General features: G+C 47.6%; 2 protein-coding genes and 1 long non-coding RNA gene across 20 annotated transcripts; 2 read left to right on the forward strand and 1 right to left on the reverse strand.

Moving 5' to 3' along the window:
* Window positions 1-8160: 8160 nt before the first annotated feature.
* LOC129523468 (rab-like protein 2B) lies at window positions 8161-24018 on the reverse strand. Of its 16 annotated transcripts, none has more exons than XM_055348646.2 (10): window positions 23858-24018; window positions 23248-23402; window positions 22545-22708; window positions 18290-18319; window positions 17009-17088; window positions 16101-16180; window positions 10555-10666; window positions 10110-10207; window positions 9696-9779; window positions 8161-9529 (listed from the first exon to the last, which is right to left on the reverse strand). In XM_055348646.2, exons 3-10 carry the CDS (start codon window positions 22649-22651, stop codon window positions 9431-9433), a joined length of 690 nt encoding a protein of 229 aa, XP_055204621.1. In that variant the 5' UTR covers window positions 22652-22708; window positions 23248-23402; window positions 23858-24018; the 3' UTR covers window positions 8161-9430. The 16 variants fall into 16 exon arrangements, with proteins under 16 accessions (XP_055204621.1, XP_055204619.1, XP_063552196.1 ...); XM_055348644.2 differs by adding an exon at window positions 23611-23643 and having other exon boundaries at window positions 22545-23402; XM_063696126.1 differs by lacking the exon at window positions 23858-24018 and adding an exon at window positions 23611-23729 and having other exon boundaries at window positions 23319-23402.
* A 120-nt stretch (window positions 24019-24138) lies between these two features.
* Window positions 24139-33077, forward strand: LOC134756825 (forkhead box protein D4-like 3). The gene is made up of 3 exons (XM_063696132.1): window positions 24139-24221; window positions 25515-25648; window positions 30616-33077. Exon 3 carries the CDS (start codon window positions 31128-31130, stop codon window positions 32379-32381), a length of 1254 nt encoding a protein of 417 aa, XP_063552202.1. The 5' UTR covers window positions 24139-24221; window positions 25515-25648; window positions 30616-31127; the 3' UTR covers window positions 32382-33077.
* Window positions 33078-46661: 13584 nt separating this feature from the next.
* Window positions 46662-52836, forward strand: LOC129524108 (uncharacterized). Of its 3 annotated transcripts, XR_010130109.1 has the most exons (6): window positions 46662-47278; window positions 48061-48284; window positions 49286-50133; window positions 50977-51087; window positions 51289-51357; window positions 52526-52836. It is a non-coding gene; the product is annotated as an uncharacterized lncRNA (long non-coding RNA). The 3 variants fall into 3 exon arrangements; XR_010130110.1 differs by lacking the exons at window positions 46662-47278; window positions 48061-48284; window positions 49286-50133 and adding an exon at window positions 50149-50332; XR_010130108.1 differs by lacking the exons at window positions 46662-47278; window positions 48061-48284; window positions 49286-50133 and having other exon boundaries at window positions 50469-51087.
* Window positions 52837-54923: the final 2087 nt, after the last annotated feature.

Here is a 54923-nt window from a genome sequence, read left to right on the forward strand (position 1 = left end):
CCACAAAGTGTGAATTTGCACCAGTCTAAGATGCAAATCATTTCTCTCCTTGCCTTTCTCCTTTGCATCAGTCTCAGCGCCCCGTCACTGGAGGGATGGTGGAACGAGGGGAAAAGAACTGTGCTGAGCTCAGTTGCTCTTGGGAGGGGCCTGCCACAGTCAAAATAGGGAACCTGTACCAGGACTGTCAAGCCACAGGCGACAATAGACTTCTGGAAGTGTTTGGTAGCATAGCTTTAAGGAACCAGCAAGGAAAAGGACCCTGCGGTAAATGTCAGGGGTGCCCTAATTTATTTCTCTAAAAGCCCCAAATCCCCCATTACTAACTTCTCTACCGAGGCCTAAAAGACCTCTATAAAAATGCAAATGGATTTGCTAAAGGCTTTCCATTAAGCCATTACTAACAATTAATGCCTTAGCTGCCCCTCCTTTTTTTAGGTAGGAATACCGTAGGGAGTTGGGACATAAGGCAGCTAAATTTTGATGGGAGAGAGTGAGAACCTGATCTACCCTCTCCATCCGAGTTACTTGACATTTGCTCTGTAGACTGGGAAGGGGACAGGTGGTTGGTGTGGCTTTCTGTGGGTCATAGGCATCCCTGTATTTCAGGCTTCCTGGAGTGTCCGGCAGGTACCTCTCTATTCAAGACGGGTGTAGCTGTCGCTCTAGAGCTCTGTCCATAACCAAGCTGTCTCTCTCTCCCCTGGCTCCCAGAAGATCTCTTGCCCATCCTACACTACCTGACACACTTGACACCAGATGAGTTCCAGAACAGTAGGGGGAATTTCTTCCGTACCAGACCAGGCTCACGGAGGGCCCCACCTGTGACCTAGAACAAATTGTCCTTACTGACTCCATGGTCAGAGAGGCCCAGACACCTCTCCCTACATACTTAGGCACACTAGAGACACCATTTATCCCAGAAGCAACAGGTGACCCCATTAAATGGCAGCAGTGAGCAGCAAGGTTTTGCCAGCAGGACAAGACCCAGTAGGACTTGATCTCTGCATGTGACCTATACTTCCAGCTTTCCAAAAGTGGTGCATCTCAATCTCTTTTTTTCTTGATAATGGATAATGAGGCTTCTTAATTCAAGGCAATTCAGTCATATGAGTCTAAAACGCAGCCTTTTTTGGGTAACAACAACAAAAAGTCAATAATTTGAGGATTCTTCCTTTAACTCTTATTTCCTTCTCTGAGGGCGTGCTGTAAGTTTCTGACAGGTTTGTCACTTCTCCTGTCCCTCAGGGAAGAGAGTCTCATCCCAGCTGTCCTTGTTCTCACTGGCCTCACTTGACACGTGGCCATCCCCTTCTGGCCTGGAGTGACAGCCTCTATTCCAGCTGCCGATACCCATGGCTCTGCCCTGGCCTCTGTCCAGCCCCCTAGCCTGCCATGCTCTGTCCCCTCTCTGATGATGTCCACAGCTCTTGGGGGTCCCTATGTTCCTGGGAGGCTGATCTTAGGGTCCCCTCTGCCAACCGTTGCTGTCCTATTCTATTACTCAGACGGATTGTAGTCTCCTAGCTACATCTTGGATGCCATGCAAAACCTTTTTTGTTCTGGAATTCCCATAAACCTAATAGGATCACTCTGTTTCTGTTTGGGGTTTTTTTTTTTTCATTTTTGCAAACACATCCTGTACCCATAAGTCCAAGTCTTAAAGAAACCCCCAGGCTCCAACTCCTGTGATCCCTTCAAACCTTCCATGTCTTACCACCTCCTTCAACTCATCTGCTTTGGGGCTGGAAGGGTATTGCTTGGGTATTGCTTCTTTCCCATTGGGTTTTGAGTCCCTGCAGACTTTTAAGCATTTGTTATTTAAAGCCCAGGTGTCGGCTGGGTGCAGTTGCTCATTCCTGTAATTTACCCAGCACTTTGGGAGGCCGAGGCAGGTGGATCACCTGAGGTCAGGAGTTTGAGACCAGCCTGGCCAACATGGTGAAACCCAAACTCTACTAAAAATATAAAACATTAGCAGGGTATGGTGGTGGATGCCTGTCGTCCCAGCTACTCGGGAGGCTGAGGCAGGAGAATCACTTGAACCCGGGAGGTGAAGGTTGCAGTGAGCCAAGATCGCGCCACTGCATTCCAGCCGGGGTAACAAGAGCGAAACTTCATCTCAAAAAAAACCCGCCAAGGTGTTGGGATTTAGAAAACCCTTTTCTGTTTCAGACACCTGGCTCTTCACAATAAAAACCATGGCTTTCAAGACTATGGGCTCTGCCATAGACTTAAAAAGTCATCTTGGCCAGGCGCGGTGGCTCACACCTGTAATCCCAGCACTTTGGGAGGCCAAGGAGGGTGGATCACAAGGTCGTGAGATCGAGACCATCCTGGCTAACACGGTGAAACCTCATTTCTACTAAAAATACAGAAAATTAGCTGGGCATGGTGGCGGGCGCCTGTAGTCTCAGCTACTCCGGAGGCTGAGGCAGGAGAATGGCGTGAACCCGGGAGGGGGAGCTTGCAGTGAGCCAAGATGGCGCCACTGCACTCCAGCCTGGGCGACAGAGCAAGACTCTGTCTCAAAAAAAAAAAAAAAATCGTCTTAATGGCTAATAAGCCAGGATTGTTTTCATTGTTGTTTCAATGTCACCCCTACCCCAAGGGCAGTGCATGTACAAAACTCTCACTGCTGCTTGGATGGTAAGAAAAGGTAGGGGCTAAGCAGATTAAAAATTCATTCCCGGCTTCATTTCATTTGTTGAGCACATCCTTACTTTCTGATATAATAAGATGCTACAGGCTCATTTTGCATTTCCCCTGCTTCAACCCTGGAATCCACCATTTCTCTAAAGTAATCTGGTTTTTTCACTGGAAAGTGTTTTTTTAGAAACTAAGATCTGGACACTGGGTGTGCTTGTCAATACTGAGATGTATTACTTCTAAGCCCTCAAAGCTGGATGAGACAGTTAGGTAATATATGTTGTATACTAACCCATGTACACAAATGTATCTATTATTGTTTTTGTATCTATCCATTTTATATATATATAAAGCTAAATGAGATTTCACAATAATACTTTCACCTCTTATCCAGTACCACAAGATTTAGTTTATCCTTTTCTTGCTTCCAATACTTTTTTTTTTTTGAGACAGAATCTTGCACTGTGGCTCAGGCTAGAGTGCAGTGGCGTGTGATCTCAGCTCACTGCAACCTCCTCCTCGTGGGTTCAAGCGATTCTCCTGCTTCAGCCTCCCGAGTAGCTGGGACTACAGGCGCCCTCCACCACGCCTGGCTAATTTTTTGTATTTTTAGTAGAGACGGGGTTTCACCATGTTGGCCAGGCTGGTCTCGAGTTCTTGATCTCAGGTGATCCACCCGCTTCAGCCTCCCAAAGTGCTGGGATTGCAGGCATGAGCCACCGTGCCCAGGCCCATTAAATTTTTTTTTTTTTTTCGAGACAGATTCTCACTCTGTCGCCCGGGCTGGAGTGCAGTGGTGCGATCTCAGCTCACTGCAAGCTCCACCTCCCGGGTTCACGCCATTCTCCTGCCTCAGCCTCCCGAGTAGCTGGGACTACAGGTGGCCGCCACCACGCCTGGCTAATTTTTTTTGTATTTTTTAGTAGAGACAGGGTTTCACTGTGTTAGCCAGGATGGTCTCGATCTCCTGACCTCGTTATCCGCCCGCCTCGGCCTCCCAAAGTGCTGGGATTACAGGCGTGAGCCACCGCGCCCGGCCCCATTAAATAATTTTTAAATGTTTAACTGACACTGCACTCCTGGGATAAACTCCACTTTAGTCATGTGTGTTATCCTTTTAATATGCTGCTGGACTTCTCTTATTTATTTATGTATTTATTTTATTTAGAGGCAGGGTCTCATTCTGTCATCTCAGCTGGAGTGTAGTGGTGCAATCATAGCTCACTGCAGCCTTGAACTCTTGGGCTTAAGCGATCCTTTCATCTCAGCCTCCCTAGTAACTGGGACTACAGTCATGTGCCGCCACACCCAGCTAATTTTAGTGTTTTTAGTAAAGACGGGGTTTTTCCATGTCGGCCATGCTGGTCTTGAATTTCTGGCCTCAAGTGATCTGCCTGTCTTGGCCTCCCAAAGTGCTGAGATTACAGGCGTGAGCCACTGCACCCACCCACAATTAATTTTAAAGTATTCTCGTTACTTGAAAAAGAAAATCTGTACCCTTAGCTTCCTGGCCCCCACCAAATTCCTTCCCAACTTCACCGGCAACCCCCCACCCTAAGCAACCACTAATCTGTTATTTTTGTCTGTAATCTTTCTGTTCAGTAATCTTTCTGTCTCTGTAGATTTGCCTATTCTGGACATTTCATATTAATGAAATCGCACAACCTGTGGTGCTTTATACGTGGCGTCTTTCATTCAACATACTTTTTTTTCAGTTTCATCCACGTTGTAGCACGTATTAGCACTTCATTTGTTTGTATTTTTGAGTAATATTTCATCATGTGGATATACCACATTTTATGGATATTTGGATTATTTCCAGCTTTTTGGTTATTATGGATAGTGCTGCTATGCCCACTCATATACAAGCTTTTCTGTGAGCGCATGTTCTCATTTCTCTTGAGTGTATACCTAGGAGTAGATTTGCAGGATCATAGGGTTAACTCGATGTTTCACCACTCCAGGACTGCCAAACTGTTTTCCAAAGTGCCTGCACTATTTTACTTCCTCCTCAGCAGTGTATAAGGGTTCCGATTTCTCCACAGCCTCATTAACACTTGCTATTATCTTTTTCATTATCAGTAAGTGGCATCTCATTCTGGGTTTGATTTGCATTTCTCTCATGACTAATGATGTTGAGCATCTTTTCATGTACTTATCGGCCATTTGTATATTTTCTTTGGAGAAATGTGCATTTGCTTCATGTATTTTTAAAAACCATTTTATCGATATACATATTTAAGGTATACAACTTGATGAGTTTGAAATAAGTATATACCAATAAAAACGTCACCACAATGAATGCCATAAACATATTCATCACTTCAAAAAGTTTGCTCCCTCTCTCTTCATTTCTAATTCTTATGTTTTGTGATAAGGACACTTAACATAAGATCTATTTCCAGTAAATCTTTAAGTATGTAATACAATGTTGTTAACTATAGTCACTATGCTGTACGGGAGGTCTCTAGGACTTATCCCTCTGGCATAGCTGAAGCTTTGCACCCAATGAGCAATGCCTGCTTATTTCCTCCTCCCCCTAGCCCTTGGCAACCACCATTCTACTCTCTGCTTCTCAGTTTGAATATTTTAGATTCCTTATGTAAGTGAGATCATGTAGTATTTGTCCTACTGTGTCCGGCTTCTTTAACTTAGTATATTTGCTGCAAATGGAAGGATTTCCTTTTTATTTTATTTTATTTTAATTTTTTTTGAGACCGAGTCTCACTCTGTTGCCCAGGCTGGAGTGCAGTGGCGTGATCTAGGCTCACTGCAAGCTCTGCCTTCTGGGTTCACGCCATTCTCCTGCCTCAGCCTCCCAAGTAGCTGGGACTACAGGTGCCCGCCACCACGCCTGGCTATTTTTTTTTTTTTTTGTATTTTTAGTAGAGATGGGGTTTCACCATAGCCAGGATGGTCTCGATCTCCTGACCTTGTGATCCGCCGGCCTCAGCCTGCCAAGGTGCTGGGATTACAGGCGTGAGCCACTGCGCCAGGCCAGGATTTCCTTTTTTAAAAAGGCTGAATGATGTTCCATTGTACGTATATGCCACATTTTCTTTATGTATTCACCCGTGGTTGAAAAAAAATTTTTTTAAGCATCTCTTTCAGTCTTTGCAGATTGGCTTTGTGCTGGGGCATTCCTTCAACACCTAACCAGGATATTAACAACTCTGTCTTAGCCTTCACTTCTTGATAACCCTGGACCTAGAGATCTTCCAAAAGAAAAAGCTTAGAGTCTTCTCAGATCTTTCCTGAATGCGTGACCTGCCCTGGGTATGTGCATGACATTTGAAATCCCCAATAAACACAAGTATTTTTTGAATGTCCTGATTTTCCAAAGAAACTCTCCCAGATTTTCCTCCCAGGCTTTATGTAATATATTGTATGTCTGAACCACAACTTTTTGTCCCAGGGAGCTGTGGGTTTTTTGGTCATCTCAGAATGTTTTCAAGCAATGCCTGCCCCTTTTCTACCTCGAGTGGATTCAGACTTGGGCAAAACAGACAAATGCCTCATTTTAGTCTTTCAGATCGTTTCTGACCGGTTAGAATAGACAAACAAAGTCATTTGTGAATAAGGTCTGCCTTGCTCCCTCTGGAACCTGGGACCTGGGTCCTAAATTGGGAAAGTGGACTACTATCTTCAAGATCACCATCAAGCTGATGAAGGGGTGGGGCAAGGGCAAGTGAAAATGCCACACCACTTTTCTGTCACTTCGAAGTTGCCCTTTCCTCATTTCAGTGCTTTCCTGATTGATATAAGTCTTTTACTTTTTCCAGAGTTCTGGCAAAGTTTCTGCTGCTTTTTCTCCATGTTTCTGTAGAGGGCCAGGAGTTTGGAGCTGTCTACTCTGCCATTTTCCTGATGTCACTCCACTTCTGAGTCTTTCCTATCTTTGTGGATAGCAGAGATGTCGATCTTGGATATGATACCCTGTAAGGATGGGGTCTTTCATGATGTGATATACAACTTAATATTCATTATATGGTTTTATGTCCCCAACATGTCTAGTAACCAAGGAGTGGACATAGGAGCGCCCCGCTCGCTAGCACTCTCAGTGACACACTTGGGGAATCTGTGTTTGTGTCTACAGCTTTAGGCTCTGTGAGCTGAAGTCTTGGACTCTGTGAGTGGCAGTGTGGGGAGTGGGGAAGGCATTTCCACCAAGTGATACAGTAAGAGTTTCACTAAACACAAAGCTATGGCTGCTTCCTAGACAGTCCATGCGCTTGTAACTGGCAAGCAGAGTTAGCATTCTGGAAAGAGGTGATTGCCTGTAATCGTCATTAGGAAGAAAGGATGTTGCCAGATAATAATAGGAAGGAGCAATCTATTTGGTACTCAGATGATTCATGCTGTCTCTTGGTACTTGCATGTTTAGATATAACTATGTAAGTGTTAACAACCACTGCCTCATAAAGGCATAGTAAGCAGGGGCTCAGACCCCATTAGGCAAGAAGAGCAGGATCAACCCACCAGGCAAACAACCTAGACCAGCGAAAGTGCTAGCCAGAGGATGAGACAAGTATCCGTCTCTGCCTGGGGTCCAACTACAATAGCAGGGGCTATGGTTTGTCCTTTCCCATTGACCCTTCTCTTGTACATTCCCCCAGGACTGGTGACCAGTTAGAAACATGGAGCAGCTCTACCTGGATGGAATGAACTTTAAGAAGCAGGTGGATCTGAGCATTGTACACATGGGTGGCTTGTGGATGTTGCTGGCACCCTGCCTAAACATTCATCCTCCAATTGCTTTGAGTTGGAAGTGCACAGTTGCCCTTTTCCCCAGAGAACTGACCTTACTGAAACAGAAGGCCCCCTTCCACCTCACACCCTTGGCTTAAGGGCACAAAAGGCCCCTGGTCTTGAGGTAGGACTAACTCTGGAGGGCAATTTGCCCTCCAGAGCTTCCCTGGGACGGGGTGGGGTGGTGAAGCCGGCCTCCAGCTGAGACCACAACCTTGCTGAGCTTCTTGTCTCCTGCCCCCCTCACTCTTCTGAGAATGACCCTAATTAAATCATTTGAACCACGGCCTTCTCAGGGTCAGCTTCTAAGGAACCGGATACAGAATAGGCCCATAAAACCAACACGATGGTGAACTTTATAGTCTGCAAATTCTATCTCAGTAAGGCTGTTGTATTTTTTTTAAATACTTAGTAGTTATTTACAGTAACTACATTTTTTTAAGTTCTACCTCATCAGGGTATACGTTCCTGGGAACCCCTGGTCAGGTCAAACATCTTACGTTGAACATCTAAGTATTGCTGATTTAAAGGGGAAATGTGCTTGTTCTTGAGCTCCCAAATTAATAGGTAATTGAATTCTTTTGAAAACACTAAAATCCACTGAAATGGCCTCCAATATAGTGAATTGAGAGTAAACATGGGCTACCCTGCAACAGGTCAAGGCAGCTACCCCTCATTCATAAGGGTGATGATTTGCAGATTCTTTTGTCTTTTTGCTCCGAACACACTTCAGAGCCACAAAGCACATACATTTACTCAATGTTTATGTAATTCAGCCTTTACTGTAAAAAAGGAAACAATAAAAACAAAACCCTATTAATAAACACAATGCAAACAATGCCCGAGATTATCATAAAAACATACTAGCAAGCCACAAGTACCAGAGAGGGGTGAACAGGCATATCTGCTAGCTCTCCTCTTGCAGTCCTCAGCCTTCCACAGGAGGCACAAGGTCCAAACTATTCCTCAAAAAAAAGGACAGCCTCCTTATGCTGAAATAGGAACTTTAAAGGAAGCTCTTCTTGTAGTCCAAATGGATGTACCTTGTGGTATGGCTGTAAGGACTCGATTTTACCGCTTGTGTATTCCTAACTATAGCTATGCCTGTCACCTGCTGTTCCTGTGATCTCAGCTTTACCTAGAAGAGCTCCTGAAACAGAGTCGGTACACAGAAATCTGGAAGGAATAGCTATCTGCTCAAAAACGTTTGCTTAAAAACAGATGATTGGGGCCGGGCGCGGTGGCTCATACCTGTAAATCCCAGCACTTTGGGAGGCCGAGGTGGGCGGATCACGAGGTGAGGAGATCGAGACCATCCTGGGCAACATGGTGAAACCCCGTCTCTACTAAAAATACAAAAATTAGCTGAGCGTGGTGATGCCAGCCACTCGGGAGGCTGAGGCAGGAGAATCGTTTAAACCAGGGAGTCAGAGGTTGCAGCGAGCCGAGACTGCGCCACTGCACTCCAGCCTGGCGACAGAGCGAGACTCCGTCTCAGAACGAACAAAGAAACAAACAAACCAGATGATTGGGAGACTGAAGAGGAAAAAAGATGGGAGAAAACGTAGGGAAAGGATGGGGCCTCACAGACTCAGCTGTGGGTGGGGGGGTAATCATTACCTCAGCAGAAGCACAGGGAATTGTCCCCGAGGTGAGCTTTGGAAAGAAAACAAAAACAAAAACAAAAACACCAAAAAACACCTAAATTTCCTGTATTAAAGTGACACATAATCATGTTTTCTGATTCTCTTCACTGTCTGCCTGGGGGGAGGGGGTGGGGAAGGTGTTAATGATGCTGATCCCTAATTCTGCTTCAAGGAGATCTGGTGGGGAATTCTTCCACCAGTCCAGAGTTTGCTGGTGCTGACCTCATCCCTGTATCACGGGCGTTGAATGTGGGAGGCTAATAGGATGGGTGGGTTGCAGGAGGTAGAAGAGGGGATGGCCTAGAGAGTTTCTCCATTCAGAGCTGGAGAGTTGTTGAAGGGAAGGGTATTTTAAAAGGGCTCCACCCACCCCTAGCCCCAGCCCCTCAGCTGTGGGGAGAGGCCGCCTCCTCTGATGGGGTCTCGATGCTGCTGCTCTGTTCCTGGTCTGGCACGTCCTCCTCTTCCTGCTCCAAGTTGAAGTTCTGTGAACAAGGTCGCAGGTGAGGCCTGGCCCTGCATTTGCTCAACCGCAGCTCTGATACATTTAGTGGGGCAAACTTAGGCAAGAGCCACTCTACTGGGTTGTAGTCCCTCTCCCTGAAGAGGAGCCGTTTCTTCCATCCCACCCGAAATGTGGACCTGACCTACCTCGAGCTCCTGAAAAATCTCATCCATGAAGTCCTGGGAGTTCTGTTTGTAAGACACAGCTAATCGAATTGCATCATTGAAGAGCTGGGGGTGAGGTAGAGATGGTGGATGAGAGTGCCTTGGACTCTGCCCAGTCCACCCCACTGGCCCCACTGTGAGACTACACAATACTCCATTCCTAAAATCAGCAACCTTACCCCTCCATTTGCCTCTCCCCATCACCCTGACCTATGTATGGTCAATGGACTTCTGCCTCATCAAGTCCAGGCCCATCAGCTCCTCCCCTCCCTGTCACCCATGCCCATGCACTGTCCCGGTTCTCTCCATCACACCTGCAGTAAGCCCTTCTCTTCACAGCTTCCCTTTACCACCTAGCGCCCTGACCTTGCTAGCTACCTCTGCAGTCAACCATACCTTCACAACACTGGTACCATCAGCAGCCGAGACGAAATACAGGGGCAGGGAGAACTTCTTGGCAAAACTGAAGCTTTTTTGGGTCACGTTTATGTCTGCTGTAGAGAGAAGGTAGGACATTGGTCTGTCTGTCAAGGGAGGGGAAGAAGGTTTGGAGCGGGGGCCACTGGAGGCCTCCATTCCAGAAAGTGGGATAGGCAGGGATGATTGGGAAACATGTCCTAGAAAGAGCTCAGTTAATAGGGATCTGTGCCTTGGAAAGAGGGCAGGTCGGCTTAGCTGGCTTCTTTATAAGGTGGGAAGAATGCAAGCAACCAAGGCTTGTATCTTATCGTGGGAGGGAGAACCAATCACTGAATGCTGCCTGCCCAGGGAATGGAGGAGGAAATGTATGAGGGCAGGTCCCCAGTGAATTGCTAACACCCAGGTGCAGGGATGGCCCCACCATCAATTTTATTGGCCACCACGATGCATGGGATCTCTGGCCTGAACTCCCGAAGCTCTGTATACCAGGTGCTCAGGTTCCTATAGGTGACTTTCCTCTGTACATCAAACACCTGCAAAGGGCAGAGGAAGAAAGATAGCTCAGGTATGTCAATGTTTCTGCACCCCATCTCCAGGTGACTCACACACCCAAGCAGGTAAGCATGGTGCTGTTTGTGGGAACGCTCTGAATTGCAGCCTCTCTGACCACAGAGGCTGCCATTTCTCAGGGAAGCCCCCTGGAGCCTCCAGATGCGAACATGTTTTTAAAAATCTTATTCTTGGCCCAGTGCAGTGGCTCACACCTGTAAGCCCAGCACTTTGGGAGGTTGAGGCGGGTCAATCACCTGAGGTCAGGAGTTTGAGACCAGCCTGGCCAACATGGTGAAATTCCGTCTCTACTAAAAATGCAAAAAATTAGCTAAGCGTAGTGGCGCATGCCTGTAATCTCAGCTACTTGGGAGGCTGAGGCAGGAGAATTGCTTGAACTAGGGAGACGGAGGTTGCAGCGAGCCCAGATCATGCCATTGCACTCCAGCCTGGGCAACAAGAGCAAAACTCTGTCTGAAATAAACAAATAAATAACGTATTCCTTTTTTGTTATCTTGTCATCTAATCTTATTCACCTATTTTAACAATCATAAATGGAATCAATTTGCCAATTGATACAGTCTGTTAGAAATTGTAAAAACTTTTGTGTTTTTTAGTCTACTCTTGTATTTATTGCTTAAACTGTTTTAAAGTTCCTCTGTAGTAACCGTAAATGTTTCTAGAGTTTTACTTCAGTTACTATTTACTTTTATTTATTTATTTACTTTTTAGAGACAGGGTTTCACTGTCACCCAGGCTAGAATGCAGTGGCTCAATCACAGCTCACTGTAACCTCAAAACTCCTGGGCTCAAGGAATCCTCCTACCTCAGCCTCCCAAGTAGCATGCATACATTAATTTTTTTTATTATTATTTTTTTTGTAGAGGCAGGCTCTCCCTATGTTACTCAGGCTCATCTCAAACTCTTGGCCTCAAGGGATCCTCCCACCTGGGCCTCTAAAGGTGCTGGGGTTACAGGTGTTAGCCACCACAACTGCCCTTGTTTTTTTTTTTTTTTTTAGACCGAGTCTCACTCTGTTACCCAGGCCGGAGTGTGGTGGCATAATCTCAGCTCACTGCAACCTTTGCCTTCTGTGTTCAAGTGATTCTCTTGTCTCGGCCTCCTCAGTAACTGGGACTACAGGTGTGTGCCACCATGCCTGGCTAATTTTTATATTTTTAGTAGAGACAGGGTTTCGCCATGTTGGCCAGGCTGGTCTCGAACTCTTGATCTCAAGGGATCTCCATATATGGAGTCTTGCTCTGTTGCCTAGGCTGGAGTGCAGTGGCGCTATCTTGGCTCACTGCCACTGCAACCTCCACTTCCTAGGTTCAAGCGATTCTCATCTCAGCCTCTGGAGTAGCTGGGATTACAGGTGTGCACCACCACGCCTGGCTAATTTTTGTAGTTTTAGTAGAGACGGGGTTTCATCATGTTGGCCAGGCTGCTCTCAAACTCTTGACCTGCAGTGATCTGCCTGCCTAGGCCTCCCAAAGTACTGGGATTACAGGCATGAGCTACTGCACCTGGCTGATTTACTTTTAAGCTTTTGTTTACTTCTTTGTTCTTTCTGCTTTTTGTTTTTTGAGATAGGGTCTTACTCTGTCAGCCAGGCTGGAGTGCAGTGGCACAATCTTGGCTTACTGCTCCTCGACCCCCTGGGGTCCGGTGATCCTCCTACCTCAGCCTCCTGAGTAGCTGGAACTACAGGCACATGCCACCATGCCTGGCTAATTTTGTTTATTTTTTGTAGAGATAAGCTCTCATTATATTAACCAGGCTGGTCTTGAACTCCCGGGCTCAAGTGATCCTCCTGCCTCAGCCTCCCAAATTTCTGGGATTACAGGCATAAGCCACTATGCCCGGCCTCTTTAAATTTTTTTAAAGTAATTTTTATGTTTTATTATTTGCAGTTCATAATTGTATTACTTTATAATTTGTTTTTACCTATTTTATTTTTATTTATTTATTTATTTTGAGATGGACTCTTGCTCTGTTGCCCAGGCTAGAGTGCAGTGGCAGTATCTTGGCTCACTGCCACCGCAACCTCCACCTCCTGGGTTCAAACGATTCTCCTGTCTTCAAACGATTCTCCTGTCTCAGCCTCCCGAGTAGCTGGATTACAGGTGTGCACCACCACGCCTGGCTAATTTTTGTATTTCTAGTAGAGACGGGGTTTCAACATGTTGGTCAGGCTGGTCTCGAACTCCTGACCTCAGGTGATCTGCCCGCCTAGGCCTCCCAAAGTACTGGGATTAAAGGCATGAGTCACCACGCCCAGCCTGTTTCTACCTATTTTAAAATATCAGCAAGAAGGATGAGCACTGCAAACCAGCTCTAAGGGCAGAACTCTGAAAGACAGCTGAGCTGCTGCTACAGTGAGCCTTCATGCCCTTCACAGGAGCTCCTCCAAAGTGTCTAGCCCAAACTGCCCTAGTACAACAGTCAGTGGATTAAAGTTACAGACAACCACCACCCTGTAACTGCTGGCACAGCTCACCTCACTTCTAAATCACCCAGCTATTTGTGCAAGCAACATGGTTCAAGCTCAGGGCTAGGGGCTCGCCCTGTGTGGTGGCGGGAGGGTCAGCAACTGTCACATCTCAAGAGGTGGCAGGAAGTCTATGTGGATTCTCTTTCACAGGCCAATTTCAATGAATCACCAGGTTGTCTTGAATTCCCGATGAAGACTCCTTATAAAGGATGTCTGTAACTAAACTTCTGGAATCTGCCTCACACCAGGCTCAGATGCCTTTTGTCCAGGTCTGGTTTCCTGAGCATCCGTTCCTTGTTTTGAGAGCTGAGGAGGAGCTGGCTAGAATGAGGAGCATCCCCATCTCAAGGTTTCAAGGTGGAGGGTCGAGCCCTGGTTCCGTCTCTGACCCTCAGCTCCCTGTGTGGTCAGAAGGCAAGTGCTTTCTACTCGCCAGGGCCCGTGCAGCAGACTGGGGTTGGTGGCAGGCACCTGCAGACACAGGCATGGTGGCAGGAGAGACACCCCAGGCCTTCAGAAGAGGGTCTGAGGTGAGCCCACGGAGATGCATCAGATGCAGGAAGCAGTCACTCCAAGAGAAAAAGAGAGGTGAGCTCAAAATACCAAATGCCACTGTAGGCCTGAAACCAAACTGGCTAGGAGCAAGCTCCTCTGCTCTTGAGGGTCAGACTTCTGCACTACACTGCCCCCATTTGCCTTGCCCCATCATCCTCTTGCTTAGTACCTTAACAGTTATCAGAGTTAAAGCTTTTGGAATTTTTCAAGGGATTTTGTTCTCAAGGGGCAGTCAGGGGAATTAGGTGATGAGTTCCTTCCTTTACCATCTGCAAAGGGTCAGAAGGGAAGAATCCTCACTGTCCTCACCACTGGTATCTGTACTGTGCCTACCAGTCAGTCAGTTCCTGGGGCAGCACGTGTGTCTTTCCACCTGGGCACTCCCAGCATCCTGCACACGGGCATCACAGACAGTCCATGTTGTGGAAGGGATCAGTGGTGCAGGAGCACACACGAAAGAGTTATGCTAATGACAAACATCAGAGGAGGCTGCATGGAGGTGGTGGCATTGAAGCAGGGCCTGAAAAATGAGCAGAGTTTCAAATAAAGGGGTGTGAGCTGGGAAGAGGCCGAGGGAAGAGCATGAAGGAAGGTGTGCAGAGGAGCAGGTGACAATGAGCAGAACAGAGCAGCTCCTTCTGCATCCCCTCTGCTATTGCTTCTTACAGATGAGATGACACCTACTCAGCCATGCATCTCTCTCAGTGCCAAGGTAACGCCGTGCATATTTACAGACAATCACTAAGTGGGAGGTAGGGCTAGAAAGGTGGGTGTCTAAATGCTATGGGGTGCCATGGCAGACTTTATTAATATATGCCAACAATGGTGGCAACCTGTCCATCCCATGTGTTCTTTTAACCATGTGACTCTGGTTCCCCACTGAGAGATGCCATCTGTTTCTTCCCTCTGTGACTATGGACAGAGAGATGCCACATATTCCATGGCTAGGCCATAAAAGGAAATATAAGTCCCACCGGGTTCTCTCTGGATACTTGATCTCGGGATCTTGGCTGATACTGTGAGCAAACCCAAATCAGCCCAACTGACAAACTGCGAAGAAACACGGGGAGTAGAACCTGCTGGTGATCCAGCCAAGTACCAGCGTGTGTGTGGGGAGATGCCCCAGGCAGTTCCAGCCTGGAACCCAGCCTTGGAGTCTTCTTAGCTGAGACTTCAGACATGGATTCGCGATCCATCAGAAAATGGTTGTTTTATACCGCCAAGTTTTGGGGTTTTGTGTTAAAGCAAGACCTTGAATGCTATTCCAAGAAGTTTTAGTGACCGAGGTTTTCACTTGGTGACAATTGCTAGGGTTAATAATTCAGAAGACTAGTCTATTACTTTCTGCATTGTTGATGGCCGATATTCATGAAAATGTGGGTTTTTTTTAGATGGAGTTTTGCTCTTGTTGCCCAGGCTGGAGTGCAGTGGTGTGATCTCGGCTCACTGCAACCTCTGCCTCCCGGGTTCAAGTGATTCTCCTGCCTCAGCCTCCCAAGTAGCTGGGATTACAGGCACCCGCCACCACGCCCAGCTAATTTTTTGTATTTTTAGTAGAGACGGGATTTCACCATGTTGGCCAGGCTGGTCTCAAACTGCTGACCTCAGGTGATCCACCCATCTTGGCCTCCCAAAGTGCTGGGATTACAGGCATGAGCCACCGTGCCCAGCCATGAAAATGTTTTTTAAGTGACCCAAAAGAAAAACATGCTCCTTTTCAGCATTTAAAAGTGGTGGCCTGAGAACCAAGCCAGGGAATTCACGGGTAGGAACTTCTATAGGACACAGGTTTACAGAGCTCCTTTTTCTTTTCTTAGCCCTTTCCTCGGCTGCATTTTTCTCTTGGAATGACTGCTTCACCACACCCCGGTCACCAGGGTGGAACCGTGAGGATTGCGTCCTAGGCAACAAAATGGGAGGCTCGGGGGGAGGCAAGGGGCTGGCCTGAGAGAGAAGGTTCTCTGGGACCCGCAGCGTCTACTCAGTCCCAGCACGTACCGCCTGGGGAAAAGCAGCAGGCAACAGTGGAGGGAGGCCTTGGGAGCTTGTCTGACAGGTTAGGTCCATCAGAGGGACTGTGGCCCTGTTTCAGGCATATGTTTGCCTCTTGGATGCTACACCTGATGTTGAAGCCCTGAGCTTGCTGTTCCACCTTTTCTCCACCCATCCCCGCCTACAGAGAGCTCACCTGGCACCTTCTCACTAAGAAGCTCTGGGGAGCAGGTGTGGTTTGAAACATCCCCCGGGTGACCCTAAGCCCCCCTCCCACAACACCCAGACTTGGTTACAAGGGCCCAGGGCTGCTAGGCCCCTCACCTCTCAGGCCAGACTTGCCCAGTGCCTCTGTCCACCTCCCCACCGTCTCGTACCATGATGCAGGCGTGGGCCTTGTGGTAGTAGGAGGCATGCATGCTCTGGAACCGCTCCTGGCCTGCCGTGTCCCAAAAGTCTGCAGTGTGAACACAGACAGACCCACATGCCCGGTGCATTTCTGTGCAAGTCACTAAGATACAACACACATGCGGCACAAACCACAGCACATGTGTGAGTGTACATGGGGAGCACAGGGAGAAACAGAGACCATACGGCCCCACAAGTGTGTCTTCAAGACACAGTGTACCTGAGTGTGATGTGAGAGGTGTGTGTTCACCTGTGTGTATGGGAAGACAGTGGGTCAGGGGCCAGGAGGAAGGACAACACACTGGAAGCCCAAGGAGGGAGAAGATAGTTCCCCGTTTCCCACGTGACACGCAGGGTCCTCTAAGTTCCAAACTATTCCAACTTCTCACGTGCTCTGACCGCAGACGGTAGACAGAGTCAGGCAGGCTGTGTGCCCGGCCAAGGAGAAGATTATGACCCGATGGAAGGTCGCAGCCTGATGTGGGAGATAATGTTCTGACCACATTTATTTTTTCAAACTGGCTGAGTAAGAACCCCTGAAGCTAGGAAAACTACTGCCTCATCGAAGGCCTCTTATGTTCTTCTTCCCTGAGGTGGGTACAGCCCCCCTGACTTCTCCTTTCCTGAACCCTGTCCTGCACAGGTGCTGGCCTGGAGGCCAGGTCAGAGGGCTGGGACTTGGCCCCTGCATGCCTCCTTCCACCCTCCATGGCCTCCTGGCTCCTGGCTCTCTGGGTTCTCTCTAGCACCCCTTGTCCCTGCCTGGGGTCTCATTTTCTCCCTGTGGACTCTCTCCTTATGAACCTTCCCTCACCTCCCCTCATCTCCCATTTCCTCTTTCCTGAGGGTCAGCATGTCTTGGCCCTGTGCCACTTACCCACAAGGATGGTCTTGCCATCTACCGTGGCTGTGTGCTTGTACAGGGTCAGGGCGTACGTGGACAGCTGCTGTGGCTGACTGCACTCAGGTTAAGGACCAAAATCAATAAAAGGGGAGGTAAGGAAGGAGTGGGGAGCAGGGGTGTTTGGTTTGATGAAATGGATCCTCTCCCTCCTCTTCTCTTTGGAGTTATTGAGATTTTAAATCAAATGAATGTTGCAGACAGAGGATCAGCTTCACATACCACTGGTACAAGCTCCATGGAAGGGTGAGGGGTGGGAGGAGATGGGAGTGTGTCCTGGCCATCGAAGTCTGAGGTAAAACATAGAACGGGATTTTACAGACAAGTGTCATACAAGGCATCATGCAGTTGGAAAATGCAAATGTGGATACCCCAACTCAATCATGGATGGAGCTTTCGCAGGCTAGAAAGGAAACCCTAACCCTAGGTAGCAACATGACCATTCCAGGGACAAAAGCTCCCACAAGCCATACAGTTGACAAGCTGTCAATCAATTTGGAGTCTGCCTATGTTTGAAACCCTGAGAAAAAGGGTTAAACTCTGGGGCTTAACACCTTCCGAGGCTGCAAGAAGCTGGACAGTGTAAAAAGCAGAGCCAAATGACGCAGGTGGGCTGGGTGTGCAGGAGCACTTGGTAGAAGGTGGAGTAACACATACTCAGATCTTAAGGCAACTGAGCCTTGGGGTGCTGAGCCTAGGACAGGCAGCAGCAGGCTCCAGGGGCTCCTCTCACCTGTGGTTCTCAGTGGATCCACTTGGGAAGCTGTTTAAAAATCTCCCAGTTGCGGGGAGGAACTCACTCCAAACCTATGCAATATAACAATTCATGGGAGAAAGGTGGGGCTGGCAGCTCCTATTTTACAAAGTTCATTCATATCAGAGATTTTTTCAATAGTAGGGGGCCCAAGCTTTGAGGTTAGAGAGGTTAAATGACTTGGCCAGTATCAGAAGCTACTGAGGAGGAGGAGGTGGGGTTTGAATCCAGGCATTAGATCCAAACCATTTGCTGTTTGCCATTCTACTGCCCTCTTAATATAAAACAATCCAAATATGAGTAAGGTCCAAAATATACAGCACTGATTGTGCAATGCCATGTGGGTCAATCGGCAAGAAACAAGTGCGGAACAAAACCTGTGCATTCACTTACCCAATCCTCCTTCCTGGGCTGCTGGTATAAAGGGGTGGGCAGTGGGACACTGATACATGAGCGTGGGAAGACCCACAGGAACAAGGGGTACTTCAAACCTTGAAGGATACAAGCCATCCATGAGAAATCTCTCCATGAGTCTGTAAGCAGAACAGGCAAGGTGGTCAGATGGCGTCTCCATCTCTCCCTTGTCCCAAACTTTTGCACCCTAAGGCTGACAACCTGGAAGCCACCTGTGGCTTCCCTTCCCCCTTTCACTCCACAGCCACACAGCTTCCGGGTCAAGTCTGGAAGCTGGGTATCAGCATTACTAACCCGTCATAACAAAACAGCTCATGTCACTATGAGTACACACACCAGCCCATGTGAAGCTCTCAAATCTGTTATTTCCACCAGAGCACAGTTCTGCACATACAATTACCCTTATGTTGTGCAAAGGGAAACAGAGGCCAGGCCAAAGCTGCGCCTTCCGTTCAAAAGCCATTTCCCGGTCGGGCGCGGTGGCTCACGCCTGTAATCCCAGCACTTTGGGAGGCCAAGAGCAGCCTGGCCAACATGGTGAAGCCCTTGTCTCCACTAAAGATACAAAAAATTAGCCAGGTGTGGTGACACACGCCTGTAATCCCAGCTACTCAGGAGGCTGAGACAGGAGAATCTGCTTGATCTATTGGTTATTGAGAGGACTATCAATTCTGAATGTGGTCAGTTATCCTGTGAAAAAATTAGGCAGACTTGGTCACTCCTCTCTGCAAAACCATCCAGTGGTTCCCCATTTCTTTCAGTTCAAACTCTCCCATTTCTTTTCTCTCCCTCTGTTCTAGCCACTGGCCATTTCCTCCTTTTGTTGTTGAAATGCTCCTGCCAGATATCTGCAAGGCTCACTCCTTGCTTTTTTCAAGTCTTTGACCCAATGTTACCTTTACAACTAGGCCTTCCCTGACCACTCTCTTGACATTGCAACCTTTTTTCCCTCACGTTTTGAAGGGTCACTGCTTGCCTGTCTGTCAGTGTAATACACTCTAACCATGATTTTATACTTCTGATATTTAAACTGCAGCTTGAATTGTAAAAGGAGGATAGATTTTATTTATAACTATAAAGAAACAGCACCCTTACTATAAAGAAAACACATCATCTTCTTAGATCACGTAGAAAATTACACAAAGAAATTACCGCGGCCAGAGGTTAAGATGGTAAATGAAAAAGACTCAAGCTCAGAACCCTGTCTTGAGAGGGCACATGCTCAGAAAGTGCAGGAGGAAGAGGAGAGATCCATAAACTTGCCTCATCCAAGCAGAAGCAGTGAAAGAATAAAAACACAGGCACAGAGGGATTTTCGTAAGGAAAAGTTGCCTCTGGAAGACAGGATGAAGGAGAGAAAAAGAGGCCCCAGAGACTCATTCCCTCCCAACATTCTGCAGCTTAGCAGAGAACCAGCTCGGCAGGCCTGAGCTCAAAAACAGAGCAGGCCTACCTCTGGAGGCTCTAGGGAGCTGCCTCTGTCACTGTCACATACACAGATGTTCCCTGTCTTCTTTTCCCAAAAATATTTAGAGTAGGCACTGGTCACTGGTGGCCTAAGCACAACTCCCTCAGGATAATGAGAGCTTGGGACCCAGGGAGTCACATGGTGTGACTTTTCTGCTTGTAAGTTTCCCCCATCACCCTAGTCTGTACTCACACCATGTGGCCTTAGTTTTGGGTGGGGGGGGGGGTGTGCCTTTGCCCTCTTTGTACAACGATGATAGGCAATCACTAACGGGAATGGAAGACCCTAAAGGCCAAGTTAGACAGCTATCAAAGAAAAAAGACAACACATCTGGACCTAACTACTCTTAAAGATGGAATCAGAAAGCCACGTCTTGTTGGCCGGGTGCGGTGGCTCACGCCTGTAATCCCAGCACTTTGGGAGGCCAAGGCAGACAGATCACTTGAGGTTAGGAATTCCAGACCAACCTGGCCAACATGGCAAAACCTCTGCTAAAAATACAAAAAAATTAGCTAGGCATGGTGGCGCATGCCTGTAATCCCAGCTACTCAGGAGGCTGAGGCATGAGAATTGCTTGAACCTGGGAGGCGGAGGTTGCAGTGAGCAGAGATTGCCCCACTATACTCCAGCCTGGGTGACAGAGCAAGACTCTGTCTCAAAAAAAAAACAAACAAACAAACAAAAAAAAACACCATGTCTTGTTATTAAGCAGTATGATCACCTGGGGTCAAAAGAAATCTGGTCTGGTGCAGTGGCTCACGCCTGTAATGGCAGCTCAGGAAGGTGGCTTGTGCAGGAGCAAAGGAAAAGCCTTCCACAGCAGGCAGTGCCCAGGTCTGAGGACACCTGTTCACAGGGGGTAGGGGAGCTGTCATCAGAGCCCACCAACAGAGCCCTGAGTGGAATCAAGAAGCATGAACATGCTGCATGAGGAAAAAAAAAAAAAGGCACCTTAAAGAAAGCCTGGTGACTGGGGCTGCTACTGTTGTAAATTTCTGAACTCTGCAAGAAGGCCGCACTGCCACAACATTGCTATCTAGAAATGAGGCCGTGTACAACTGACGCCCTTCAGATATGATGAACACAAGTGTTAACTTTTTTTTTTTTTTTTTTGAGACAGGGTCTTGCTCTGTCACTAGGCTAGAGTGCAGTGGCGCAATCATAGCTCACCACAGCCTGGATGTGTTAACCTCTTAATGGGTGTTTTAGCCCAACTGGGTTTAGATTCATAGGTTAGAGACACTGAAAATTGGCAGTAATTCTTGAGTCCAATCAAAACTGAACCACAGTGTTCTCATGCACTCACCTTCCCTCAGATGCACTGTTTCCATTGTATCTGGGACAACATTTTGCCTGAGATACTGCTAGTGGATGAAGACTGGCTTGTTTTCTAATTGTTGTGTCTGTGGAGGCCAATGTTATGGTAATCTTTGACGTCAAGTTAACTACTTGGATTCTTATTTTTTGTTACTGTTCGAAATGAGGCATATAAAGAGACTAGCATTGAACTTGGGAGCTGGGTATACCAAGATACATTCTCCGAAAGTTCTGTTTGTTATTAAAGTGGCAATTTGCTCTACACCTGCCTGCCATTTCTATTCTTTGTTGTTTTAAACTTGAGTGGGGATAAAGGGGGTGTTATTTATTGGGTAACCTTCCCAAACTACAACACCTACCCTCACTTTTACTGTACAGGCGTGCTGTTGAGGATGGTCAAAGTAACTATAAAATACTAAACCAGAGGCCGGGCGCGGTGGCTCATGCCTATAATCCCAGCACTTTCGGAGGCTGAGGTGGGCGGATCACGAGGTCAGGAGATCAAGACCTTCCTGGCTAACAAGGTGAAGCCCCGTCTCTACTAAAAATACAAAAATAAAATTAGCTGGGTGTGGTGGCAGGCGCCTGTAGTCCTAGCTACTCGCAAGGCTGTGGCAGGAGAATGGCGTGAACCCGGGAGGCGGAGCTTGCAGTGAGCCGAGATCACGTCACTGCACTCCAGCCTGGGTGACAGAGTGAGACTCCGTCTCAAAAAAATAAAAAATAAAAAAACTAAACCAGAGCTGCAGTGTGTGATTGTGTGGTGGGGAAGAGAGAGAGAGAAAGAGAGAGAGAGAGAGAATTCAAAGTCATGGAGATGGCCTAAAAACCAGCAAAGCCCCCAGAGAATTATTCACAGCTACCTGAGTCAAAGGACTTGATTATAAAAATGAAGGTAGAAACCAAGGTGGGCCTGGAGTACTTGGGAGATAAACGTAACCACTTCTCTGGGCAGGGGCAAGTGTACCGTCATGCTATGAAGGCAGAAATGGACATGTGCCCTCAGCAGTCCTAGGCGTGAGAACTAGGAATTCTCATGGAGACAAGCTGGCAGCACGGCAGAGCCTCCCTTCACCTCTCCGGGTGGCATGTAGGCACCGAAATTCATTACAAGAAGAAGCCAGTCTTCACAATGATTATAGTCAATCGTCAGTTCTACCCAGTTTTCTCTATTTCAGAGAGTCCCTCCAAGAAAGCATCTTTACCACCTTTACCCAATCTGTCACGGTGGCATAGTCACTTTTGTCTTTCCATTCCCACTCCCCGCCCTTGCCATCCCTCAGCCCACAAACCACATACAGTGTCCTCAGTTGCTCCACACGTTCTCTCAGGGCTCAGAGGAAACATTCAAATTCCTCAGTCCTTATGACCTGCCCCCTCCACCCAACACACACAACGGCTCACGTGATTCCCCTCGTTCCCCCATGAACATCTGGGCTCCAGCCAAGACTGCTCCTTCCCCAGCCCCAAGAAGCCATGCTCCTCTGCCTCTGGAGGACTTTTTAAATGACCCAGACCCTCTCTGGGGCTGGTATTTATTCCCTAATCTCCCAACATACTTGGATTTGCCCACTGCACTGCCTCCCAGGCAGATGATCTTCACGTTGTCATCAGCATCATACTTCCCTTGGTCCAACTCACTCGGTTTGGTTTTGTCTTCTGCCATTGGCTCCTAGCTGTAGAGAGGGGTCCAGCCCAAGGGAGGGGAGGGTATTGTCACTGTCTGGGAAGATCAACAAGAGGCTGTTGTCAGAGATAAGTCCCCTCAACCAAATCTCCAGCTGTACCTCCATCCAGACTGCTTCCCTCAGTGCCAGACTGAGATATGGTATGCAATTGACTACTAGCCTTGGAGTAGCAGAGTATGACACACAGGCATCAATAATATGTTATACACAAATAGTTAAGTCCTGCGCACCCCAAATGCTGCTCCTCACGTTACCCATTTACACAAGACATTCGCCAGGCATCCAGTGCCAAAGGCTGTGTGCAACATTATGTCTAGCTCTGTTTTACTCTCCTCACACCTAAATATGACTTTGTAAACATTCCTGAGAATGTAACCACAGTCCAGACTCTTAGCTAGGGGGGCACATAGAAATGATATGATGACGAGATAGCAGCAATAGGTGAGCCTTACTGGGCATTCACCATGAGCAGACCTTGCACAGGGTTCAGAGGATGGAAGACACAATGATAGCAGAGTCTACTGTGGTGAGAGCTACGACAGAAGTATGCACACGGGTCAGGGGTAGAAAATACCAACAGGGCCCCCGAGTTTTCCTGACTGTGCCACCACACAGCTACTGCTTCTGCACAGCCAGGGACTTCGCCTTGTTTATCCAGGGAGACAATTCCTGGGAAGTGGCAGATGCCTGGAAAGCATGATGAGGGGTCTGCCCCCTTTCACCTGTACCCTGTACAGAGAGCGACAGAAAGCCAAATCCAGCTTCATGGCTCCATGCTTGAAGACGTTCTTTCTTTTGTTTAGAGATAGGGTCTCACTCTGTCGCCCAGGCTGGAGTGCAGTGGCGCGATCACGGCTCACTGCAGCCTCCAACTCCTGGACTCAAGCGATCCTCCCTCCTCGGCATCCCTGGACTATAGGCGTGAGCCACTGCTTACGGGCGAAGACTTGCTTGTCGGTATCCTCGCCATCTAAGTGGGTAAGCTATCTTTCGATAAATGTTTTTGGCCACCAACCATGTCCAGGCATCGCCAGGCTGCCCGTCCCGCCCCCCACAACAGCCTCGCGAAGCCACCTTTCCGTGCTTCCCCTGACCCGGACGCCCTCTCGCCCACACCGCTAGGGAGGCCTCGGAGGGGCTGTCCCCGCGTGCTAAGCCAGCCACCGGGGCGGATTTGCCCTCACGTGCGGTTCCGAGTGAGGGCTGGAGAGACCAGGGACGCTGCGGGTCGGCCCCTCGGGCCCTGCCGCCCGTCTGGACTCTGCGCGCTGTCGAACCACGCCCGCCGGCCCAGCTCGCGCCGCAGCGCACTCCACTTCCGGCTCGGCCCGCGTCCTCGCAGCTGCTAGGCAACCGCGCAAGGACCCCGAGGGAGGCTGCCCGGCCGAAGGCCTGAAGGACCCCGCCGGGGCGCTGGCTGCCCAGCGCGGCGCCTGGCGGGAGGGCCGCAGGGAGTGCGCATGCGGCCGAGTGCGGGACTGGGGCTCCTGGCTGTGGGTGTGGTACTGAGGCTTCAGCCGGTGCCACCAGCCTAGAGGGAGTGGAGCGGTGAGCACGTCAGGGGTGGGGGGCGCAGGTCAAGCTTTCACCAGTTTTTAATTCTTTGATGGGGTAAATTTGAGCAATTTTCTCGACTTGTCGACATTCGTTATTAACTGAGCAGGAATTAGGAGAGGAACCCGGTCCTCTCCACACAGCCCAGCAGGTGCGCCGCCCATGTGCCTGTGGAGAAGAGGTTCCTGTGGGGCAGACAGGGGTGGACCAAGTAGCTGTGAAATTTCTTCTGAACAAAACACACAAGGAGGAAGCGAGTGAGCTCAGTGGAGGAGGGGCGCTACCCCAGGGGACGTCCCCATGCATGGGCTTGTGAACCTCGAATATGTGAGACGGTCTCAGTCAATTTAGAAAGTTTATTTTGCCAAGGTTGAGGACGCACGCCCGTGACACAGCCTCAGGAGGTCTTGACATGTGCCAAAGGTGGTCGGGACACAGCTTGCTTTTATACATGTTAGGGAGACAGGAGACATCAATATATGTAAGATGAACGTTGGTTCCCTCGGGAAAGGCGGGACAACTCGAAGCAGGGAGGGGGCTTCCAGGTCACAGGTAGGTGAGAGACAAACTGTTGTATTCTTTTGGGTTTCTGAATAGCCTCCGCAAAGGAGGCTATCACATATTAACCTATCTCAGTGAGCAGAGGGGTGACTTTGAATAGAAGGGGAGGCAGGTTTGCCCTAAGCAGTTCCCAGCTTTTTTCCCTTTAGCTTAGTGATTTTGGGGCCCCCAGATTCATTTTCCTTTCACAGGCTAGACAGCTTTAGGAACTGAAAGGTTCACGAGGCTGTAACGAAGAGTCGAGTTGCTCCAGGTGAGCCTGGGCCACAACAGCACGCAGGACCTGGGCGCCCACGAGGGGCTCCTGGGAGGGTTCGGGAAAGGGATCTGTGAACCCTATCTGAGATGGTTTCAGGTAATTTAGAAAGACGTGCACCCGTGACACAGCCTCAGGAGGTCTTGACGACATGTGCCCAAGGTGGTCAGGGCACAGCTTGGTTTTAGGGAGACATGAGACATCAATCAATATATGTAAGAAGTATGTTGCTTCCATCCAGAAAGTTGGGGACAACTGGAAGCAGGCAGGGAGCTTCCAAGGTCACAGGTAGGTGAGAGACAAAGGTTGCATTGTTTTGAGTTTCTGATTAGCCTCTCCAAAGCAGGGAATCAGATATGCACGTATCTTAGTGAGGAGATAGGTGACTTGGAATAGAAAGGGAGGCAGGTTTGTCCTGAGCAGTTCCCAGCTTGACTTTTCCTTTAGCTTAGTAATTTTGGGGCCCCCAGATTTTCCTTTCAGAGAGCCTACGACTAGATTTGCATCTTTACGTCCTGCACGGAGGCTGCTACACACATGCAGAAGTCATGCTGGTGGCCTGGACAGTGAAGGGAGAGAAGTGGATTTGGGAGACATTTAGGAGGTAAGATTGCTAGGACCTTGGTGATAGCTTGGACATGGAGGGTGGAGGAGGAGGGGTGTCTAGCAGATAATGCTCTTAGGTTACCACCTGGGATATTAGGGAGAGGGAGCAGGCTGTTTTTTGTTTGTTAGGCAGAACTTGGTTTTGCGGTGCAGTAGGGTGCCTGGAGCTGAAAGCCTGACTTCCTCATACAGGCCAGACCCCACATGTGACTGCCAGGCCACTTTGAGGCTGAGAGAGATGGTTTTGTCTGGCCTCTGTCCTGCACGTGTTTACGGATGACCTCTGTGTTGGCAGATTTGGGGGTCCGCCAGATGGGATCCTGTGAAGAGACCTCAAAGGTCTTTAGTCCAATCTATAAAACATTTTTATGTTGATTATATCATTTCCACAATCAAAGATGAATAAAAGATACAGAGGTGTATTTAGTGAATCAGGTTGATGGTGCACCTGCGCTAGGCAGTGTTTTAGTTCGTTGAGACACCAAGAAGTTGAGACAATCCTTTACCTCAGAGTTTTGTGTCTGTAAGTCCTGCTGTTGAGAGCTGTGTGTGTTAAAATGTCTGATTTGGGCAGGTGAGATCTGGGCCCTCTGTAAGGTTAGGTAACAGGAGGTTGGTGTCCAGCAAATATTCAGTGCGCCATCAACATCCCAGTTCTTGTCCACCAATCTTCCAATTCTAGGACTGCTGCGGAGGCCCTCAGAGCGACTTCAGAGGAGAAGTAGTATGCTCTGTGGCTATCTTGTTTTGGAGTGTAAATTGTAAATCCTCTGCAAACAAAAAGTTGGAAACAAGTAGTGTTTTGGCTTGAGTTTCCTGTAAATGGCTTACAGTCGTATAAAACAGAGCATGTATACCACAGGGCAACACGAGTGTCCCTCTATCACCCTTTCTCCCAGTGGCCTAGGTGGAGATGTAAACAGAATACTGTGTGCAGCCTCACTATGTGACAGTCCAGTGCTTTGAGCTTGGAGTGTCATCAGGGAAGGGCCCCTGACTTGGAAGGCTGCTGCGTCTCGCTCTGTGACAGGAGGCACCACATGGCCTTGGTCTTATGAAGACCTTTGGTGCCCTAGTTCATTGTAGTCCTGATTAGCCTGATGCAGGTGCTGGGCCCTTGTTCTGGAGGTGAGAAAACACCCTGGGCTTCCACTGCATGGCTGGCACTCTGAGCATTCAGGTGCCTGTTTGGGGACTGATACAGAGTCCTGTGCCAGATGCAGTGGTGCACACCTGCCAAGGGTCCCTGCTTCTACTGGAGAATCTGGACACATGTAAAAGGTAAGAAAGGCTAAGGGTAGGAGTTAGGGTTAGGGTTAGGCTTGGGGCTGGGGTTGAGGTTGTGTTTAGGGATATGGTTAGGGTTGTGGTTGTGTTTAGGGTTATGATTTGGGTTTGGTGTTAGGAGTTAGGGCTAGGGATAGGGTTTTAGCGTTAGGGTTAGGGTTGGGGTTACGGTTACGGTTTAGGGTTAGGGGTCAGGGTCAGGGTTAGGGTTAGGGGTTGGGGTTAGGGGTTAGGATTACAGTCACGGTCAGGGTCAGGGTCACGGTCGGGTCAGGATTAGGGGTTAGGGTGAGGGTGAGGGTGAGGGTTGGGTTAGGGTGATGGTGAGGGTGAGGGGTGAGGGTTAGGGTTAGGGTTAGGGTCAGGGTCAGAGTCATGGTTAGGGGTTAGGGTTAGGGTCAGGGTCAGGGGTTAGGGTTAGGGGTTAGGGTTAGGGGTTGGGGTTAGGGGTTGGGGTTAGGGTTAGGTTTAGGATTAGGGGTTATGGTTAGTGTTAGGGTTAGGGTTAGGGTACTGTAAATAATTTCACATTATTACTAATAATAAATTATTATTTGTATTACATTATTACATAATGTAAAGGCTATTAAGACATGTTTGTCTTCAACAACACATTTCAAAGAAGATCAAGTTTGTACGTAACACTAGAGGCATTTCTTATCAAAAGGATTGAATAATGAAAATAAGTTTCTACTGGGTATATTTCAAGCATTTATTTATTACTTTAGTTACGAATTCCAATATACTTTGAAATGGTATTTGTTTTACAGCATACATAAAATGTAGCAAATCAGTACTGTAAAACATTTAACATTCATACAATTATATATAATATCCTTTTTTTTAAAGAATGGTATTTCACAAAAATATCTTTTGAAATTGGCTTTGGAGTTTACATGTACTGAACATGAAAGTTTATAATAATGATGATACAACTTTCAACATTGTCATTTTTTCTTAGAACTTCAGCTGATTGCAGAGATATAATGATTACATTGTTATTAAATTTTTTTAACACAAGTAAGTGTCACCATTTTATGACATGAAATAAAAGGTTATGACTGTTATTGATGTTGATGTTGATGACCTGATCACCTGGCTGAAGGAGTGTTTGTCAGGTTTCTCCATTGTAAAGTTACTCTTTTCCCCCATTTCATACTGTGCTCTTTGGAAGGAAATCACTATGCACAGCCCACACTAAAGGAATGGGGAGTTGTAGTGTACTTTCTTGGGAGTGGTCTACATAATTAATTGAAATTCTTCTGCAAGGGACAGTTGTCCCTTTTGCTTTATTAGTTCCATCATTTATGTTTATCAGTGTGGACACATGAATATTTTATACTTTGGGTTACAATTTAATACTACTTTATTTTGTTGCTCAAATGATCCCAGCTTTGACCATTGGGAACTCTTTCAGTTATCTCCTGTTCCCCCCTTTGACATACCCCCATCGATGTGGGTTTTGTGTTTTGTTTTTGAGCGCCTCCTTATTTTTCTCCTGTATTTTTAAATAACCCAAATCCCTATTGAGGCTGGCGCTAGGAAAACTAACAATACTCCCTTTCCCAGGTCATCCGATTCCTATGCTGATGGAGGAAATGTGCCTCACATGCCGGGGGCGCTGGGGAGTAGGCGTCTGGGATTTTGTGGTTGAATAAGACACCTGGCCTGGCTCTCCTGGAGCTTAGTTTAGTAGGTCACACAAGCAGTCATTGGTAAATTTGGGATTCAAACAAATCTGTTAGGCTCAAACCTGTCTGTTATTTGTCCTCCAAGCTTCATATAAACTGAGGAGCCTTAAAGGGTAAAAACTTCAGGAGCAGCAAAGTTTCAAAAAAAGATCAGCAAGAAAGCTCTTTTCCAGATTTTATCTTGAAGGCACTAGCTACTTTAAGCTATTTTTTTATTATATTTTGCCCTTGCAGTTGGCGTTTGATTTCTCACTGAACATTCATTGTCATAATTATAGACACTATGTGACTATCAAGGGCATAATATTCTTTCATGCTGCATTTTTATTAGATGGCACCTCAAAGTTTTCCCAAGTCGGTGGGTTTTAAATTATGAATATATACCGTGGCATAGTATCTTACTTAGTATCTTACTTAGTATTTTAATAAGATCCTTATTTATATAACAAATATTTTTTTATTCCTCTGTAGTGCTACTTTAGTCTCTGAGCTAATTTTCATGAAGCCAATCTAAAAATCATGTTACTTCTAAAGATGTGGAGCGAGTGAGATGAACAGTTGTGCTGTCATATTGCCCCTCCCCAGTGCAGATAGTGAATGAGGACCCACTGATTTAAAGGCAACACTGCAGCCCCTTCTTGCCTCATTGAAGTCCCAAGTTTTATTACAGTAAAAGCACTTAATGTTGACATTTCTGAAAGAATGAAGAGGCCGGGCACGGCAGCTCACGCCGGTAATCCCAGCACTTTGGGAGACTGAGGCAAGCGGATCATGAGGTCAGGACATCGAGACCATCCTGGCTAACACGGTGAAACCCCGTCTCTACTAAAAATACAAAAAATTAGTCAGGTGTGGTGCTGAGCGCCTGTAGTCCCATCTACTTGGGAGGCTGAGGCAGGAGAATGGCGTGAACCCAGGAGGCGGAGCTTGCAGTGAGCTGAGATCGCCCCACTGCACTCCAGCCTGGGCGACAGAGCGAGACTCCGTCCCAGATAAATAAATAACCAACCAAATTAGCTGGGCGTGGTGGCGGGCGCCTGTAGTCCCAACTACTCAGGAGGCTGAGGCAGGAGAATTACGTGAACCCGGGAGGCGGAGCTTGCAGTGGTCCTAGATTGTGTCACTGCACTCCAGCCTGGGCGACAGAGCGACTCTGTCTCAAAAAAAAAAAAAAAAAAAAAAGGAAAAAAAGAATGAAGAGCCAGAGCCAGGCATAGTGGCACGCCTGTAGTCCCACCTACTCAGGAGGCTGAGGCGGGAGGATCACTGGAGCCCAGGAATTCAAAGCCAGCCTGCGCAACATAGACCCTGTCTCTAAAAATGAATTGGTTATAAAGGATGAAGAAAGGAAGGAGGAAAGGGAGAGAGAGAAGCCCTTATAGAGTGGGTGCATTTCTTGTATGTGGGGCCACTTTGTAAGAACAGGATTTTTCAAACTGGGCCCATACTGGTATGTGTGAAATCAATTTAGTTGGTTATGGCCATTTTTTTTTAAAAGGAAATATCAGTGATCACTATAGTGTAAGTATATTGTTTTGTGAAAGCCATCTTAGTTATGTATTATGTCTGTATGTGTAAGATTGTGATATAAAATGTATTTCTGTGGTTAAATATTCAAAGAAATTGGAGAACCATTGCTACAAGGGGACAGAGGACTCCGTGTGAGCTCTCCTGCCTTCCCTGAATAAACTTACACAATTTAGTGCTGGGACATTTGAACCTTTTCTGAAAATTTGGGTCAGGGAGAGCATCTTGGGGAGGTGGGAAGGAAGGTAGAAGGAGCAAAGCAACACCCCCCTGAAGCCTGGGAATATTGTCAGAACCTTAAGTATAATTCAGCTCACCATTCTGGGTAAGGACAGACTCTACCAATGAAAATGGGTGATTACCAGCTGTGAAACACAAAAACATACTTTTACGGTTACACATTCCTTTACAAACAACCGTGTACATTTCAGCCTCCTGCCCCACCATTTCTTTTCTCCAGGAGGGAAGACTGCATGTCGAGGTGGTCATAGAATGTTGAGTATCACACTTTCCTACCTCGCTTTTATTTGCGCGGGTTTAAATGCGCCTTAACAGAACCCGTGCAAAGGCTTGCCAACTGTCTGTCTGCACCGGATGAGTAGAGCATCTTCCTTGGTGGCAGGTGGGTGCGAGGAGGAGGGGGCTGGGCTTTTCTCCGGACGGGTGTTTGCCCAGAAGACCATCATCCCTGGACTACGTTAGGAGGAAGTGGCACCGCTCCGAGGTACGGGAAGAAGGGTTATAAAGGGGGGAGTCCACCACACATGGTCTTGAAGAAGCTTTTATAAAAGGCAAAGGCATCTTTGCCGGACGTTGTTGCAAAGGAGTAGAAACAAGCAGACGAAAACATCCCAAAGGGTAACCACTAGCGTTCCTGCTTCTTGCAACATTCATCCCAGGCTTCCAGCTCAGCCCGCCCCAGGCCAGGTGATCGGCCGCCACATCCCCTGAGACTAAAGCACCTGCTCCTCCATGAACTTGCCAAGAGCTGAGCGGCTTCGCTCCACACCGCAGCGCAGCCTCCGGGACTCCGATGGGGAAGACGGTAAAATTGATGTCCTGGGAGAGGAGGAAGATGAAGACGAGGTGGAAGACGAGGAGGAGGAGGCGAGCCAGCAGTTCCTAGAGCAGTCGCTCCAGCCGGGGCTGCAGGTGGCCCGGTGGAGCGGGGTTGCGCTTCCCCGAGAGCACATCGAGGGCGGCGGCGGCCCGAGCGACCCCTCAGAGTTTGGCACCAAGTTCAGGGCACCGCCAAGGTCTGCAGCGGCCTCTGAAGATGCCCGGCAGCCGGCAAAGCCCCCCAACTCGTACATCGCGCTCATCACCATGGCCATCCTGCAAAACCCGCACAAGCGCCTCACGCTCAGCGGCATCTGCGCCTTCATTAGTGGCCGCTTCCCCTACTACCGCCGCAAGTTCCCCGCCTGGCAGAACAGCATCCGCCACAACCTCTCGCTGAACGACTGCTTCTTTAAGATCCCCCGCGAGCCGGGCCACCCAGGCAAGGGCAACTACTGGAGCCTGGACCCCGCCTCCCAGGACATGTTCGACAATGGCAGCTTTCTCCGGCGCAGGAAGCGTTTCAAGCGCCACCAACTGACCCCGGGAGCTCACCTGCCCCACCCCTTCCCTCTACCTGCGGCACACGCCGCCCTGCACAACCCCCGCCCAGGCCCTCTGCTTGGGGCCCCTGCCCCGCCGCAGCCAGTCCCGGGGGCCTACCCCAACACCGCCCCCGGGAGACGCCCTTACGCTCTGCTGCACCCGCATCCTCTTCGCTACCTACTGCTCTCGGCCCCCGCCTATGCCGGGGCACCGAAGAAAGCAGAAGGCGCGGACCTGGCGACCCCGGCACCCTTCCCGTACTGCAGCCCTCACTTGGTCCTCAGCCTTGGGAGGAGGGCAAGGGTCTGGCGTCGCCACCGGGAGGCGGATGCATCTCTTTCAGCATTGAGAGTATTATGCAAGGGGTCAGGGGAGCGGGTACAGGGGCCGCGCAGAGTTTGTCCCCGACCGCGTGGAGCTACTGCCACCTGCTCCAGCGACCATCAAGCCTGTTGCATCCCCAAACCACTGCCCCTTTGCTGCAAGTGTCCGCCGCCGCCGCTGCTCGGACAATTTTGCAGCAATAGCAGCAGCATCAGGAGGAGGACTGCGCCAACGGCTGCGCTCCCACCAAGGGCGCAGTGCTGGGCGGGCACCTGTCAGCCGCGTCGGCGCTGCTGAGGTATCAGGCAGTGGCAGAGGGCTCTAGGCTGACATCGCTGGCTGCCCCTTTGGGCAGAGAGGGGACCTCACCAGTTTTTTTAGTATCGCCCACGCCCAGTTCCCTGGCCAACTCCGCAGGGCCCTCCTAGAGCCAGGTGGGAGTGGGGAGCGACCCGCAGCTGCTCACTCCACCTTGCGCGGCCCATACTGGGCGTGTGCATCTGAATCCCGCTGGAGAGCAAACACGAACTTCTGTCCGCTGCAAAATGGTTAGAAAGAAACAGCTGGATTACTTTCCTCTAAAAACCACCTGAACGTAACCTTCGCAGGGTGTCAAGTCATCTTTTCTTGCCTTCGGTTGTGGCTTCTATGGCTTTCCCGATTTGCACATTTCCTGGGGTACTATGAACGTGAGTGGGGTATTTTGTTCTGGCATTAAAAGAAAAACAAGCAAGCAAACAAAAACACAGCCTCCGATGCCAAACATGTTCCCCCTTCTTCACTTCCTTGGAACTGGAAGTATTATTCCTAAGTCTAGTGCAAAATGCTTCTACTCTCTGTGTCTTCCTGATAGGGATGTTTAATGTAAGTAGGATATTAATTTCAGAACATTGATTTCTTATCTGTGTGTCTGACGTGCCATCTTTAATGTTAAAATTAAGGTGTTAAAATTAAGCCTAGTTATATAGACGAAATAAAATGCTAGGTCACTACACTACATCGTTTATTTTCTATTACTTCTCATTCTTCCCTTTCTAAATGGAACTTTTTAAAACCTACATTATTTTCCCTCAAACAATTTATTTTCACAATTCATATTTATTATAGATAGCAGAAGTAATCCATTTTAATATGGCCTTTAAAAATTCCAAATATTTGCGGTTGAAAATGTCCTGGCTTTTAAAATAGGAAATTTACTATTTATGAGACTTCTAAAAGAAAAGAATAGGAGGGCATGTAAATATATTCTCCATTTATTTTTCATCACCCCCCAACAAGCTGGAAAACCATTTGAGATCAATTTGGAATGTAGTGGCCAACATGTACTCAGGGAAAATAAAAGGCTATAGATATATATATATATATTTTTTAAGCACTAGAATTTTCAAAACTTATTTCTTAAAAAAAAAACTCTGAAAAGACTTTGCAACTAGAAAGGTTTAAGTGTTACTCGGCGTCAGGGGACGGAGTGGGGGGAAACCAGACAAGAACGCCCATCATGAATTGCTCCCCACAAAGAAAACAAATTTCTAGGAACTTGGCCGTTTTCCCCTGTCCTGAGTGGGGTTCCTGATTCTGTGCCGCTATGAGGGAAGCTGCTCTGTGAATGTGAGAAAGTTTTTCCCCCAGCCCCCATCTACTCCCCACCCCCAGCTATGAATTTCTTATTTCAGGAGGGAGGACAAACATGGAGACACACATTTTTACAGTAGTCTAATTGGCCGATTTTTCTCCGGCTTCTCTTCTCCATCCCGTCTCTTGGAATTTCTTGGCATGCCCTACCTGAGATCCCCTACGGGAGATTTCCTCTTGGCTCCTGCGGTTCTGAGGACGTTCTGAAAAGTTCCCAAGCCCCACCTTTGGTAGCTGCCCAGACCCCAGCTTCCAATTCTTCCCTCTTCTTTGCACAGGTAGCCGTCAGCCCCATAGCACCACCAGCGTCCAAAATAGACCACTTTTAGCAAATCCGGCAGGGCTGGGGCAGTCTAAGAGTTTGGAAACAAACTGAGAATAGAGGGGTCCTATTTCATGCCAGGTTCTCCCTGGTTTACGTTCCAACTCCCCTCTGTCCGTTGTGTGAAAACGTCTCCAGGCCGACCTTCATTCATTTACTGTCAACAAACGTCCTGGGAGAGCGGCTACAGCCGGCCGCTGAACCCAGAAGGGACTTTCTCTAGGCTTTCTTGGCACCCTCCCAATTATCTTCCTTCTCTTGCCCGAGGGCAGACCAACACAGCTACGAACATGGGTGACTGAGTGTCAGACCCCTTCCCGGAACCGCCTCCAAGCTCCTAATTTTTGCCTAATGTTAAACCATATCCAAAGATGAATATTTAAACCATCAATTCAGTGGCGGAGCAAATTAAACGTTATTCTCCGATCAAACAGGAGCTTCGGGTCCACCTGTTTGGAAGCACCCAGGCGGCTTGGAGAGGTCCGGCCTTCGGGTGCGACCCGCAGGGGTTGCCTTGCCCGGCTCGCGGAACGGACGTTTACGTGTCGCAGCTACGAACCCACCAACGACACCAAGCACTTGCCGGGCAGACCAGGCGCCCCAGCCCCCCCACCCCCCCGCAACGACGCGTCCCAGAGGTGCGTAGTGCTTGGCGCGGTGACCAGACCTGGCCGCCTTCCTGACTGCACAGAGCTAGAGGCCACACTCTGGATCCCAGGCCGGGTCCCTGCGGTTCTGGAAGGGAGGTCCCGGACGCCTCCCAGATCTCGGGCTTCCGTAACCCTGAGGCTGGGTTTTAAAATCACGGCTCTTCCAAGTTACACGAAGAGTCCATGGTCAAGGGTCAAGGGTGGTCTTCGACCCTCGGGATCGTCTTCTTGAGAAATGGCTGAGAGCTAAGCCTAGAGCTGCCCAGGGAAGGAAGCCAAAGAGCTGGAGCCGAGCGCGAAGGGCTGGGAGGTGCGGGGAGGCCCCTTACCCCCGCCCCCCCCACACTGTCCTGCCCGCTAAAAACGCTGATAATAGTAACAATATCGGCCAACTGTTTCCCCCCCGCTCCTGGTCTGCCAGGCACCGGATCCTCCTTCGGCACTCCCAGCACTCACTGAAGAAGACACTATGGAATTCTCCGTTTTCCAGACTAGAAATAAGGAACTCGGGGAAATGAAGAAACTCGCCCGACGACCCTCAGGCAGTAGCACCCGGCCAGGTTTGCTTTCTGAACCACTAACTCCACTCGCGCACGCCACCTTTCCTGCCTGGGCCTCTGGCGGGTCGCAGGGGTGGAAGCCTGACCTGGGCCAGGGCCCGGATTTCTTCCTCCTGGCCTCTGTGCCACCGCCCCCGGTGCCAGGAAGCGCTTTTCTCTCGCCGAGACCCAGAAGCGCCGAAAGACTCGCGCGGTCAGTTCCCCGCCCCACGCCCTGGGCTGTGCGTGTTCTTGTCGCGCGGTCAGTTCCCCGCCCCACGCCCTGGGCTGTGCGTGTTCTTGTCGCGCGGTCAGTTCCCCGCCCCACGCCCTGGGCTGTGCGTGTTCTTGTCGCGCGGTCAGTTCCCCGCCCCACGCCCTGGGCTGTGCGTGTTCTTGTCGCGCGGTCAGTTCCCCACCCCACGCCCTGGGCTGTGCGTTTCTTACCAGCCTCTGCCGAGTGCGGGCAACGGCGCCGCCAGACTCCCCCAGACCGCGCTCCGGCTCACGCCCGACCAGAGCACCTGCTTCACAGGGGGGCGTTCTGCGCGTCCTTCCTCCCCGGTGTGATTTTCGTTCTTTTTCCTCTCGTGGTTCCCAAGAACCCAGGCACCCCTCGACGTCGGTGCCGGCGGTACCGGGAATCCCTCCCCCGGACTCCCTGCCGGCCCGAAGCCACCTTCTAATCCCAGCCGCCTTCCCAAGGCGGCGGAGGTGGGCAGCTCCGGGCTCCGCGCCGCCCCGCGAAGCCGGAATTTCTCTTCGGAGTCTCGCTACAGCTCTCCACTTCGTCGCCCCGCACTGGATCCTGGTAGCGTGAAACTTGCCCAGGAAGCTGGGCTGCGCTGGCCCGGGGGGAAGGTCCAAGAGACGAGGGGGCCGGGACGCGGGGCTGTCGCAACCACTGGCCCTCTGCGAACCCTCGGGCCGGCAGGTTCGGGACTATCGGGGTGGGAGTGGAGGCGGTGGCCGCTGAGAGTAGAGAGAACGTCCAGGAACCGGTGGACTAGGGGTCCCCGGCGGCTGGCCGAGGGTTGCAAGCAGAGGGGACTGTCGGTTGCCAGCAAGTCCCGAGCGGATGCCTTCTGGCAGGGCAGTCACATTCTACAGTGCCGATTCTGTGTACATTGAGTATCCAAAATGCATAAAATCTGTTTATACATTGGAATGTAGCTTATGATTCCAAAATCTCATCTCCAGGCTGCCTAGATCACACGGCCCCGTTTCATTCATTTTTACTTAATAACGGTCGTTAGACAATTGAGAGAAACAGCAGAAACCACGAGAAAAAGAATGGAATCAAACGGCGGTAAGGACTGACAAGGCTGGCGGGGAGATTTAGCAAATGATGGCTTCTGAGAGTTTGCACCAGTCCTTCACCACGTTTTATTGGAAGTGTGGAGAGTCATGATTCTCATTCCTCCCCAGCCTTCCGGAAAAACGCTCAGAAATTTCTTTCCACATTGACACCTGATTACAGTCTAAATAGTAACCTTATTCTGATTGTTAATGTAACCTTCTCGTAATTTCTACAAAAATACTTTAGTTTTTCTAGCTGTGTTTTCATGTAATCACTGAAATTATTTTTAATTGGTTTTAAGCATTCATTGATTCCATATACACCACCTGCAAAAAAGTTACATAGGTGATCGCTAACAATACTAGAATTCGCCCCATCCAAAGGAAACATTAGAGTAGAAAAAGAAAAAGGATTTGAGAATCCAGTATGAAATTCAGTTAATCATTACTTCCCTGTTACTCAACTATCTTAACATTGTCAGGTTTACCTGAACATAAACTTCATTTTCTTAATTGTTCTTAGAACGAAGGGATATGTTTATTGAAATCAGTAATTAAGAATATTTTGGGACAGTTATGATTTACTTAGCCAGTGAAGCAGTTTCTATTCCCAAATCCAGGCAAAGAGAACAATAAGATTAAACGTAGCCTAAGAGATTTCCTTTTTGTCAAATAATGTGATTTTGCTATGTATAGAGGAGATGTCTATATGTAAGGGCATATTTATGACCAGTAGTTCCTAAAATTAAGGGGACTATTATTGTGTTACTCAAGGTATCAGATGTATAGGATACATTATGTCATATTTCAAACAATGTTTATAAAGAGATTAGTATAATTAACCTGTATGTACTTCTCCTCTGGGCCAACCTTGTGTCTTCTTTAACTGCTGACAGTCCCCTCCCCACTGAATTATTTTGAATCAAATCCCAGATAGTCTATCATTGTATTGTATTTTTGAATATTTCTCTAAAAGATAATAATTCCATCAATGAGACTGGGTGCAGTGGCTCCTCCCTGTAATCCCAGCTCTTTGGGAGGCAGAGGTTGGAGGATCACTTTAGGCCAGGAGCTCAAGACCACCCTGAGCAACATAGCAAGACCCCATTTATAAAAAAGAAGATTCCCATCAATGTAACCACAATACCATTATCACACCTAAATAATCCATTAATAGCATCGGTTTATCCAGGCAATATTTAAATATCTTCAATTGTCTAAAAACTTTTTGTTTAGTTGGTTGGTTTGAATTAGAATGCTAATAAGGGTTACGTATTGTGTTTGGTTGATATGGGCTATTATATCTCTTTTAGATTTCCTCAATCCTCTTTTTTTGTTTCCCTTGCACTTTTTATGGGAGAAACTGAACTGTTTGTTCTGAAGAAGTTGACATTCTGGACTTTGTAGCTGCAGGTAATAGTTTTTTGGCAAGATATTCCCAGGGATAAGGTCGTTTATTCAGACTTTTGAATATTGGCAAATAATAATATTGTTTGTAGAGGGAGAAGGATTAGTCAAGATATTTTGAAGAATCAACTATTGAAAAAACAAATTTTTATCAGAGTAAGCATGGATCTGGTAAAGATTATGTGAAATTTTCCTAAATGCAAATACAATCTAAAATTGTAATGTCTTACAATTAAAAAATAGATTATTTTCCATATATTTATAGAAATATAAATGATCAATCAACTATTTCATTGACAATTTTAAATCTAGTTTTATCTTGAGGAGAATAAAGTTTTTTATATCTTTAGTATTTTAGTTGAAGATCCAAAGACATTTTATGTTAAAACTTTAGGTTTTATATTGTTTTGTGTTTTAAAACATAAAATCTAAAATGTGGTAATATCCATGAGGTGCGGATAGAGTAATAGCACAAATTCTGTGTTCATGAAAATTCATTTTAGGATAACTTAATTAAAAGGACTCAGGATTTGAATGATATTAGATTAGACAGAAAAAAGTTCACTTGAGTGTAAGACATAAGTAATAAAAACTAAAGGTAGCTAACTTTTTTAGGCTTCTTCTTTCTTTAACGAGTATGCATATGAAATAAAATTTCCATGTCCATGTCCATTTTTCCGTGGTACATAGGGCTTCTATAATTTCATCTATTTCATCCTGCAGTTATTTTCACGGGTTTCTGTGTCCACCACTATCTGGAATCTCTGAGATGGTGAAAACGAAATCTTATTCTTCTTTATATTTCAAACAATTCCTAGCACATTATCAAAAATACCTGATAAAATTTATTGTGTCTGTAATACTGGTAAGCATGTAAAAGGGTGGTAAATATATAGGCTTTAAGTTTAGATAGATCTAAATATTATTAAAATTACCAAATTATTGTTTTTAAAAAGTATTAGTTTCCTAGGACAAATAGAGATTTTTAGATAAGGCTGGATTTGTAATACTTTAAGCAACAGGTCACAGTGCTTAAGTATTTAATGCCGATTTGGCAAGCAGCTGATGTTTTACATAATGCTGTCGGGTATTTTATATTTGCGTGTATTTTCTGATGCACTGGATCCAGCACTTCATGTCACGTCATATATCTGTTTATAATGTATACAAATGTATTTTCATATATATTTGATGTTTGATGGCTTTGAAACTTTAATCTTGAAATAGATTTTAAATTTTTATTAAAACTATTTAAATAATTACCGTAAGGAAAGAGCTCTTATTAGTTGAAAGAAAATGTAGATTCATGTTTCCTTGGAGACTAGTCTAGTTTCCAAGGATAGACGGCAGTGAGGAGTTGGGTATCTAGATGGAATTTCTGTTGGTTTGGATTCCAGCTCTGCTGCTTACCAGCTTTGTGACCTCAGGCAAACAACTTAACCTCTCCAAGCCTCAATTTCCCCATCTATCTAATGGTGATATTTATAAGTTTCGCCTTATAGGGCCATGGTGGGGATTCCATGAAGTAGTGAATGTGAAGTGCTTAGCACAGTGCCTGGCACATACTCAATGCTCTATGCGTGTCAGCTAGTACTTAATGATGCTAATAGACATGATGTGTCCCGAAGCACGGGCGGGATCTTGCCTGACGTCCTTCTCTCTGCGTCCTGGTCAGTCTTCACATGGTGGGCATCCTTTATTTCCGGTCACACACGGGTGGTACACAGAGCATGCTGTTTCTTTCCTGCCAGAAGGTTCCTGCTGCAGCTCTCCTGCTAGTTTAGCTTAGCCTTCCGGTTTGAGGGATGAGTCACATATACCATCACTTCCCAGGACCAACAGGACCTTTCAGGAAAGCTATCCCTGCTTACACAGAGAATTGCCCTTGCCTAACACTGAAGCCTGGCAGAGTAACATGAAATAACCACAGCAATTCTAAAATTAGAATTAGCATGCCTAGAATAACAGGTATAACCTTCTCTTGTACTTTATCACTTGCTTCATTTCTGCTCAGCCTAATTTTCACTTGATGTGTAGATTTATTTTTTGTTCACCCATCCAGAAAATGTTGACTGAGGAATTACTCTGTGTTAGGTGCTGTTGTAGGCGCAAGGGATACAATGATGATCAAGGCAGATGCAGCCGTTACCTTCAGGTTGTGGAGTCCGGATACAGACTGGAGGCAGGCAGCTGTAAGATGTGTGACAAATGCTGCGCTGGATCAGCCCATGGTATTAGGAGAGCAGGTAAGGAAGGGTGGGGACGGGAGCGGACAACCTGGAGGAAGAGGCACCTAAGCAGAGTCCGGAAGGCTGAGGAGGAGTCAGCAGGTAAAAGAGAGGGGAATCATGACATGCCATCTCAACTGTAGGGCACGGCTAGCTGGCTGACTTAGCTGCTGTAACACTGGATTTTTGCAAGAGTCCCTGAGTATTTCTCGTGGACTTGCGAACAAATCTGAGCAAGAAAACCACGTAATTTCTTTTATGCCCTGCCCAAGAAAGCCACCTGGAGGGGCAAGGGGACCTTAGCAGAAAGAAGCTGGAGGTGGGGGGAGAGCAGGGTGATATTACTGTCCATATGGTGGGGGGTGGACACCTCCCTGTCATATGGCTCGTAATATCCAGCGGGGGAGAGGGGTTGACTTTCCCCTGTGTTGTTGGTAATATCACCCCCCTCTCTCCTGCTAAATATTAAGTACAATATCACAGGTGGGGTGTACACCCCCGGCGATGTTTGAAGTAATATCAACTTCTCCCCCTCTGGATGTTAGAAACAATATCACAGGGGGGTGTACACCCCCCTGCGATCCTGGGAGTAACATCATCCTCTTTCCCCCGGATATTAGGAACAATATCACAGGGAGGGGGGTGCACACCCCCTGCGATATTGAAAGTCATATCATCTTCTTTCTCCTCGGATATTAGGAACAATATCACAGAAGGTGTTTACAACTTCTGCAATGTTGGGAGTAATTTCATCCTCTCTCACCCTAGATATTCAGAACAACATCACATGGGAATTGTACCCTTCTGTTTATTGAGAGTAATATCATCCTCTCCCTTTCTGTATATTAGAAACAATATCACAGAGGGCTGTGTACACCCCCAGGAATGCTTTGAGTAATATTATCCTCTCTCTGCCTGGATATTTGGAACAATATGACAGGAGTTGTGTACACCCACTGTGATATTCGGTTTAATATCAACTTCTATCCCCTGGATATTGGGAGTAATATCTATCTTTAGCCAATATCACAGGAGGGCTGTATACACACGGCGCTATTGGGAGTAATATCATTTTCTCCACCCCTTGATATTAGGTACAATATAACAGTGGGGACGTGTACCCCCTGGGATATTGGGAGTAATATTAATCTCTTCCCCTGTGGATGTTAGGAACAATATCACAGAAGGGGTGTATACCCCCAGCGATATTGGGAGTAAGATCATCCTCTCCCAACTTGGATATTAGGAACAATATCACAGGGGAAGTGTAAAACCCCTGCGATATTGTGAGTAATATCATCCTCTCCCAAAATGGAGATTAGGAACAATATCACAGGAAAGGTGTACACCTCTTCTGATATTTGTGGTAATATCATCTCCTCCCCTCATTGATATTAGGAACGATATCACAAGGTGTGTACAGCCCCTGCGATATTGGGAGTAATATTATTCTCTCTTCCCCTGGATATTAGAAATAATATCACAGGCGGAGGGTACAGCCAACCCCCTGCGATATTGGGGGTAATATCATCCGCTTTTAGCCTGGATATTAGGAACAATATCACAGGGGGCTTGTACACTTCTTTTGATACTGGGAGTAATATCATCCTCTCCACAAGTAAATAGTAGGAAAAATATCAAAGAAGGTGTGTACAACGCTTGTGATATTGGGAGTAATATCATCCTACCTCACCTGGATATTAGAAAAAATATCGGGGGGCATTTACACCACCTGCGATATTGGGAGTAATATGATTTTCTACCCCAGTGGATATTTAGAACAATATCACAGGGGCAGTGTACACCCTCTGAGATATTGTGAGTAATATCGTTCTCACCCCGCCGCCCCCACCCCAGATATTAGGAACAATATAACAGGCAGATTATACACCTGCTGCAACATTGAAAGTAATATCATCCTTTTCCCCCTGGATATTAGGAACAATATCTTATGGGGGGTTTACAGCCCATTCCATTTTGGGAGTAATATCAACTTCTTCATTGCTGGAAATAGGAAACAATATAGCAGTTCTGGTGTACACACCCTGTGATATGGGCAGTAATATCATAGACTCTCCCCCGGCGTATTAGGAACAATATCAAAAAGGGGTGTATACCCATAGCGATTTTGGGATTAATATCATACTCTCCCCCCTGGATATTAGGAACCATATCAAAGAAGGAGTGTCTACCCCTTGTGATAGTGACAGTAATATCATCCTCTCCCTCCCTGGATATTAAGAACAATACCACAGAATTGGTGTACACCCACTACGATCATGGGAGTAATGTCATCCTCTAACCCCTGGATATTAAAAACAATATCACAGAGGAGGTGTACACCCCTCATGATATGGCCAGTAATATCATCGTCTCCTCCACTGCGTATTAGGAACAATATCAAAGGGGTGTGTACACCTCCTGCGCTATTGGGAGTAATGTCATTCTCTTTTCCCCTGAATATGAGGAATAATATCACTGATGGGGTGTACAACTCCTACGATATAGGCAGTAATATCATCCTCTCCCTACCTGGATATTAGGAACAAAATAACAGGACATGTACACCCCCTGCGATACTGGGAATAATATCATCCTCTCTCCCACTTAACATTAGAAACCATATCCCAGGAAGAGTGTAAACCCTCTGAGATATTGAGAGTAATATCATCCACTCCCTACCTAAATATTAAAAACAATGTCACGGGAGGGGTGTACACCCCTACAATATTGGGAGTAATATCATCCTCTCCCTCCCTAGATATTAGAAACAATATAAAAGGGGTCGCGTACACCCCCTGTGATATTGGGAGTAATATCATTCTAATCCCCCCTGGATATTAGGAAGAATATTATACAGGGGATGTACACCCCTTGACACATTGTGAGTCATATCATTTCTCCTCCCTTGGACATTAGGGACAACATCACGGGGGGTGTGTGTCCCCTGTTATATTGAAATTATTATCATCCTCTCCCAAACTGAATATTAAAAACAACGTCACGGGACTGCTGTGACTCCAGCAATATGGACAGTACTATCATTGTCTCTCTCCCTAAATATTAAGAACAGTATCACAAGAGGGGTGTGCACCCCCTGCGATATGGCCAGTAATATCATCGTCTCTACCTTTGGATACTAGGAACAACATCACAGAGGGTGTGTACACCCCCTGCGATATTGGGCATAATGTTAGCAATATCCCTGGTCGGGGGAGGTGGAGTACATTAAGAACAATATCTGAAGGAGGTGGGTGTACACCCCCTGAGATATTGAGTGTAGTATCATCCTTTCTTTCCTAGGATATTAAGAACAATATCACAGGAGGGGTGTACTGCCCCTGCGATACTGGGAGTAATATCATCCCCTCCCCCTTCTATATAAGGAACAATATCCCGAGGTGGGTGTACATCCCCTGCGATATTGGGCGTAATGTCATCGTCTCCCAACTTGGATATTGGCAATAATGTCCCAGGGGGGTGTACACCTTCTTCGATATTGGGAGTAGTATCGTCCTCTCCCCTCGGGATTGTAGGCAAAATATGGAAGGGGTTTTACAGCTCATGCGATATGGGCAGTAATATCATCCTCTCTCCACCTAGATATTAGGAACTACATCACAGGCGGCTGTACACTTCTTGCGGTATTGGGAGTAATATCATCCTCTCCCATCATGGATATTAAGAAAAATATTACCAAAGAGGTGTACACCCCCTGCGATATTGACAGTAATATTTGGCTCTCCCCTTTGGGTTATTAGGAACAATGTCGCAGGAGGTGTGCACAAGCCCTGCGATATTGGGAGTCATATCATCCTCTCCCCCTGAATATAAGAAACAATATCACAGTGGGTGCGTACAGCCGCTGCGACATTGCCACCAGTATCATCCTCTCCCTCCCAGGATATAAGGAACAATGTCACAAGGGGGCGCACACCCCCTGAGATATTGGGGGTAATTTCTTCCTCTGCCCCGCTGGCTATTAGGAACAATGTCACAGAAGGGGTGTCCACTCCCTGCTATATTGGGAGTGAGATCTTCCTCTCCGTCCCTGAATATTAGGAACAATATCCCTAGGGAGTGTACACCTCCTACAATAGTGAGACTAAGATCATCCTCTCGCCCCCCTGGATATTAGGATCAATATCATAGGGGTGGTGTACACCCCCTGCGAAATTGGAAGAAATATCATCCTCTCCACCTTTGGACGTTAGGGACAGTATCACGGGGGAGGTCTATGCCCCCTGCGATATTGGGAGTCATATCATCCGCTCCCACCCAGGACATTAGGAACAAGATGACTGAACGGAGGTACACCCACAGCGATATTTTCAATAATGTCATCCTCTACGCCCTGGCAATTAGGAGAAACATCATAGAGGGGTGTACACTTTCAGCGACATCGGGAGTAATATCCTCTCCCCCACAGATATCGGGAAGTTATATTAATTATTAATATTAATAAATATATTAATAATTAATAGTAATCATCGATATTAATAATTGCAATAGAGATAGTAAAAGTTAATACGGATTAAAAATATTAACAATTACTATTAATAATAACAATATCACTATTAATAATAAAATAATGATATTATTAATCAGTGTTACATAAATCAGTCATAAATGATGTTGGTAATAAAACAATAATTAATATTAAGATTAATAACTAATATTATTGAAAAATGACATTAATACAGATAATTTTAATCATGCATAATCGTACATTTATAATAATCATTAATGATTAATAACATTATACTATTAATTAATATTACCATTGATAATTATTAAGACTGATGTTTAACAATTAATAATATTATTAAGATTGATGCTTAATCATTAATCGTATTATTTCTCCTAATACCGCAGGGGGTGTACACCTACCCGTGATATTGTTCCTAATATCCAGGGATGGAGAGCATGATATTAGTTTTAATATCTCCGTAGGTGTACACTCACCCTGTGACACTGATCCTAATATCCAGGGAGTAGAGTATGACATGACTCCCAACATAGCAATGAATGTACAGCCACCCAGTGATATTGCTCCTAATATTCACGGAAGAAGCGTAGGATATTACTTCCAAAATCGCAGGGAGTGTACACCTCTTCTGTGATATTGTTCCTGGTATCCCGAGGGGGAGAGGATGATAATAATTCCAGTATCACAGGCTGTGATCACCCACCCTGTGATATTGTTATTAACATCCTGAAAGGGAGAGGATGATATTACTCCCCGTAATAGATAGATATTACTCCCCATAACAGAGCAGGAGGTGTACACCCACCCTGTGATATTGTTCCTAATATTCAGAGGCCGAGAGGTCGATATTACTCCCAATATGGCAGGAAGTGTACACCCCCGTGTGAGATGGTCCTTAATAATATTCCAAGGCGGAGGGGGAGATATTACTCCCAATATCGCAGAAAGTGTACCTCCCCAGGGATATTGTTCTCATGATCCTAGAGGGAAGAGGATGATGTCACTTTAAATATCACAGAAGGTGTGCACGCCCCCACTGATATCGGTTCTAATTTCCACGTGGGAGAGGAGGATGTGACGCCCAATCACACCTGCAGTAGAAACACAGCTATGATACTGTTCTTAATATTCAGGGAGGAGGACGATGATATTACTCCCAAAACAGACGGCTGTACACCCTCTGCACACCGAGGGTGTACCCCCATCTGTGAAATAGTTTATAATTTCCAGAGGGGGAGATGATATCACTCCGAATACCGTAAACAGGCTGTGAGTCCACCTTGGATCCTAAAAACCAGGGAGGGAAGAGGGGCTGGCACGCACTCCCCGCATCGCGGGGGGTGTCTCATCCCCTTGCGATGGGGGTCCTAAGAGCCAGGGGGGGAAGAGGGGCTGGCTCTTACACCCCGCATCAAGGGGGTTCCCGGCGATGGGGGTCCTAAGAGCTAGTGGGGGAAGAGGGCCTGGCTCTTATTCCCCGACTCGCGAGGGATGCCTCTCCCCTCTGCGATGGGGGTCCCAAGAGCCACGGGGAAAGAGGGGCTGCCTCTCAGTCCCCGCCTCGCGGGGGGTGCCTCCTCCCCCTGCGATGGGGGTCCTAAGAGCCAGGGGGGGAAAGGAGCTGGCTCTCAGTCCCTGTCTCGTGGGGGGTGCCTCCCCCCCCCGGGATGGGGGTCCCAAGAGCCAGGGAGGGAAGAGGGGCTGGGTCTCAGTCACCGCCTCGTGGGGGGTGCCTCTCCCCGCTGCGATGGGGTTCCTAATAGCCAGGGGGGGAAGAGGGGCTGGCTCTCTGTCCCTGCCTTGTGGGTGGTCCTTCCCCCCGCTGCGATGGGGGTCCTAAGAGCAAGGGGGGGAAGTGGGGCTGTCTGTCTGTCCTCGCCTCACCAGGGGTGCCTCGCACCCTTGAGATGGGGGTCCTAAGAGCCAGGGGGGGAAGTGGGGCTCTCTGTCTGTCCTCGCCTCACCAGGGGTGCCTCGCACCCTTGAGATGGGGGTCCTAAGAGCCAGGGGGGGAAGAGGGGCTGGCTCTCAGTCACCACAGCATGGGGGGCCTTTCTGTTCTGGTTTTGCCCAAGAGTAAGCTTATTTGCATCTGGTTCTAGCAGGGCAGTTGCTGCCAAGGCCCTCAAACATGGGGGCCATCCTTTCGAATCTCTGTCTAGCTGTTTAGAGAGGTAGGCCACCGGCCTCAGCCAAGGCCCCACAGTTTGGGTTTAAAGTCCAGCTGCCATCTTTTCTCTGATGCATACAATGGAAAAGGCTTTGTGAGATCAGGTAGCCCCTGGGCTGGGGCTTTCAGAAGTTTTTCCTTTAAGTCATGAAAGACTTGCTGTTGTTGGAATCCCCATTCCAAATGTTCCCGGTCCCCGTCCCCTTTGTCACGTCATAGAAAGGCGTGGCTAATACTGCAAAGTTTGGGCTCCGCAGTCTACAAAACCCCACAGCTCCTAGGAATTCTCTCACCAGCCTTCTGCCCTTAGGCTCCAGTAGATTGCAAATGACCTGCTTTCTTTGGGATCCCGGGCTGCTTTCGGACACCTGTCGAATAGTAAATCCCAAGTAAGGTACCTGCGGTCGTCGGCAGATCTGAGTTTTCTTCTTGGACACCTAATACCCACAGCCCTCCAGGTCGGTCCTAAGGATCTTAGAATCCTCGATGGGGGTCATAAGCCGGGGGGGAAGAGGGACTGGCTCTCATTCTCCGCCTCGCGGGGTGTGCCTCCCCCGTGTGATGGGGATCCTCAGAGTTGGGCGGGGAAGAAGGGCTGGCTCTCAGTCACCGCCTCGCGGGGGGTGCCTCCCCCCCTGCGATGGGGGTCCTAAGAGAAATGGAGGGAAGAGGGGCTGGCTCTCAGTCCCCGCCACGAGGGGGGTGCCTCCCCTCCTGCGATGGGGGTCCCAAGAGCCGGGGGGGAAGAAGGGCTGACTCTCAGTCCCTGCCTCGCGAGGGGTGCCTTGCTACCCTGCGATGGGGGTCCTAAGAGCCAGGCAGGGAATAGGGGTTGGCTGCCAGTCCCCGCCGCGTGGGGGGTGCCTCCCCCCCACAGCGATGGGGGTCCTAAGAGCCATGGGGGGAAGAGGGGTTGGCTCTCAGTCCCCGCCACGCGGGGGGTGCCTCCCCTCCTCGCGATACGGATCCTAAGAGCCAGGGGGGGAACAGGGGCTGGCTCAGTCCCCGCCTCGCGGGGGGTGGCTCGCTCCCCTGAGATGGACATCCTAAGAGCCAGGGGAGGAAGAGGGGGAGAGGATGATAATAACTTCAGCATTGCAGGCTGTGTTCACCCAGCCTGTTAAATTGTTATTAGTATCCTGAAAGGGAGAGGATGATATTACTCCCCATAACAGACATGACTCCCCATCGTAGAGCACGAGGTGTACACCCGCCCTGTGATTTTCTTCCTCATATTCAGAGACCGTGAGGTTGATGTCACTCCCAATATCGGAGGAAGTATGCACCCCCGTGTGAGGTGGTCCTTAATAATATTCCACGGCGGAGGGGGTGATATGACTACATACATGGCAGAAAGTGGAAACCCCCCAGGGATATTATTCCCACGATCCTGGAGGGAAGAAGATGATGTTACTTTCTATATGACAGAAGGTGGATGAAGTGGTGGACTGCCCCTCCACACCTGTGAGTATTTCTAGTTGGGTGGGACGAGAGACTGAGGAAAGAAATAAGACACAGAGACAAAGTGTAAAGATACAACAGTGGGTCCAGGAGACCGGCGCTCAGCACACCAAGGACCTGCACCGGCACCAGCCTCTGAGTTCCCTCAGTTTTTATTGATTATGATTTTCATTATTTTAGCAGAAAGGAATGTAGTAGGAGAGCAGGGTGATGATAAGGAGAGAGTCAGCAGAAGACAAGTGAGCAAAAGAATCTATGTCATAATTAGGTTCAAGGGAAGGTACTATGACTGGACGTGCACGTAAGCCAGATTTGTTTCTCTCCACCCAAACATCTCAGTGGAGTAAAGAAGAACAAGGCAGTGTTACTGCAAACATGTCTCGCCTCCCGCCACAGGGCAGCTTTTCTCCTATCTCAGAGTTGAACGAATGTACAATCGGGTTTTACACCAAGACATTCAGTTCCCAGGGGCAAGCGGGAGATAGTGGTCTTCCTCCATCTCAGCTGCAAGAGGCTTTCCTCTTTTATTAATCCACCTCAGCACAGACCCATTACGGGTGTCGGGCTGGGGGACAGTCAGGTCTTTCTCATCCCATGAGGCTATATTTCAGACTACCACATGGGGAGAAAGCTTGGACAATACCCTGCTTTCAAGGGCAGAGGTCCCTGCGGCTTTCCACAGTGCATTGTGCCCCCGGTTTATTGAGACTAGAGAACGGCGATGACTTTTACCAAGTATACTGCTGGTAACCATTTTGTTAACAAGGCACGTCCTGCACAGCCCTACATCCCTTAAGCTTGGATTTTATACAACACATGTTTTTGTGAGCTCCAGGTTGGGTCAAAGTGGCTGGGGCCAAGCGGCTAGGGCAAAGCTACAAATTAACAACATCTCAGCAAAGCAATTGTTTAAAGGACAGGTCTTTTTCAAAATGGAGTCTCTTATGTCTTTCCTTTCGACATGGACACAGTGACAGTCTGATCTCTCTTTCTTTTCCCTACAGGTGGACACGCCCCCACTGATATTCCTTCTAATTGCAACGTGGGAGAGGAGGATATGACAGGCGATATCGCAGGGAGTAGAAACACCCCTGTGATACTGTTCTTCATATTCAGGGATGAAGAGGATGATATTACTCCCAATACAGATGGGTGTACACCCTCTGTACACCGAGGGTGTACACCCGTCTGTGAAAGAGTTCGTAATCTCCAGAGGGGGAGATGATATTACTCACAATATGGTAAAGAGGCTGTGAGTCCACGGAGGATCCTCAGAGCCAGTGGGGGAAGAGGGGCTGGCTCTCAGTCCCCACCTCAGGGGGGTGACTACCCCCACTGCGATGGGGGTCCTAAGAGCCAGCGGGGGAGGAGGAGCTGGCTCTCAGTCTCCGCCTCACGAGGTGCCTCCCCACCTTGTGGTCGGGGTCCTAAGAGCCAGGGGGGAAGAGGGGCTGGCTCTCTTTGTGGATGATTCTTTTTCCATTCTCATGCACTTTTCTTTTTTCTTTCTTTTTTTTTTTTGAGACTGAGTCTTGCTCTGTTGCCCATGCTTTGCTGGATCTCGGGTGACTGCAACCACTGCCTCCCAGGTTCAAGAGATTCTCCTGCCTCAGCCTCCTGAGTAGCTGGGACTAGAGGCGTGTGTCACCACACCCAGCTAATTTTTGTATTTTTAGTAGAGATGGGGTTTCACCATGTTTGCCAGGATGGTCTCTATCTCCTGACCTTGTGATCCACCCACCTCAGCCTCCCAAAGTGCTGGGATTGCAGGTGCGAGCCACTGGGTCCAGCCTCTCAGGCGATTTTCATACCTGCATACTCTGATCACTACTCTGTTAAACAGTCAAGGAAGGTAAGTATTATCTTCAGATTTCCAGAGCTCTGTCTCTGTACAGCCCTCTCCTCCTCAATATTCTGCCCTATGAATTCTAGCCACATTGGCCTTCCCAGACTCACAGTTCTGTCCTCTCAACTCAGGAAGATCTCTGAGCTCCATCTGCATTCTTTCTTCCTGTGCTGTGGCCTGGAAAGTTTTCTAAGGTGTTTGGGAGGTCAATAGTGGGGTTAGCCTCATTTGTTTCTCATTTGTTGACGATCACTGCCTTTTGATGCTTGATGCCAGTGATTGATTCCCTTTGTTGCTTGAGGGCCATAGTTTCATATATTTTGTCCAGCATTTTTGTTGTTTTAGGTCAGAAAGTAATTTTGGTCTCTGTTACTCCATCTTGGCCAGAAGTGTAAGACCTAAGCATTTACACATCAAAATACTGCACACATAATTTTAGTTTAAGCCACTTTTTAAAAAATCTCCTTCATTTTCCATTTAGCATTCTATTTAGGGTATTACATTGGTTTTTTTGAAATTCTGTTATTGGCAGTTTCTATTGCCTATCAATCCCATTTAAAGATAGTGCATAGGGTATTCTAAAATAGCTGTTAAGCAAAGAGAAAATTGGGCCTGATAGGGTGAGAATCACAGCTCTAATACCTAGAGTGACCTTATAATGTATTGTCCAAAGGAGATATTTTTGACAGTGAAAGAGGGTGTTGTTAGTAATTATATCAGGACCATGGCCTAAACCAGGACTATCCCAGGCAGCCTGGGACATATTTGTACCCCATCTCTATTTAATGCCTTTATACAATTCTTTACTTAATTCTACCAGCCTTTATTGAGCCTGCTTTCTTTGTCTAGCTGAGTGCCACGTGCTGACATCACTAAGATCAATACAGCAAACTCTGAAAGATGGACAGAGAGACAGGAGATGGTCCTTTATAATGCAGTGTGATCTGTGCTGCAATAGAGGTGAGCACAAGGGCCTTACGAAGGCTCAGTGAAGAGCATGCTTGACTGCAGGGGAGGGCACTTAGGTTACAAAAGATGAGTCGAAGTATGTTCATAAGGAGCATGGGAGGAGACGTGGTGGGAAAGGTATTCCAGACAGTGTGTGTCAAGGCCAAGAGCCAGGGGAACACAGGTGGGGCTTTTTTTTTTTTTTCTTCTAAGATGGAAGAGTGTTCTGATCGGCTGGAAAACAACGCACATGGGAAGCTGTACAGAAATGAGTGGGGAAAGGTAATACTTAACAGCAACAGCAGTTAATATTTAGTGCCCACTTACGACAGGCTGGACACAGTTCCGGGTACTCTGAGCATATTCGCTCATTTAATCTTTACAACAACCCTATGAGGTAGGTACTATTATTATCCCCATTTTCAGGTGAGGAATCTGAGGCACAGAGAGAGTAAGCATGTTGCCCAGGGCCACGCACCAAGTATGTGGTAGGTCCTGGAGTTGAATGCAGAGCCCCTCCACTCTAAACTCCTGAAAGCCAGATGCTACAAGGCATTGTTATTCCAAGTGGAGAAATGCTAACGACATCATCCTGCAGGTGACCAGGAAACCCTGAAGCATTCGAAGCAGGGGAATGGCTTAAAACAAGGTGGTATAAGAAAGTGCTCCCAGAGCAGCATGAAATTCTAGTGTAGTGGAGGTCTCCGCTAGCCACAAGAGGTGGTAAGAGGCTGAGCTGAAGCAGCTGCAGCAGGGATGCAGAGGATACATTCCCCAAACCCTTATGGGCAGAGTCCTTTGGCTTCAGTGACCACGGCCAAGGGTGCAGAGGAGAAGTCCAAGAAGATGCCAGGTGTCTGGTTTATGCCCCTGTGTGAACGTGAAGCCTCTCATTGACATGCAGGTTACAGGAGGAACAGCAGGTTTATTTGGGAAGGAGGCTTCTAGACCATGACTTCCATTTTAGCCATGTAGTTTTTGAAGTGCTTGTACAAGTTCTAGGTGGAAATGTCCAGGAGGCAGTGGGGAACTCAAAGTAGATCTCAGGAGAGAGGCTTAGGCCAGAGGGCTTGGGGAATCATCAGCATGGGGGTGGGAGGAGAGCTGGTATTTGGATGAGATTGCAGTGGAGCATGAACAGAGTGGGAAAAGGTGGTGATGAACCCAGGGACTCCAGTATGCGGTAGCTGGCTGTGAGATTAGGAAGCAATGAAGGAGGCCGAGAAGGATGTGGGGGAGAAGCATCAATAAGGAATAAATGAGTTGCACGTGCTCCAGAGAGGCCAAATAAAGACTGGATTTGGCTCTCGCAGGTCATACACGAAAGAATCTTGGAACCAAAAGGAAAACGGTGGTGGTTTAAAGGGTATATTCAGTTTCTAGGTCTGCTGTCACAAAATACCAGAAACTGGGTGTCTTGTTAAAACAACAGAAATTTTTTCTCTCACAGTTTTGGAAGCTAGAAGTTCAAAACGAGGTGTTGGCAGCACCATGCTCTCTCTGAAGATGCTAGGAAGAATCTGCTCCATGCCTTTCCATTCGCTTCTGGGGTTTCCTGCAAGCCCTGACATTCCTTGGCTTGTAGATGCATCACCCCAGTTTCCGCCCCCATCATCACATGGCCTCCTCTCTGCGTGTGCCTCTGCATTCCCTCTATTCTTCTTCTAAGGACACCGACACCAGTCATAGTGGATTAAGGGTCCACTCCTAACTAATTACATCTGCAACAACCCTATTTCCAAATAAAGTCACATTCTAAGATTCCTAGGGAGAACATGAATTTTTGGGGGTGTGTGGATACTGTTCAACCTGGGACATGGAGTAAATAAATGGCAAGGAAGATTACAGATGACGTTAAGCTAAAGAGGGAGATAGGGTTAAATGTAGGACTTTTTTTTTTTCCAGGACGGGAGAGGTTTAAACATGTTACTACATTGAATAAATGAAATAACCATGGACATGGAGTGGCTAAAGATTCTGAACTAAGTGCAAGTAATTGATAGCGCAAGCTCCCAAGGGGCTGGGGCCTGGAGCGCAGATGGATGGATCCACTGTGGGCAGAACTGGGGCGTGGGAGGGGTGTGCCGATGCAGATGTGTTTGAGTGTGGGGGGCCAGAAGCTGATTGGGGCGAAGCGTGACAGTGCGGCTCCAAGCACGCTGGAGGTGTTCACCAAGCAAATCAAGAGCAGATGGCAGAACAAGAAGCTGAAATAACAGCTTGTGAAATCAACCCTACTTTGTGGGGAGAGGATTAGTTAAGGATTCTAGCCATGAGAACCAAGAAGAGGAGGATAATCTGTTCATGCCTATTATGGGGCTTTGGGGGAGCAGTTTCAGCCTCAACCTGGAGAATGTTTTGGAAGGCCAGAGAAAGGAACCCTGCAAATCATGTGAGCTGGCCCCTCACTTTGAGATGAAGTGTCCATACAGCAGTAACACCACCCTCTGTAGTGGTTCTAGAGTGTGGCAATCTGGAGGGGTCATTATGGAAAAGGGCTGAAGCATAAGAATGTAGGCCCAATACTGAGATAGAAAGAGGATTCTCTGAGACGACTTAGGCAGGGTGATGGTGGTGGAGGTGGGTGTAAGAAGCCCTCTGCTGCCTCACTCTGAGCATGGAATTCAATTGGTCAAGAGCAGAGCCAATCACCATTTAGGCCCCCTTGTTAGCCTTAATTTATTCCTCAGGTATGGAGAATACTCCTCAAGATGCATTCAGAGTGTAAGCTACCTCTTCCTCAGCAGAGGACTGCCCTGCAGGTTTGCAGTTCTGTCATTTGGAAACTCCCTGATGTGTCCCTTGGCTCTTCCCATTCTTTTGCTTCAACACATTTTAAGACCAGGCACCTTAGCTGCAGAAACAGCATAAAAAACAAGTAGGTTTCAGGAAAAATTATCCCAAGTGGAGTCTCTACGGTGCTCTGTTTATCAGATGTAAAGCTTAAAACAGTGTAAGAGTTTTTACAGAGTGTATTCATATCACACCAGTTTGGGGTCCATAGACAGGGGCTTTTTCTAGATCAAACCGTTCAATTGTCCTGTTGATCCTGGCCTAAAATCTGAGTGGATAAAAAATATTTTAGGAGAGATGAGATTCTAACCCTCAATGGCAAAAAGCAGGGCTGAGCCCTAAGCCCACGTTTTTACACATATTTTACAATTGAATGTGTTGCACTACCGCTAGGACACTAGTTCTCAACCAGGGGCGATTTTGCTTTCCAGGGGACATTGGCAATGTCTGGAGACATTTTTTTTTTCCATTTTCAAAAATTGTGGCAAAGCACATAACATAAAATTAGCCATCTGAACAATTTTCATGTGTATAGTTCAGTGGCCCTAAGCACCTTCACACTGATGTGCAACCATCACCACCATCCATCCATAGAACTCTTTTTATTTTGCAAAACTGTAACTCTGTACCCATTAAACACTAACTCGCCATTTCCCTCTTCTCCCAGCTCCTGACAACCATCATTTGACTTTCTGTCTCCATGATTTTGACTACTCTAGGTACCTCAAATAAGTGGAATCATACTGTTGAGGGATTTTTGATGGTCACAACTTGGGATGGGGTGCTGCTGGTGTCTAGTGGGTAAAGGCTAGGGAGGCCACTTAACATCCTGCAATGCACAGGATGGTCCCCGCAAGAAAGCCATAACTAACCCCAAACGTCAATCCTACCAAAATTGAGAAACTCTGAGCTAGAAAAATCCCATGAGTAATCTTACACCATGGAGTATCAGTCAATAGAGACTAGTTATGTTGCAATAAGAAACCACCTCCAAACGTCTGTGGTTTAAAACAACTTATATTTTTGCTCTAACATGGAGCATCCTTAATCAGCAA

This window comes from Gorilla gorilla, chromosome 12 (genome assembly GCF_029281585.2).
Source record: "Gorilla gorilla gorilla isolate KB3781 chromosome 12, NHGRI_mGorGor1-v2.1_pri, whole genome shotgun sequence".
NCBI lineage: Eukaryota > Metazoa > Chordata > Mammalia > Primates > Hominidae > Gorilla > Gorilla gorilla.

What these genes read in the sequence shown, in the direction of transcription:
- LOC129523468 (XM_055348641.2), bottom strand. Translation starts at nt 22,651, where the DNA reads ATGGCAGAAGACAAAACCAAACCGAGTGAGTTGGACCAAGGGAAGTAT. An exon ending in AGGCCCACGCCTGCATCATG is followed by an intron (nt 10,667 to 16,100) that starts GTACGAGACGGT and finishes TGCCCTTTGCAG; the next exon opens with GTGTTTGATGTACAGAGGAA. An exon ending in GGTGGCCAATAAAATTGATG is followed by an intron (nt 10,208 to 10,554) that starts GTGGGGCCATCC and finishes TTCTCTCTACAG; the next exon opens with CAGACATAAACGTGACCCAA.
- LOC134756825 (XM_063696132.1), top strand. Translation starts at nt 31,128, where the DNA reads ATGAACTTGCCAAGAGCTGAGCGGCTTCGCTCCACACCGCAGCGCAGC.